This window comes from Macadamia integrifolia, chromosome 7 (assembly GCF_013358625.1).
Source record: "Macadamia integrifolia cultivar HAES 741 chromosome 7, SCU_Mint_v3, whole genome shotgun sequence".
Taxonomy (NCBI): domain Eukaryota; kingdom Viridiplantae; phylum Streptophyta; class Magnoliopsida; order Proteales; family Proteaceae; genus Macadamia; species Macadamia integrifolia.
Window position 1 is genome coordinate 13,253,159 of NC_056563.1, and position 72,089 is coordinate 13,325,247.

Below are 72,089 nucleotides of genomic sequence, written 5' to 3' on the forward strand. Positions count from 1 at the left end.
ACTTTAGTCCCACATCATCTAGGGAGAGATTCTTAGACTAATTAATAACCTCTAGCTTCCTTAACATGGCACAACGCATTTTAAAGCCTTAAGGCCTATGGGCCAAAGAGGATAATATTATGCAAGGTTAATGGGGCTGAGGTGTTACAATCTTGGTGCAAACCAACCTTATCCATTGAGTCATTAATCTCTCCCCCTTAATTGTGGGAGACATTTATGGATCCTAGATCCTTTCTGGGTGACAATTCACTTTTATTCATATTGTGTACCTTTTCTTGGAATTTGAGGACCAAGGATACCTATCTAGCATCTTAGGTTTGAACCTCAGCATATGACCATGGTATATTTTCATGACCCAATACATTTCCTTTTTCATCTCCATATTGGGACAGAAATCAAGAGGAGAGTGAAGGTCCATGGTACTTACATCAGTACAAATACGCCTTGTGATATACCGTCACAATATATTTCATATAAATCTTATACTCTATCTATCATTATCTTACAAGATTGTAAGTAAAGAACATTCAATCTCAAAAGTTTGTTAGTTTCTTCTGATACAATTTTTTTCTATTCTAGTATGCAATATGCAATCCTAATATTTATTTACTTAATTTTTTTTTTTTAAATTTGGATAGTTGAGTGAGCAAAAGATCATCCTAAGCATATATTTTTAGACCTTTATAATAGTAATTGTATACTCTTATGGAGCATGAATACTTAAAATTTCAACTTAGCATATCTGTATTTCTCAATTTTTCTCTTTTTCTGCATTGTGTTTTTGGATTCAAAATATTATATATGTGATTGCATTATCCTATGATATTTGTATAGTTTTATCTGCTATTTGTTGTACTAAGGAAGGATAATCTTCATTTTTTTTAAAACAATCGTTTCATGATTATGACTTTTGATTTATGATATCTATTTTTCTGATTAGATGCATGTTTTCACTTCATCATACAAGTTTTTTTTGCTAAAGGATAGTTTTATTAAAAGAAAGCCAAGAATACATCATCAAATGAAAAAAAAAAAAGGACAAGGCTGACCCCACTGGGGCAACTTACAAACTCCACCATCAGAAGAGAAAGCAAGCAGCGCCCTAGCGGAATCTAAATCTATGCCTATCCATTGTATCATTCTCCAGGTCAATAGTGATGTGACTTGGGAAGGACACCGCAGTCTCAAAGGTACCCGACTTAGAATCCTTCTTAGCAAGATAGTCAGCTATAGTGTTAGCCTCACGGAAGCAGTGAGAAATCTTCCAAGGAATGGTCTCTAGGAATGTGAGGCCGTAAATCCACTTCTGAAGAATAAACCATGGTATCTGGTTGGTTTGAATCGCCAAAACCACCACTGCAGCGTTGGACTCAATTTACAAGCCTCTAGTGTTAGAGTGCATGGCCATCAAAATACCTTCCATGATTGCCTCAAACTCCTCCTCATAGATCTTCTTTACACCCAAGAAGATACTAGACAAGTTACATACCTGGCCTTCACTGTCACGGAGAACACCTCCTGCCCCTGCTCTACCTGGGTTCCCCAAAGTGCTCCCATCAACTTTGACTTTAATCCAGTTCATCGGGGGCTTGCACCAGTGCACTTCAAGAGGGGCTGAGATGCTAGCATTCTCAACCTCTATTCCAAGTTTCCTGCAGCACATAACGTCATTTATTGTTTTCACTGCTCCCTTGGACTTTCCTAAATAGCGACTAAGCTCTTGGCGAATGTATTCATACACATATGCAGCAATTCTAATTTTTTCCTCAAATCGTCGATTGTTCCTTTCCCACCAGATGTTCACTGCAATAATAAGGAAACCCATCAGCTATGGTTTCTCAATATTAATGGATCTCATCTTCCTCTTCCACCATTTAATCATCTCTTCAATCGTCTAAGGCCCTGGCCAAAGCACATCGATGCAATTTAGGAATCTCTCCCAAATTTCCATCGAGTATGAACAACTGAAGAAAATATGGTCGATCGACTCTTCCACTTGACCACAGAGAGTGCATCTTGAAGCCAACTGAATTTTTTTTTTCTAATTTTCTCATCCGTGGGCAGTCTATTATTAACCAGTCGCCATCCTAAGTTAGAGTACCTAGGCGGCACCCCTTTGCACCAAATCACAGATGTCCAATATACCGCTGGGCATTTACTTCTAATGTCCTCCCAAGTAGAAGCAGTTGAGAACGAACCTGAGGGGGTTAATTGCCAAACGCAAGTGTCATCAAGTTGACCATTGGGAAGCTTAATCTCCTTTATCGCCTTAAAGATGGTGCAGAGCCGATCTGAGTTAACTTCTGGGAGAGCCCATGCTCCTTATCTAATAAAGTTGCCAACATTAGAGGAAGTACTAAGGGAAGATAGGTCAATAGACTGAATTTATTCTAGGATTGATTTTGGTCCCCACCAATTATCTTTCCAGAAATTTGCCAAGTTGCCATTTCCAATAATCCATCTCTCATTATCCTTCACAAATTCCCACATTTTTCTGACCCTATAACAATTAAGGAAGGTCGGCATCCCTTAGTGAAGAGGCCGTCCTTCTTGACAAAACGGGCTCTGAGGAAAGAGCAAGCTGTAGACCTTTCGTGCTTCATTCTCCAGACCAGTTTACCAAGTAAAGCCTTGTTTGTCTCTAAGTCTTCTGATCCCCAAACCCCCTTCCTTCTTGGGTTTGCATAAGGTATCCCACTTCATTGTTATCAACTTCGAAGTATCCACCTCCCTTGACCAGATAAAGTTTCTCATCTATTTCACCATGGTGGCAAGGAGAGAGGAAGGCCACCAATACACTGCAAAGCTAAGGTTAGGAATACCTGAGATCACAGAGCTTACCAACTCCACTCTCCCTGCCATTGATAAGAGCTTACCTTTCCATCCTGCAAGCCGACCCTTCACTCTGTCCATAACCAGCAACAAAACTTCTTTTTTCATTGTCCCTTTGAAAATCTCCACTCCCATGTAACGAGTGGGGAAGGTGCAAATTGGGATGCCAAGGGTCTCAGTAGTGGACTGCTTGGGGTTTGAAGCAATTTTTTTGAGGAAAAGTTTGTTTTTCTCAAAATTAATAGACTGTCCAGAGAACTCTTGATACTTGCACAAAAATTCTCTTAAATTACGAACATACCTCAGAGAAGCATTGGAGAAGATAAATATGTCATCGGCAAAGAGGATATGTCCAGGGGTAGGTGCGCCTCTAGGACCTTGAATCGTCTTCACATTATTCTTCTGGATCAGCCTCGTAAGGCCTCTTGTAAGAACTTCTTCTGTTATAATAAATAGCATCGGGGAGATGGGATCCCCTTGCCTCAACCTATGCTCCACGCTAAAGTAGCCCTGCGGACCTCCATTGACAAGGATTGATATCTTAGTTGATATCAGAAGTTGGTGAAGCCATGTAATCCACTTTTTTAAAAAGATAACGCGATGCAACACTTGGAAAAGGAAGGTCCAGGATATAGTGTCATAGGCTTTCCTGATGTCTATTTTCAATCCAAGGCTGCCTCCTCTAGTGGAAGAGAACATCAGATTGGCCAGCTCTGACGCCACACTGATATTGTCATGAATAAGCTTTCCCTTTTGAAAAGCACCCTGTTATTCAGATATAATCCTGGGAAGAAGAGAATTCAGATGCTTTGCCATCACCTTCGAGATTATTTTGTAGAAAAAGTTTCCCATACACAGAGGCTGGAATTTATCCAAGGTATTAGCATTGTCCACTTTGGGAATCAGGACCAGAAAGTTATTATTGACACCACTAGACATATAACTCGAGCTGAAAAAGTATCTCACTGCATTACACACTTCCCTTTCCACGGTTGGCCAACATCTCTTGAAGAATGCACCAGAGAAACCACCAGGTCCTGGAGAGCTGTTTGGATCCAACTCCCAATTAATTTCTGAGTCACCAGGGAGAGAGTCAAGCCGAAATATGTCTGCTTGTTGTAGGACCATTGGAATGTTATCCAATAGATCAGCATATTCAATCAGGGGCACTGCTCTATGAAATCGCTCATAGAAATCAACTATATAATCCCCCATCTGGCTATACCCTTCAATCACCACACCATCCTGATTTTTAAGAGATCTGATAGTATTTTTATTTCTTCTCATTTTTGCAGATAAATGGAAGAATTTAGAATTTCTATCACCAAATTTCATCCATCTGATTCTTGCTTTTTCAGCCCAGAGTTTTCATGATTTTCCAAAGCCTTGATCAGGGCAGTCTTTGCGTCTGCTTCTAGAGCAAAGAGCTGATCATCCATACCATTTTGCTCAATCTGATCCTGCACTTTGGTCAGATGTTGTTTTGCTTCTTCCAGAGCTCTTTCAAAGTGAGGAAAGGATTGTCTCACCCAGCCCTTGAGGGCCTCTTTGCGATGCTTCAATTTATTTACAAGGACGAATATAGGAGACCCTGATACCCATTCAGCCTAGGAAGCAGCAACCACCCTCTCAAAGTCCTCATGTTCCATCCAAAATTGGTGAAAAAGGAAGGGGAAATTGGAAGGGCACTGAGAGATGGCAGAGGCAAGTAGCAAGGGGGTATGGTCAGAAGCAACCTGCGGTAGAACTTGTTGCGAGCAATCCTGAAAGATAGAGATCCACTCCTCATTGTAAAAGCTTCTATCCAAAACCGCACACACATTGCCTCTACGCCGGTTATTAGACCAAGTGAATTTTCTACCAACCGATGGCACCTAAACCATTGAGCAGGCATCAACCATGGCCCCAAACTTTGTCGTAGACCCTAGACTAAAATTACCTAGGCCACGCTTTTCATGAGATTGGAGAGTGGCGTTGAAATCCCCTATAATAGTCCATGGGGTGGGCACTTAGGGAAGGTTCGCCACCAAGTCAAGCCATAGGGTTCTTTTATCTGCTCTGAAACTGCTAGCGTGAACAAAAGAAATCTGGATCCGATGGAGATCCCAAACCAGGGAGATTGTAACATGTTGCTCCGATTCAGAGATAATCGTAGGCATATTCAAGTTCCTTTACCATAGAATCCATAAATTGGGGACCTTACCTGCTCGGCTGTTATGAATAAAATCATAATAAAAACCTAATTTATTAAAATAAAGGGATGGACAGGCACTCACATCTACCATAGGCTCCGCAATACAAAAAAGGTCTCGATCCTTCGTCAAGATTAAATCCCTTAGGGCACGTCTTCCGATCGTATTTTTCATTCCTCTAATGTTCCAAAAGAGGATCTTCATAGAGACACTAATTATGACCAGCATGATGGTCAGACGTTGATGTCTACCCCGCCGCTGTAGTAAATTTCTCTTTTTGTCTAGCATCTCTCTCTGCCCAACTAATAGCTGGATCAATAGCAGCTACCTCTTGGTGCTGAACCACCACCCTCCCTGCTACTATCTGCGATGGGGTTACCCCCAAAATAATGTGCTTATGGTTGCCCCATTCCTGGCCGTGAGCATTTTTTCCACTTCGAGCCTGCCCCCTTCTGCCACGGTTACCAGTAAATACCACTTTGGGTTTGCGAGGGCATAATATACGCTGAATTTGGGTTCTCCCTTCATCTTCTGTCACTCCCAGGGTCTGAGTAGCTGCGCCTCTCTTCCTAAAGATATGTTTCCCTGGATTTGTGAGAATCATGTTCAGACATAAAACTACCTGAGTCATCTGGGTCTAATCCAAACCAGCTTTCACCCAGCAGGTTGTCCACCGTAACTGGATCCTTAACATTCCTATTATGGTCGTCATTGATTGGGAGAAGAATCTCCAAATCCAGCAATGATGTGTCATGATAGGAATTATTTATGACAGGCGAATTCTCCCTTAACTGATTGACTCTCTGAATAGAAGATTCTATAAAAGTGGGAGAGAATCGATCTCCTACCAAATTGGGATTTCGAGCACTGCCATGGCCGATTCATGGTCCGATTTATGGTCCACTACTCCCCTCTTCTCAGTGTCTCTCTTCTCCATCTCCTTTCTGTCTCTGTATTCCGCTGAGGAGTGACCCAGTTTTTTGTAAACACTGCACCTCTCTATATCATCTTCATACATAATGCGTTGCTTAAACCAAAACAGTGTATTTGTACCTGGCTGTTTTCTTTCCACCTGTATTTCCTCCACTTTGGATCCCCCCAATTCCACTTCCACTAGAATGCAGGCATAACTACCCATAGACCCAGCCAGTCCTTTTGTCAATTTCCACAGGACGACCGGATGCTTTCGCCATAGACAGCAAAATGCGCTCATACTAACACTTCATCGGCAACTCAGGGTAGCGGAGCCAGACGAGCTTGGTCTGGGTATAATCTCCATGAATGCTGAATTCAGATCGCCATCTTTGGAACCGTATGATTTTCCCTTTCACTTTGACTGGCCCTTTTTTCCTTATAGAGGCCATGTCACCTTTGAGTTCAAAGTGGAATAGAATATAGCCTTTGCCTAGGGCGGCCAAATTCACTCTATCTTTCAGGTTCGAACCCATTTTTGCATCTCTTCTCACATCATCCATTAAGACAAAATGAAAATTAGTCCTACCAATCAAGGCGTAGTTGAAGCTTTGAAGCTTTTCTTCATATGCCTCCTGTGCGATCACCACCTTTGTGAGTGGTCCTGCATGGATCGGATCAGGCAAGTCCTCAATGTTTGGCAATGTTCTACGGGCGACCGTGGCATAGGATTTTTTTCCCTCCCTCCTTTCTCCCTATTCGCGATTGGTTCCGTGGGTAGGATCTCCTTCGCCATCATCGTGCTGTGCTCTTTCTCAGTCCCTTCTTCCGTACCATTTGGTGGTGGGGACTACAAGTTACTTACAGGTCTCCAGAAGTAAGTTAGCCGTCTCTGTTTACCTCGATCATGAGGGCGGCCCCCATGCGGGTCACAATCACCACTGGTAGTCAAATCCACCTCCACTGTAGAGTCTCTCTCTCCTCTTGACATCAAAATTTTTTTTCCTTGCTCCTCCTTCTGAGACTTTTTTTTTTTTTTTTTTCATCATACAGGTTGATGATGGAAAAACAATTAAAATCTACTATATATATCTTTGGATAACCCCTATTTTGATCATAAGTATTATTGACTACTTAATGAGTATGTAGTGGTTATTTAAATTGAAATAATTCACATTTCAGCTACTTATTATATATTATTTTTTTTTGGTACTAATTAAAATTCTTGTATGCTAGTAAGTGCTTTATTTAGATTTTTTTTTTAAATTTTATTTTAGAATATATTGAGAAACCCCTTCCTCTTTTTTCTATAGGGTTAATGAACACATAGTCCTTGTGGATTATATTGGGATATTAAATGTTAGTTAGTTTGTTTATTATGCTCTGATAACTTAAGGTTTGTAAGACAATCATACAATATCTTATATACTTTGCAATACGATTGTAGGACCTGTCAGTGGAAGATTATCAGGTTGAAGATTTTTTTTCTTAATACTGGTGAGATAAACGATTCATGATTATATAGTTACTTTTTTTATTATAAATAAAAAGAAGTTTATTATTCAATTAAGAAGTTTATTATTCAATTAAGGTAAAATTTACTTAGTTTTGTCATCTATTTAGATGGTTGGTATATGAAATGGTATTACAGAAATTTCATTGTTGTTTCCTTTTTAGTTATTGTAGTTGTTTTGCTGCTTTTCTTACACACATAATGCCACTATAAACTGCGTATGTGAATCTGGTGTCATAAACTGTCTCTGTTTCTATTAGGATGGCAAAAGTTGGAGAAGTGGGGAGGATTCTGTTGTGATATTCCAGATTATTCGTATTTTTCAACAGTTACGAAGCATCACTAACTGACAATCTAACATTGCACATCAAATAACTCCTCTCCTTTTCTGATTTCCACTTTGTAACAATTGTTTCTATCAGTTTTGTATTAATAACAGTATTGATGTCTATTTCTGTTTGCATTTCAAATGCTTTTGGATATAAATACATTTCTTAAAAATTGAAATATTGTTGCTTTGTAGTTACTTGATTGATTGTTTCTATCTTGTAATCTGTAATTGGAGTACTGGTATTAGTGAGTGTCATTAAAGCATGATTAGTAGGTTGTGTATGGAAAGAAATGGATGGAAGGAAAAGTTGAATTCATTTTGAAATTTTTAGGAAACAGATCCAAATCCCTCTTACGAAATAGGCCTCGACGTATCTCCAAGCGGCAATATGGTAGTGCAGGGCCCACAAGTGAAGCACACACGACTTGAACCCCTCCCCCTCCACATAAAGGTGAAGAGAGAGAGAGGATAGGGGACGGGGATGCATAGTCCATCTTCTCCGGCCGCTACCATCATAGAACTATGTATATGAGCCTTATCTAGTGACCATAGGTGGACATGAGTTGAATACTCATTTGATCGAGTTGGATATGACCAACTTCAACGTGATTCTAGAAATGGACTAGTTGTTCGCATACAGAGGTGAGTTTGTCTTTCAAGGGGATAAGCCCAAGGAACCGAAAAAGGTTATTATATCAGCACTCCAGATGAAGAAGATGCTAAATAAAGGGTGTCAAGGCTACTTACCACCTGTGATGGATACTGATATAGAGATTAAGCCATTAACCGAGCTAGATGTGGTGAGAGAATTTCACGATGTATTTTTGAGTGACTTGACAAGTTTTTCCACAGATCGAGAGACAGAGTTTGCTATAGATTTACTCTCCAGCTTGGCACCAGTGTCAAAAGCCCCTTACCGCATGGCCCCTATAGAATTGAAAGAATTGCAGGTGCAACTTCAGGATATTTTGAAGAAGGTATTCATTAAACCTAGTGTGTCTCTATGGGGAGCACCGATTTTGTTCTTCAAGAAGAAGGACGGAAGTATGAGGTTGTGTATTGATTATTGGGAGCTTAACAAGTAACCATCAAGAACCAGTATCCTTTGCCAAGGATAGATGATTTGTTTGATCAGTTGTAGGGTGCCAAGGTATTCTCCAAGATTGACCTTAGATTGGGCTACCACCAACTCAAGATCAAGGATAGTGATGTCAGTAAGACGGTCTTCAGATCAAGGTATGGGAATTATGAGTTATTGGTGATGTCATTCAGGTTGACCAATGCACCAGATGCATTTATGGACTTGATGAACCAGGTATTCCAGGATGTCTTAGATAAGTTTGTGATTGTATTCATTAATGACATCTTAGTTTACTCCAAGAGTGCAAAAGAACATGTTGTTAACCTAAGGTTAGTACTGCAGCGTCTGAGAGAGAAACAACTCTATGCCAAGTTCAACAAGTGCGGATTCTGGTTATCACAGGTGCCATTCTTAGGCCACATTGTTTTAGACAAGGGAAGGCAGTCCTAGAATAGGAGACTCCTAAGAGTGTAGCAGATATATGTCGTTTTATGGGATTAGTCAAATACTATAATAGGTTTATTGAGAACTTCTCCCACATTGCTACCCCAATGACCCGATTCACACGAAAGGGTGTGAAATTTGAGTGGTCTGATGCTTATGAAAATAGCTTCAAGGAAATAAGGCAAAGATTGGCATCAACTCCAATTTTGACTATTCCAACTGGTACAGGTGGTATGGTTGTGTATAGTGATGCCTCCAAACTAGGATTTGGTTGTATATTGATGCAGCACGGGAAAGTCATTGCTTATGCATCCCGTCAATTGAAGGATTCTGAAAAGAACTACCCCACCCATGATTTGAAGTTGACAGCAGTGATATTTGCACTGAAAATCTGAAGACACTACCTATATGGTGAGAAGAGCAAGATCTACAATGACCATAAGAGCCTCAAGTACTTCTTCACCCAGAAAGAGCTCAACATGAGACAGAGATGTTGGTTAGAGTTGATGAAGGACTATGACTGTACTATCCACTATCACCCAGAGAAGGCCAATGTGGTAGCTGATGCACTTAGTCAGAAATCCCAGTCACTGACTCTTGCATCACTGACCACCAATGAGCATCTCATAGAGGAGACCAAGAAATTGGATTTAGAGCTACTAGTGGAAGTCACTATTGGCATTGGTGGTACAACCTAGTATGGTGGATAGGATCATTGCAGCTCAGGGTACTGATGTAGAGTTGCAAAAGCTGATAATAGAATGCAAGGAAGGAACCCAGAAAGACCCGAATTTCGTAGTAAATAAAAGCAGAACTCTCAAGTTCAAAGAGAGGTTATGTATGCCTAGTGATAGTGAATTGAGAGACACAATTTTGAGAGAGGTGCATAGCTCTCTATACTCCATTAACCCTGGCAGGACTAAAATGTATAAGGACCTCAAGGGCTCCTACTAGTGGAAATGAATGAAGAATAATGTGGCCATGAAGCAAGTTAAGGCTGAGAGACAAAGGCCTCATAGGTTATTACAATCACTACCTATTTCAGAGTGAAAATGGGAAAATATTACCATGGACTTCGTCACAGATCTACCCCACACATAGAAGGATATGGATGCTATTTTGGTAGTTGTGGACTGCTTGACTAAGGCAGCTCACTTTATCCCAATCAAGGTCACATTTTCTATGGACAAGTTGGCCAAGTTGTATGTTGATAACATCATCAGATTGCATGGTGTACCAGTTAGCATTATCTCTGATCGGGATCCTAGATTCACTTCCAAGTTCTGGACATGTGTGTAGAAGGCTATGGGCACACAGTTGAACTTTAGCATAGCTTTTCACCCATAGACCGATGGTAAGTCAGAGAGGACTATCCAGACTTTGGAGGACCTACTTCGAGCATGTGCCTTAGATATGAGTTATAGTTGGGATGAGCACATTTCTCTTATTGAGTTCTCCTACAACAACAGTTATTAGGCCACCATCAGAATGTCTCCATTTGAAACACAGTATGGCAGAAACTGTCAGACTCCACTCTATTGGGATGAGATTGGTGAGCGACACATTTTGGGTCTAGACTTGATACAGGCAACCAGTGAGAAGGTCAATGTGATCAAAGAGAGGATAAAAGCAGTTCAGTCAAGACAGAAGAGCTATGCAGATGTCAGAAGGAAACATCTGGAATTTGGAGTTAGAGACAAGGTGTTCTTACGGATCTCCCCAGTTAAAGGGGTAATGCAGTTCGGTAAGAAGGGAAAGCTTAGTCTGAGGTTTATGGGACCGTACGATACATTAAAAAGGATCGGACTGGTAGCTATCGGATAGCTTTACCACCAAAGTTGGAGGGTACACATGATGTCTTTTATGTATCTATGATGAGGAAATATATTCCCGACCCCACTCACGTCTTGAGTTAAATACCCCGTGAGTTGGACAAGGATTTTGCCTATGTGGAGACCCAGAGAAGATTATTGACCGGAAGGACCATGTTCTCTACAACCGCACTGTTTCCTTCGTCAAAGTGAAATGGATTAACCACCTTGAATAGGAAGCATCCTGGGAACAGGAAGATGAGATGTTAAAGCAGTATCCTAGATTTTTTAATTCACCAGGTATGTTTAATTACAAGGACAAAATTTTTGTAAGGTGGGGGTAATGTTACACCAGTGCCTTGACTCGGTCTAATTTGAACTGTTGTGATAGGTCTCAGACCGAAGATCAAAAGAACAGTCGGGTTTTGGCTCACGGCCACCCTTTGCAATAGGGGAAGAGATGACCCTATGTGTTTGTGTATTACGTGCCAGTCCAACTAGCAGGGATTCATACCTTTCGATCCTAAACGGTAAGTGACCCGACACCTCACACTTAAATCCCGACACGTATCAAAATTACTGAAAGACAATGAGCACGGTCGAGGGTAACTACCCATGCGAGACCAATTGGAGGACAGCAAGAAGTCAAGACATTGCTGTCTTGACCACTGAAAATAAGCCACTGAAAACAGCCTGGGCCTGACTCCGGTGACTATTTCCAATGATCAAACAGGCTGCTGTTAAGGTTTCAATGCCTGTGGGTCCCGCCACCTAAATCGTTGATAGCTTTGGATGATCCCAAATCATCCTCAAAACCTTCCTCATGACATGAGCACTTTACAAACCTAAGTAGTCGAGTCCTCGGGCTCCGAAAGTCGGATTAAACCAATCGGACCGAATAAGGTTCAACCAAACAGGCCCTAAGGCCAATTTACCTTATAAGTGGGAAATGAGGAATTCATTTCCTCATTTCACTTGTGCTCAACATAAGAGAGGAGAGGAAGAAAGAGGAAGAAGAGGGTGAAAGGGCTTACCTTGGTGTTAGCTGCCGCCTAGTTTCTGGAATCTCTGCCCGAGGTAAGTACAATCTCTTCTACTACTCTCCCTCTTCATTTTGACCTATTTTAAGCTAGGTTTGGATGGAATCTTGGTGTACAAACCATGTTGAGCTCAGAGAATGCGTATTTTATGTCCTCGGTGCCATTGTTGAGGTCAAACTGAGTCCGATGAGCTCTGGCAACAAGATTGGCCAAATGACCAACTAGGATTTCGATCATTCGATCGATGTATCTCCCAAATGGCTAGGTGGAATCAGGATTTTATTAGCTTAGAATGATGCTAGGAACATCCCCTAAAAACTCTATGGAATAAATCCCAATGATCGGGCCCGAGCCGAAAAGCCCCAAATCACACAGGCAATTCTGTACTGCCACCAGAAGCAAGCCACCAAAAACACTGGGCCTGCTTCCGATGGGCTGTTTTTGGTGAACCCCTAGGAGCTCTCTGCCACCTCCACCAGAAACAACACTAATATTTCCAATGGAAAGTGTCTGTTTCCGGTGGGTGTTTCCAGTGGCATTACTGTCACTAGAGGACTTTATCTATACCCTTTGGGGGTGACCCATGTGGGTTCCTCCCGATGTTCCTGACATGTATTGATGTACGATTGCCTTGTGTCTAGGACAGTGTTGCACACATGCCCCGAAGTCAGAATTGAGTTGATCGGCTGGTGGCCGTACTTAAACCCTAACACACACGAGCATTAACAAGGTGAGGGATGGTTGCTTTATTTTTGGGATTGTTTTATTATTATAGAACTGCTTACATGTGTAGGATTTTATATGATTATTAATTGTTCAAATGATGATTGTATGCTGTCACATGTTACATTTTTATTGAATTAATATGAACTCTTGTGGAGATGTATGGCGGGATCCATTGTGGCCGAGGTGGTACCGGTACCATGATCGCCATGTGTTGTTGTATATATGAGATGGAATCCGAAGTGGCCGAGGTGGTACCAGTTTCGTGATTGCGTATGTATGTTGCATTCATGCATTGATTATAGGCATTAGAGTTAGTTGTGGTCGTGGATTATAATTTGTGGTCAATGTGTTACCGGTATCGTATACTCCGGGACTACATTTGGAAATAGATACATTTTATGGCCGACGATTGATACCGGTGTTACGTAGTCCATTCTCAACTGTTATATGCATGCTAGATTAGGTAAATAGTCAAGGGTTACACTTTGTGGCCGATGTGTTACCAGTATCGATTACCCGAGACTATATTTGGAGATGGATTACACTTGGTGGCCGATGTGTTACCGATATCATGTAATTTGTACTAACTGTATTATTATGAAGGCATCTAGCATATATGTGGTTAGGTATCACTCTCTATGCTATGAACCCTTGCCAACAAGGGTTAAGGTGTTGGATAACCCATTGTGGTATGTTTGATGTGCCTTTCTGGAATGCCACACTCACAGTGCGATGTGATTGTTACCGGAGGTAGGAACTTGTCAGGCTTGGCTAATAATTGGTACCAATGCTGTGACAGCCAGGAGGAGATTATCAGGGGTTTGCTGGGTGACCCATAAACGCTTATGGAGACTGGCAAGCTTCTAGTCACGGCTAAGGTTTGTATCCATGAGTAGTCGATGATGGTTCCGAGATAAGGAATACAGCCTAATGTGTCATAGTAGCATTTACCAAATTTAGTTGTATTGTTCAATGGATAATAAAAGAAATGAATTGCATCACGAGCATCATAGACTATGTGTTTAATTTCTATAATCATGCACCATAAATTACTACTGTAACTGTTATACTTGGATGTGCTTGAACCCCACCCCTCATTGAGCGAGTTGAAAAGCTCACCCCACGTATAAACCCTTTTTATATGATGATGTAGGTACTGTGGTGCCGATGGTGTGTGACCTAATACCTTCTGTGTCAGAGTACGGTGTAAGCGACTGGTGGATGCTAGAACCGAGAGAGCACGATCAGGACTGTGCTTACGACCATTGTGCTTACACCACACCATGAGATTGTACATCATATTTTGATACTTTTTGATATAGACTATGGATTGTACATTTTGTGGTTTATATTTATGAGTCTTGGATAATTGTAATAGAATAACTTGGTTATGTATATTATATTATCATTAAATATTTCTCCATTTTATTGATGATTCTACTATTATACTCTGATTCCGCTGCTTTTGGTTAGTTTGTGATGCGAGATTATGAAATGTTAAGGTATTACGATCAGAGATCTTAGTACGTTTGTAAGACAGGTATGTGTCTTACTCACACCACCGGTATTCCTAATAGTAAGTTTGGTCCATTGGAAGTGGGGTGTGACAACCATAGAAATCTAGAAGCTCGATTATACCCATATGACATGCAATAGGTTTAAGAATGTCAATATGAAGGTTCAGACCAAAATCCTCTTATGATGTTATTAACATCAATAAATAAAGTATCTTCTTCTTGACTGATTTCTTCAGTTGAAGCATGTAGATAGTTCCTGTCAGTAACATTAAGGAAGACATGATATAACAATCACAGTGAGAAACCATGAATTTAAGTAATAAGAGAGTGAACATAGATCAAATTTATATCTTAAATTGAATTTATAAGCACAAAACTGATAAGCCTCAAGATAAATTTGTTGTAATCAAACTACACAAATAGGAACCACAACAAAGAAAAAACAGTCATAATCATTTTGAAATTCATATATTTTTTTAAGAAGTTATCACAATTGTTCATCTATAATCGTTATGTAGGAGCTATTTCATTGGCCTAATAAAAAATAAAAGTAAGACTTCTTGTTGGCATTTATTAATTTTTTGTGGCACCAATAACCTGATAATGTACAACTTCATGTAAATTTGATGGGAATGTGGAGTCATCCTTTATGTATTTTTTAGAAGTGTAAAACAACTCCTTTAGAAAGAATAACACAAAATAAAAAGGAAAATTGCATACTATGTGAGATATTCAATAATAGACAACAACAACAAAGATGCCTTTTAACAGAAGTTGAATTGGCATAATTGGATCTTAACCCCATTTAATTGGGAAAGTCCAAGTAGAGTTAAATATGAGAGAATTTTTCCTCTAATAATAGTAATAATAAAGATATTTATTGAGGTTTAAATCTAATTATTTAAATTAGATTCTATTCGATCATAGTCAGGATTGTTCTCAACTGATTCATATCTACATTGACCAATCTGATTGGTTCGATTCTGATTCTTTGAATTGTATCCACCATAACTTCTAAGATGTATTCATTCTATTAGTCGAGAATGAAATGACCAAGAACTCCTCTGTCTCCACTCCCTTTTAAACACATAAGGGAACACGTACAACATACACACACACACACATTCATTTTCATTTTTCTCAAATTATTGACAAATTTTTTCCACTTTTTATGTAACATCTCGCCCTTAGTAACCTTGCACAATATTGTCTTCTTTGGCCCATGGACCTTAAGGTTTTAAAACAAGTTGTATCATGTTAAGGAGGCTAGAGGTGATTAACTAGCCCAGTAATCTCTCCCTAGACGATATAGGACTAAAGTTTGTACACCCTCACTGATCTCTCAAACCCCTGGTACTTGTTGTATTCTTGGTGGGGATATCTCACCAATTTTCCAGCCAGGTCTAGTACTTACTGTATTCTTGGGTGTCACAATCTATCCCCCTTTGGGCATAGTGTCCCCGTTCTGGCCTCACACACTGTCGAGGTCTGCTCTGATACCATTTGTAATGCCCTAGTCCCATTAACCTTGCACAATATTGTCCTCTTTGACCCATTGGCCTCAAGGCTTTAAAACGTGTTGTGTCATGTTAAGGAGGGTAGAGGTTATTAACTAACCTAGTAATCTCTCCCTAGGCGATGTGGGACTAAAGTTTGTATACCTTCATCGATCTCCCAAACCCCCTGGTATTTGCTGTATTCTTGGTGGAATCACCTCTCACTGATCTCCCAGCCAAGTCTAGTAACTTGTCGTATTCTTGGATGTCACACTTTGTCTTGTCATTATTATTATTATTTTTTTAAATCAAACATTTAAAGATTCTGGATGTCACAATGGCTCCAGTAGACTGACGCTTAATCCCTTAGAAATTTTAGTCATATAAAATACATATTTGAGTTTATGTTGTATAATAAAGTATGCATAGTATTCATTACAGTTTTGACCAATTTCTATTGATCCATAATTGTAAATCCATTTGATCATTGTAATTCCATATAAACGTTACTTGGAATTTGAAGTTTCATCATCTCATAATATTTAGTTGAATATATGATATGGCTTTTAGAGTTCTAGAGAATGATACTATAAAAATGAAAGAGGAAATCTCTAGGTATTTTGGTGAAATCACTGTTAACCTATTTGGTTCTTTAGTACTCTTTCATCTTTTTCCATTTTGGTTGTTAAGTAGGTGGTCTGAATTTTCTCCAATTCATTTCCTCACTTGTTCAATGGTTTCGTAAGGTATGCCCAATTATCTGATGGCATGAGTCCAATTCCGTCCTACCATCAATGTTACCTAAGGTTATGTTTAATTACGAGGAAAATTTAAACGGAAGGGAAGTGAAAATTTCAAACTTAAAAAAGAAACTTTTGTTTTCATTACTCCATGTGATTTTATAAACATTTAAATTTCTTTCTATATTTAGTATTGATACATTTTACATATAATTTTTATTTTACATTTTATAGCAAAGGATTTTTTGAATGTAAAGTAAAGTAAAATTTTAATGACCAAATATGGAATGATTTGAAGTTTAGTGATACATTTACATGGGGATTGTATAAGTTTATTTTTTAGTTTAAAAATTCATCTTCTTCCCTTTAAATCCCCTTGCAACCAAACAGAGCATAAGGGTTATCATTTTAGTTTTCAAAAGGGCACATTTTAATTTCTAAGTAAAATATGTTTCATTTTCAAAACTAATAATCTTGTCAAATTAATACACTGAGATATATTCATCTATCCCCTTGAATACCTCCACACATTTGTTGAAAGTTTAGAGAGTTATTTACTGGGGTATATCATGTTATAACTGAAGTGGTGAATTGAGAAGTTGTATTATTTTTTTGATTGTCATTTATTTTATTGCAAAAGTTCTTTGAGTCGAGGAGGGTAAAAAAGAAATTTCTCAAAAAAAAAAAAAAAAAATAATAATAATAATGAAAATGACTTACCATTATATCATTTCAAGAGATGCTTTTCGAATATACATATGAATGACAAGATTTTACCATCATGGAAAGAAAAAAAAAAATATAATGCTAAAAAAGGAAGAAAGTAAAGTTACTTCTTTTTCACCAACAAGATTTTCCGGGTGTCAAAACCTTGCATGAACCGACAAAACTGATCGAAGCTGAACCGTCGAAACTAATATGAGTTTATTGGATCATGTTTTGGGCTAAGGTTTTGTGAACTAAAACCAAATTGTACCTCATTGAAATTAATAAGACACTGAACCGAACTTAAAAAATCGATATAACCCGATACCAACCCAAAATTCATAAAAAAATGCATTTTTTTCAAACTGTTGAATATAATTCCATGGTAATCCAAAAATCAAACCAAGAAAACGAACCAAAGCAAACCAAAACTGATTCATCATCATTAATTCATGTTTCAGTTTTACTCATTCTCACATCAAAACCGATGCAAGATGCAAATAGACGATGGACAACCCTACTTACATGATTAAGTTTTGTGCACCTCCCTAATTAACCGTGTTTAAGAATCAAACCCAATTACATTAATCCAACCCTTTCTATTCCCCTCCAAATTCTGGCCCAACAAATTGGCTGTCGTTGGATTCAGCCGCTGGCCCACATATTAATACGCTATTACTACGTATTGGTCCATGGCCCCAACTGAAACATGCCTAATTTGCTCATTCCACCAGTTCCACAGGCCTCTTGAAGCACCCCATTGACAAATTGAACTTGATTCTGAGCTTGGGCTAAGAGTTTTCGTTTTGCATAAATTGACCAGATTTAATCTACTATAGGTTTGGCCCATGAATAATTTAATGGACCTGGACTGGGGTTAGGATTGAGGCTAGTCGTGGCCCATGAAAATCCCAACTCAAGATGACTAGTGAGAATCCTTTCTCCTCCCCCCTTGCCTTCCCCTTTCCCAGGTAGTGCGTGGATCTTGTCATTATAGGATTGTTCTACTAAGGTCAAATTCCCCCTAACAAGGGCGAGAGAACCCTGTCAGATTGTGCAGTCAATGAGCCAACGTGCAAGTCAACGGGAGGCTGCACAGAGGCATGGGGGAATGCAGTCTTTTTCTGTCCGCCTGTGTCTTGGCGTAGAGCCACGCAACAAGGTAAGGTTATTTTCTCCATTTTACAATAAAGGAAAAGATATCCAAACTAAGAATATAAGGATTTTTGTTTACACCTTCTTACATCCAGGCCTTGCATCGACACTCTCTGTCCCCTGACTATGGATGTGGGCTCCTCTCACACTGGCAGCGTGGGAAACCCCCTCCCTTGATAACAAACCAAAAATGATGGCTCAAATTCTACCTTTATTTATTTATTTATTTATTTTTATGTAACAAATGGAATAAATCATAAGCTCATAGCGAAAGTATAAAAACTTGGAAGTGATTCATATAATGGCTAGAGCACAATGCTTGGGTATTTCATGATTTTTATATAGAGACCAGAATTTAGTCTTGAAATGAAATCAGGATTTTCTTGCTGTGAGTAACAATGGATTTTATCTTTGTCCTCTCGGAGGGAATCTCTTATCATCTTCCTGAGAGAAGGGAACAAAGAGTCACCATCTAATTAATTAGGTTCTAGAATCCATAAATATAATGTGACTTTAAGTTTGACCTCTAATGAAGACTAGTCAAATCATGACAGTGGTAATTGAGTTAAGTTGAAAACGAAGGAAGGTGTTTGGTAATGCGGACCTCTCAGTTAAATAGATTTCATGTTTACATGGTACAAATATTCTAAAAATAAAACTTAAATTCCATAATATTCATAAAATACAGAGAAGGATAAACCCATTCTTATGCATCTACCTACAAAACAGAAGTTAATATATAAACGAAACTAAATATGCTAACATGAAAATCATATGCAACAAAAAGAAATATTTATAAAAAAGCCATTAGAGATGTTACCATGCAAAATCCTACTAAATGCATGAAATGATAAGAGTATAATATGAACTATTTTTTTTTTTTTGGTAAAAGATTATAATATGACTAATATGAAAACATTGTAAATCATCATAATAATGCTTGAATACTTAAGATGCTAAAAAATGCATAAAACATTTAAAAATACCTTATTAACATTTAAAAAAACAAAAGTCAGAATAAATAATAAAAATATGTGTAACATACTGACATACAAACACCAATACCATCAGAAAAATCAATATAAAATTCAAGGGTAGTAAAATAAACTAACAATATAAAAATGCCCATATTACTAAATAATGCCTAAAATTTTCAACTAAATGTAAAAAAATTCCCGTAAGTTTGTGAAAACCATTATGGATGTAGACTATGATGCCCGAGAATGTGGCAAATGTACTCGCCTGGGAGATTGATAAGGTATCTTTATAAAAAATACGATAAGTATCAGGGGGTTTGGGAGATCGATGAGGATGAGCAACCTTTAGTCCCCACTTAAGGGGAGGTTGTTGGGCTAGTTAATAACCTCTAGCCTCCTCAAAATGGAACAACGCGTTTTAAAGTCTTGAGGCCCATGAGCCAAATGACAAAATTCTGCCAAGGTTAATAAAGCTACGGCATTACAGGTGGTATTAGAGTCAACCCTGAAAATATGTGGGGCCACAGTGGAGACTCTACAGAAAGGGAAAAAAATGTGACACCCAAAAATGACTATAAGCCAAATAGAACAATATTATGCCAAGATTAATGGGGCCGGAACATTACACAGACCTACTATAAAACATTTAATATGAAACAAAACCAGGCAAAAAGGGAAAAAAAAAATAACAGTAAGTAATAAAAATGAAAGAAGCTTATGCTACAATTGTAAAATTTCAAAAATAGACTCATTTTAAAATGACATAAACACAAAGATTTTGAAAAAAAAAATTAAAATAGCATAAAACACAAAGGAAAATAATGCAATTTTACTATAAAAATCTCAACATGAGAGACAAAATAAAACAAAGAATACTAAAGGATTTAAAAAAATATACATTCATTATGCATGGGAAAACCATGAGAAATGAAATATCCAAATACTCAAAGAAAATTAGATGAACACTATAATAAGAAAATTACTTTAAAATGTAGGAAAAATTATTATGAAATATATTTAAAATCGTTACTGAATACTAATACCTAGAGAGGTAGTAGCAAAATAAACCATTTCTGTGAGCAATATGACTAAACTATATAACAAAATGAATTTAAATGAAAAGATGAGTTGAAGAAAATATACTTAGGATGATGAAAAACTGGAGTATTGTGGTGGAGAGTGCTCAAAACTCAAGCGGAGGACCATTCTCTCTTTGAAACCCTAATTATCTCATTTGTTCTTCCTTCCTTTCCTCCTCATGGTGGAAAATTTTCACAATTAGCTGCAACCCTTGCTTTTTTTCGCTAGAAAATCATTTGTATTTAGAAAAAAGAATAAAAAGAATATAAATCAAACTACATAATTTGGGATCAAAGGGAGACTACTCCACCTTCGGCATTGCCATCAGCAGAATAAAAAATCGCACTTTTTTTTTTTGCTAAGAATCATTTGTATTAAAGAAAAAAGGAAAATATTGTACAAAAACAGTGGGAAAATACACCCCCCACACATCAACTGGTTGAATTGGGAGATGCCCCAACTCCACCTTCGGCATTGCCATCAACAGAGAGGGGAATCAAACCCAAAAGCGCCCACATTGGGAAAGAAGAAAAATCCCTAAATCAAATTATTCTATATCTTGGACACCCCGAAGCATCCTTGTCCAAATCCATCTTGACCAAAGCCGACCAAGAAAGCACAGGAGATGAAACTTCAAAGCGAGTTGCAGACTTAGATAAGTAATCAGTAATTGAATTAGCTTCTCGATAGCAATGAGTGATTTTTCACTCGACTTTACTCAAGTATTGCATACAATTTATCCACCTCTACCAAATCATCCAAGGGATCTTATTTTTCTGTAACAAAGTGACAACCGCCACAGAGTCACATTCTATCTAGATTTTTTTAACCCCGAGAGTTTTGGCATGCTCGATACCTGATATCACAGCCAAGAACTCTGCCTCAAAATTTGTGTGGATTCTAAAGAAGTACCTGAAATTTTCCACTACCTTTGCCTTATCATTTCGAAACACACCTCCATCACCTGACTTTCCAGGGTTCCCAAGAGAGCATCCATCTATATTTAATTTCCACCATCCAGTCGGAGGACGACACCAAAAGATTTCATAGATTTTTCTAGGCCTGCATAGAGTCCTTAGAATCCCAATTCTTCTAGCACATAATAGATCAACGATGGAGATAGCCAAACCTGAGTGCACAAAAGATTGAGCACTAACTTCACCTCTCACTATGTCGAAACAAAGATCCATTGACTTTCTAATATTGTCATGTCTTCTGGCATTCCTTTCCATCCATATAAAGTATGGGATTAGGACAAAACCATTTTGCCATATAGTCTTAAAAGAGACCAGATTCGCTTGAGCTTTCCACCAACTCATAGCATCCTCCATCCCATCAAAGTTTGGCCAAAGGATGCCAAAACAAGCACAAAATTTCTGCCACAAGAGACTTGCAGAAGAGCAATAATAGAAAATGTGATCCCTTGACTCCAGCTGATGGCCACATAACTCACACCTAGAGGCAAGGAAACTCCACGTTTCTTCATATTATTGTCACTAGGGAGTTTGTTTTTAATAAACCTCCACCCAAACACAACTTGACGAGGCTGGAGATGGGATTTTCAAAGGATTGAGAACCACCCCACCTTTGGAGATCTCCTTCTAATAGTCTCCTAAGCAGACTCAATAGTGAAAACACTTGAAGAAGATGGTCTCCAATGACAGACGCCCTCCATGTTAGAAAAAAAAATACTTTTGATCATCTCAAAAATTCCAGTGATAAGAATCTGATTCTACACTTGGAAAACTCCACCTATTCAAATGGATGAAATCAACAACCTTTGTTTTTAGCGACTCAAAAGAATTCTTTTCAGCCCCCAACATCTCCTCAATAGACAAATTATCCAACCAGCAATCAGTCCAAAAATTAATTTTTTGTCCATTCTCGACCGTCCAACACTCCTGAGAGGTCACAGAGCTCCAAACCCTCTTAATACCTTGCCAAATTGAAGAGGAAATTTGCCCCCTTTTTAGAGAACCGTCACTTTTAATGAACCGGACATGGAAAAATTTACTCATGGAAGAGTCCTTATGCTTAATCTGCCAAGCTAGCTTACTCAAACATGCATGGTTCACATCCCGCAACCTTCTTACCCCTAAACCACTCTCACACTTGGGCTTACAAACCTAATCCCATTTCACCACAATTTTTTTAATTGTATCCATATCTTCTGACCAGATGAAGTTACGCATCCACCTTTCCACTAATTTGATAGAGTGATCAGGCCACCAATACATAGCAAAATTTATAAAGGGAAAATTACGTGACTACCCATTTTTGGGTTTCCTCCTACAAAATTACCCAACTTATGTTTAAGTTAACAAAAATACATAAAATCAGATTTGGGTTTACAAAACTACCCAAAACAGTACTCCTCCTTCAACTAAAGGCCTTTTTTTTGACAATTTTACCCCCACCAAGACCTCCTCCTCCTCCTTCATGCCACCCGACCTGCAATGTGCGCCTACATGCCCCATCCCCCTGGTTCTTCTTGCCACCCTTTCACTTTTATATAAAGAAATGCAAGACACTTCCGTGAGGCAGCACAAGAAACCTGAAGAGGCCACCGCCACTACGCATGTACCTTCCTAGTTACTGAGTGTGCCCAAATAGAAAAAGGGAATCTTCGAGAAGATGAAGGAAAAATTGTCGGGCTACCATAAGAACGGTGATCAAGAGAAAAAGAGGAGTGTGCAGGAGGCTACTAACTACGAAATGGTTCGCCACTACAATTGCGATCATAGAGACGATGATTGTGTTTATGAATTTTATTGTTCATTTGCTTCCTTTTGTTTCATATCATATCATGATATGTATGTATTCATCATCATCATCGCAGAAAGATTTGGTGTTAATGTCGACGAGCAATGGACCCATCATCTCTAACCCCCCAATAGCTGCTCCATATAACCTCCTTCATTCTTATTACTCCTCCAACTAAGCTTCACCCTTTACTTCGATGCTCGTCTACCTAACGGTCACCACTCCGTGACACAATTGAAGACGGCAAAGCGAAGAAAACTAGAGAGATTTTCTTCTTCTTCTTCTCTCTCCTCTGGTGTGTGGTGGGAACTTGGAAAAAACGCAAGTGTATTTATTGGTATCAACATTGAAAGCGTGAGGTACTCATTACTCAAACTGAATTGAAGTAGGGTAAGGCTACGGTTTATGTGAGGTTAAAAAGGGGGGAAAATCCGAAACCGAAATAAAATCTTTTCTTCTAGCCTACAAACTCGTTCCCAGTTCAGTTGCAGTAGCGGATGGGGGTTTGGAGGAAGGTTGAGCAGGATGGTTGGAGAGAAGGTGATTAAAAAAGGGGGGGGAGGGTGGGGATAGTTGGGGGTAAAAATGGCAAAATAAATTGTAAGTTGAGTGAAGTTACTGTTTTGGGTAATTTTGTAAACCCAAACACAAAATGGATAATTTGGCAATGTAAAACCCAAATGTGGGTAATCAGGTAGTTTTCCCAATTATAAATTGGGATACTAGAGATCACTGATCTTACTAACTCCACCCTTCCTACCAAGGATAATAGTCTCCCCTTCCAACCTGCCAATCTACCCTTTATCTTATCCAATAAAGGCAAAATAGTATTTTTTTACTCTTCCTTTGAAAATCTCGACACCCAAATATTTGGTTGGCATCCTTCCAGAGGGAATTCCCAAGAACTCCATAATGAATTGCTTCTTGTGGGAGGCCACCTTTCCAAAAAATAATCTACTTTTTTCAAGATTAAATATTTGACCAGAGTAGGCTTGATATTTAACTAGGAAAGAATGGAAATTTCTCACATATTTTGTTGATGCATTCATAAAAAGAAAAATATTGTCAGCAGACAGTAAATGGGAGGGAGTTGACACACCTCTAAGACCAGGGAACTGCTTTAACCAACCGTCAAGCACCATAGCCTTCAAGCCTCTGCAAAGGACTTCCTCTGCCAAGATGAAGAGAAAGGGGGAGATTGAATCACCTTGCCGCAATCCTCTACCAACACCAAAAAATCCCACATGTCCTCTATTAACGAAAACAGGCACTCTAGAAGAGATTAATAAATGATGAATCCAGGAAATCCACTTGGATGAAGAACCAAACATTCTCAGGGTAGCAAAGAGAAAGTCCCAAGACAAAGAATCATAGGCCTTCTGAATATCCAGCTTCAGCCCCATTCCACCACCCCTCACAGCCGAGTGCATCAAGTTCGCTAACTCAGAAGCTAGACTAATATTTGTAGAAATAATTTTTCCTTCCTAGATGCACCCTGATCCTCAAAAACCAGCCTTGGCTTCACACCCATGAGCCCGGACGATAGAATCTTCGACAGGACCTTGCAACAAAAATTACCCATGCATATGGGACGAAATTTATCCAAAGACCAAGCTCCCTCAACTTTTGGAATTAAAGTGATGAAACAATTGTTAATTCCATTAGGCAGCCTACCTTCAAGGAAGAAAGAAGTAACTACCTTGTAAAATCCACCTCCACAACCTCCCATCATTTCCTGAAAATTTTTCCTGGAAACCCATCAAGACCAGGGGAACTCTCTGGATCTAAATCCCACACTACCTGTTTAATTTCTTCCCTACTTGGGATTGAATCCAAAGTAGTAATATCAGAATCAGCTAGCATACTGGGGATACAGCCCAATAATTCTTGATGCACAACTACCTCAAAGGCCTCATGAAACTTCTGAAAATAGTTTGAGATGTGATTAGCGATTTCTTGCTGATTCGAGACCCAAGAACCATTCTCCCTTTTAAGGGAAGTAATCTGATTTTTGGCTCTTCTCAGCTTCACAGACAGATGGAAAAACTTCGAATTACAATCATCACTCTTCATCCACCTCTGCTTAGCCTTCTCGGCCCATAACTTCTCATGCATCTTGTTTGCCAAGAGTAAGGTGGTTTTTGTATCCTCCTCTTTAACAAAAAGCTCATCTGACATACCTAACTCTTCGATCATGTCTTGAATCTTCTTTAGTTCTAACACAGCTTTATCCACTTCATCATTCAGATTAGAAAAAGAGTCCCTAGCCTATATCTTCAATTTCTCCTTAACACACCTCAATTTTTTAGCAAAAGCAAGAATTGGATTGCTCCCAACATGCACCTTCCATACCTCCTCCACCACTTTTTTAAAATTATTGTGCTCCATCCAAAAACCAAGAAAACGAAAGAGAGCATTTTTTGGTTTTGGAATTGAATTAGAGACAATAAACAAAGGCGCATGGTCAGAGACCGAGCTCACCAGAACACGTTGCACGATATTCTTGAAGGCATCTAGCCATTTCTCATTACAGAAACTCCGGTCTAGAACTGCCGCCACATGGCCCCCCCTAAATAGAAATCGCACCTGAAACCAAATCCCAACAAAAAATACTTCATTATTTGAAACGGTTTCTAAGGCGACCTTGACTATCTAATTCCAAACCCGTTTCAACCAACAAAGGCCGAGAAGAGATTGGAGATGATAATTCAAATTTTGTAGCTGACTTAGCTAGGAAGTCTACAACTTGGATTTGCTTCACGAAGATAGTGGGTTATTTTTCAGATCAACGACTGCAAATACGGGATCAAACTCATCCGTCTCTGTAGCCTAATCTAAGGGATTTTCCAATTATATATGAGTAAGACCATAACTACTGAATCGCTTTCAATCAATAAGTGCATGATTCCCATCTCTCTTGCAATTTTCAAACCAGATATTGTTGCAACCCTTGCTTGTAGCCAAATAAATGAAATAATTAACTTCCCCTTTGAATTTACAAATATCCTTCTAGACTTTAACATTTTCCAAAAATATCCTTTGAGATTCTATATGTTTTGCTGCGAGCACGGGTTGCAGCTAAATAGCTGCAACATGGGTAACAACCAAGTAACTACAACCCGGGTAGCAACCAAATTTTGTTCCCTCATGATAAGTAGCTAGATGCGGTCACCCCATGCATGTACCAACCAACTTCCTAAGAATTCATGCAATGTGATGAAAAAACTTTTCCCATGTCCATTTTCTAAAACCAACTAGTATACTCCCACCACCACTTCATATTTTGAATAAACATTTCCAAACAAATAGAAAGATTTTTTTGGTCTTGAATTAATCACCTTGATAAGCACTTACTGCCTTTTCTTAGTTTTCTTGGCGATATTTGCTACCCTATAAAGACTATACAGTAAACAAATGTAAACTAATGGGTCTATAGTCATATCCGACTATTCTGTTTCCTTCTTCTTCACAATCAATTTGATATAAGAAGAATTGACCACCATATTCCGCTTTCCTTTCTTAAGAAACTCATTTGTAATTACAATCACATCCTCCTTAAGCAGGCTATGGCAATTTATCACCCTTCATCTTCATCGCAGCTTTCTGTATGTCCTTCCTTCTCCTCAAAATTCCTCTCTAAAATCTCCCTATTGTCCTTCCCAAACAAAAAAAAATCCCACAATCTACCTAAAGATGCCCTTGGGCGGTCTCTAGATTTATACAAATTCTCATCATACTCCAGAACCATATTCTCTCAATTTCCCTTTCCTCAAATCACTACATGCACCTCCTCAGCCACCTAGAGACTAGAGCCCATTAATAAAGTTCAGCTTCTTCTTACATTTCAAAAGCGTAAAATAAAATGGTACTTCTATAATCTAACATGATCCAAGGGGTATATTTTAATTGGTTTACCTTTAATTTAAAAATATTTAATCAAAGTTCTAAAGAGTTTGTAATGGAACACAATAGATTCCATTTGTGATGATTGGGACAATACGCATTAAGTACTCTTTCAAATGTACCTGCGTTCTCAAACACCCCCCCCCCCACACACACACAAAAGATAAGAAAAGAAAAAAAGAGGCCATCTTAGATAAGTATCTGATCTTTCAACTCATCATGAAATATGTCTTTATGCGGATCCAGATATCTTGTCTACTGGATTCTATAATTTTTAGGCTTACATAAAAAGTCAGAACCCCTATGGTTGATACTCAAATTATATAGTCCATTCATTCCATTCAATATACTATTCTTCTAGCTTGTGGTACTTTTTTTTTTTTGCTGAAAAGTGATACAAAGGTTTGTAAGAAGTTCGAAGTTCAAAAATTTTAAGGTTGAATATATTTACATTGTTTTTGTGGAGGTGTTTCCATGTTATGGGTGTATGACAATTCTCCTATGTGATATCAATGGCAGCACATAGGATGGTATTGTAACGCCTCAGTTCTATTAACTTTAGACAATATTGTCTTTTTTGGCCATAGGCCTCAAGGCTTTAAAACACGTTATGCCATGTTAAGGAGGTTAGAGGTTATCAACTAACCCAAAAATCTCCCTCTAGGCGATGTGGGATTAAAGCTTGTACACCCCCATCGATTTTTCAAACCCCCTGGTACTTGCCGTATTCTTAGTGGGAAAATCTCACCGATCTCCCAGGCGGGTCTGGTACTTGCCGTATTCTTGGGCATCACATGTATTATCACTATGGCCCCAGTATAATCATGGAGAAGAGAGAAAATAAATATTGAACAAAGGAACTCTACCCGACCCTGTAGCTCCTACGCTGGTGCATGGGCCAATGAGTTGGTCCGTGGTAGCGTCTTCAATACATGTTGAAGGAGTCAGTGTGGTCTTCTGTGCCGACCTGTGTGGACATGGGAACGCCAGACTGGTAGGTTTGTTTTCTCAAAAATAATAGTAAGAAAATCTGATGAGAATGTCTACAAAAGAGTAAATCCTATAAAAAGTCGTTAGTTGAGCAACAGGAGGATTTTTACCAATATTGAAAACAGATCATAAGACAATTATTTACAACCCTTATAATTTATAGACTTATTTGCAATGTAGTGGGAATGTGACTTGGTCCGGCAGGGTTGGGCATAGGGGTGTCAAAACCTAGCCCAAACCAATAAAACCGACCCGATTAGAATCAAACCGATCCTTATTGGATGGTTTTAGACTGAGGTATGTTGGGACCGGATTTCAACCGAACCAATCAATAACCAAACTGAAACCAAACCGAATGAAACCGATAAAAAAGTAAATGATTATGAGATTACAAATAGGTGAATTGACTATCCATTTTTTACAATATTAGTGAGATTTTTTTTTTTTTTTGTAAGAGGAATTGTTACAAATCATTGAATATTAGGTTATAAATAGAAATTTTGATTTGTAAATTGTAATAATTCTTCCATTAATTTCCTTGTTCACTATACAAAACTAGTGGGATAATTAAATGAATGATTGGATGATAGGCTTCATTTTATGATTTCAATATTTTTTTTTTTTTTTGCTAAATTTATTTCATTGAATCCAAATAGAAGGAAAAAGAAACATCCAAACAGCATCAAGGAAACACAAAACCAAACCCCTTCCCTAACTTCCCACCTTCGGCATCGCCATCGCCATCAGCAGGAAGGAAGGGAAGGCATTAAAAAAATCTAAAGCTCAGTCAGCATCTCTAGAGAGAATATCCCCAATGTTGGTCGGGAACATTACATCATTAGCCAAGACTCCACTGTTTGCCGCATCTCTAGCCAAGAAATCAGCCACCGCATTTCCTTCTCTATGTATATGAGTGATTTTCCAAGTTGCACTTCTAAGGTACGGTTGAAGATACATCCATCTTTGCAGAGCAAACCATGGGACCTTCCATTGCTGAATTAGAATAACCACCGCACTCGAATCTGATTCCACCCATAAGAACTGGATGTCCATAGCCAATGTTCTGCTTCAAATACACCTATCACACCCATGAAATTTTTATATGACCCCATGATAGTACCAAGATGGTTCCGAAAAATTCCTCCCTCTCCAGCCCGATTGGGATTTCCCAGAGAACTCCCATCAAAGTTCAATTTTACCCAATTAACAGGGGGCTTGCACCAACAAACCTCTAGGTTACCTCTGCGACTAGCAAGTTGAATAGATAGACCTAGATGTCTACAACACATCAAATCTGCCCAAGTGTTTACCTCTCCCTTCATCCTAGGTTCATTCCTTCTAATATCTTCCATCACCATAAGAGAAGTATTTGGCCATCCGCTCGACACCCTCATAAATTCTGGAATTTCTTTCTCTCCAGAGATGATCCAGAATGATACCAAAACTTATGCACCAAGCCTCCTTATAGCTTGCAATTTTAATATTCTTTTCCACCACTAAGCGAGCTCCAACAACGAGCCTTGAGGGCACCAAGTGACATTAAAGCAAGCACATAGAGAACTCCATATGTCCCTGGAAAATGAGCATGTCAAAAATACATGATGGATTGTTTCTTCTTCCGCCACACATAGGGCACATCTTGAAGCAAGGGGCATTGCCTTCTTCTTCACCAAGTCATCTATAGGAATCTTTCTATGGATTACCCTCCACGCTAGAGACGAGACCCTAGGTTGCTGCTTTTTACACCAAATTAACAATGCCTAGGGGCTATTGGCTTCTTTTCTCTAATTTCCTCTCATGCCAATCTCAGATTAAAGTTTCCATCATAAGAAAGGCTCCAGACACACCAATCCTCGCAGATATTGTCACACCCCACTCCTGGCAGACCCAACTTACCATCAGAAATACCGACGATGTGAGTAAGACATATACATATCTTACCAATATACCAGGATCTCTGATAGCAGTACCTTAACATTTTCACAACCTCACAACACAAACCAACATAAGCGGCGGAATCAGAGTATAGTAGCGAAATTATAAATAAAATGGAAAAACATCTAATGGTAATATAATGGCAATTATCAAGTTATTCTGTTACATTCATCCATGACATATAATATAATCTCAAGAAAATATACAATCCACAGCTATATCCAAAAGTATCGAAAGATGATGTACAATCACACGGTGCGACATAAGTACAGTCCCGATTATGCTCCTCTACTTCTGGCATCTACCAGTCGCTCACACCATACTCCGACCCAAAAGATACCGGGTCACCCACCATTGGCACCACAGTACTTGTATCATCATCTAAAAAGGGGTGTATATGTGGCGTGAGCTTTCCAACTCACTCAGTGAGGGGTGGGGCAAGAACATCCAAGCAAGATCATAGCAGTAATAATTTATGATGCATGATTTAGAAAATTAAACACATAGTCCATGATGCTCGTGATGCAGTTCATTTGTTTATTATCCACCTAACAATACAAATTAAGTCTAGTAATGCTACTACGGTGCATTAAGCTGTATCCCTCATCTCAGAAACGACATTGACTACGCAACGATACAAACCCTAGCCGTGATTAGAAGCCTGTTGGTCCCCGTATGCATCCATGGGTCACCCAGCAAACCCCTGATAACCCCCTCCTGGCAATCACGACACTAGTAACACATCAGCCACACTAGACAGGTTCCCGCTTCCAGCAACAATCACATCATACCGTGGAAGTGGCACTTCGAAAAGGCTCATAAAACATACCATAATAGGTTATCCAACACCTCAACCCCTGTTGGTAAGGGTACATAGCATAGGGAGTGATACCTAACCACATGTACACTGCATGCCTTCATAATGATACAGTTAGTATGGATTACACGATACCAGAGAGACCTCGACCATAAAGTGTAATCCATCTCCAAATACAGTCCCGGGTACACGATATCAGAGAGACCTTGGCCACAAAGTGTAACCTGAGACCGTTTACCTAATCTAGCATACAAATAACAGTCGAGTATAGACTACGCAACACTGGCAAGACCTCAACCATGAAGCATATCCATTTCTAATTGTAGTCCTGGGGTACATGATACCAGTGAGACCTTGGCCACAAAGTATAACCTGCGACTACAACTAACTCTAATGCATATAATCAATGCATGAATGCAACATGCATACGGCAATCACGACACCGATACCACCTCAGCCACGCTAGATTCCATCTCACACACACACACACCCATCGAAACACAAGGAGATCATGGTACCGATACCACCTCAGCCACACTGAATCCCATCATTCATTTCCATACAATTCATATCATGATCGTAAAATGACAATTTCAATTAAACATATAATTCAAAGCATGTGAGCAATTAAATAATTAATAAACATTTAAAAAAAATTAAACATAGTCCATCCCTCACCTTGTTGATCTTTGTTTGGTTTAGGGTTCAAGTAAGGCCACCGATCAATCAAATCAATTCTGACTTCGGGGCACGTGTGCGTCACTGTCCTAGACACAAATGGAATCATACATCAATACGTATCAGAAACGTCGGGAGGGACCCACACAGGTCACCTCCAAAGTGTACAGACACTGTCTCCCAATGACAGTAATATCATTGGAAAAAACCACAAAAAACAAGGCATTTCCACGAAAATATCAGACCTGTTTTTGGTGGAGGTGACAGAGAGCACATAAGGCTCCATGTCCACAGGAAATATGCCACCGGAAGCAGACCCAGTGGATCCAGTGGGCTGTTTTCGGTGGAGGTACAGGGCAGTCCAATAATATGGGGCTTTTCGACTCGGGCCTCATTGCCAGGATTTGTTTCATGGAGTTTGTAGGAGATATTCCTAGCATCATTTTAACTCAAGAAAATCCCAATTCCACTGATCCGTTTGGGAGATACGTCAATCAAATGATCGAAACACTAGTTGGTCTTTTGGCATTACATGTTGCTGGAGCTCACCTGGCTTGGTTCGAGCTCGCAACAACACCAGGAGGGTAAAACATCAATCCTACAACTTAACATGGTGTGTACACAAAGATTCTATCTATACCTAGCTTTGTCTAGGTCAAAATGAAGAGAGAGAGTGGCATAGGAGGTTGTACTTGCCTCTGGCAACGATTCTGGCAACAAGGTGGCAGCCGGCACCAAGGTAGGCCTCCAACCCTCTTCTTCTTCCTTCCTCTCCTCTTTTCTCCTCTCCTACATTGGGAACAAGGGAAATAAGGAAATGAATCCTCATTTCCTAACTTATAACTTAAGTTGGGCCTTAGGGTCTGTTTGGTTTGGACCTCTTTTGAACCAATCGGGTTAAAATGAGTTTCAGGGCACGAGAACCCTCACATTTAGGTCCATAAGATGTTCACATTAAGAGGAAGGTGTGGAGGATGATTTAGGATCATCTGGAACCATTTACGATGCGAGTGGGGGGACCCACGAGCATCGGAACCTTGACAGCAGCCTGTGGACCCACCAGAAATAGGCACCTGATTCATGCCTAGGCTGCTTTCGGTGTCTTGTTTTCGGTGGTCAAGACAGCTTACTGTCCCATGGTTGGTCTCGCACGGGTGGTTACCCTCGAACATGCCCAAGGCTTTTTGGCAGTTATGATGCGTGCCAGAAATCAAGTGTGGGGAGTTGGGTCACTTACCATCTGGGATCGGAAGGTATGAATCCCCTCTAGTTAGATAGGCATGCAATGCACGAACATGTGGGGTCATCTCTACCCCTTCGGTAATGTGTAGCCACAAGTCAAAATCCGATCATACTTCCGATCTTCGATCCAAGGCCTATCACAACGGTTCAAATTAGACCGGATTAGGGTACAGTTGTAATAGATATAAGTTGGGATTTTAATCTGCAAGACAACATAAAAAATATTTTTCATAAAAATAGAATTCACCACTGGGATTCCATTTATGATTTGCAATGAACCTGTCCACTTTCCTATCAAATAACGAACAATCTACGCCATCCACACCCTCTTCCAGCGCAGCAGAGCCCACCCAAATATCCTTCCAAAAATTTATGTAATGGCCATCACCTACCACCCATCTTTCTTTTGAGGAAATAAAATTCCACATCTTCCTTATGCCAGGCCATATGGAAGACTTTCTGTATCCTTTCTTAGGCTGCACCTACTTATTAAGAAATCTAGCTCTTAAGAATCTACTAACTAGAGAATTCTCATGCTTAATTCTCCATACAGTCTTATAGAGCATAGCTTTATTAATGTCCCTCAATCTTCTCAGACCTAAACCCCCTTCCTCCTTGGGTTTACAGCATTGGTCCCAATTAATGACAATTTTTTTACCAGTGTCAATCTCTCCCAACCAAACAAAATTTTGCATCCACCTTTCCAGAGTTGAAATTAATGACGATGGCCACCAATACACCGCGAAACTATGAGTAGGCATATTCATAATTATCGATCTCACCAATTCCACTCTAACAGTCAAGGAAAGCATTTACCCTTCCACCCTGCCAGCCGATCTTTCACTCGATCCATAATAGGCATTACGGTATCTCTTTTCACTCTAGCTCTAAAAATTTTCACCCCTAAATACCTTATAGGAAAAGTACAGAGAGGAATCCCCAACTCATCAGCAATAGCCCTTTTTCTTTGGGGAGAGACCAAACCCATAAACAGTTTACTCTTCTCCAAGTTGATGCACTGCCCAGAGAATTCCTAGTACCTGAAAAGGAAATTTTTTAGATTCCTCACAGATTTGATTGACACATTGGCAAAAATGAAGATGTCATCCGCAAATAGGCTATGAGCTGGAGTGATCACTCCTCGAGGACCCTAGATTGGCTTCAATTTCTTCTCTTCCACTAACTTGTTTAAACCCCTACATAGGACCTCTTCAGCCAATATAAATAACATTGGGGAGATAGGATCCCCTTGTCTCAGACCCCTCTCCATGCCGAAGTACCCTATTGGGCCCCCATTGAGAAGAATGGAAATCTTCACAGAGACCAGCAACTAAAACACCCAAGAAATCCATTTCTCTGAGAACCCAAACTTTCTCAACACCTGGAAGATGAAGTCCTAAGCAACAGTATCATAGGCCTTCTGAATGTCTATCTTCACCCCCATAGCACCCCCTTTGGTCGCCGAGAACATCATATTAGCTAACTTTGAAGCCAGAGTTATATTGGAGTGAATAATTTTACCCTTCTGGAATGCCCCTTGCTCCTCAAAAATTAGTCTAAACATCACAACTTAGAGTCTCATGGCCATGATTTTAGAAACAATTTTACAGAAAAAAGTTTCCCATACATAATGGTCTGAATTTTTCTAAGGAGTTCGCCCGCTCAACCTTAGGAATAAGCACTAGAAAGTTGCTTTTTAACCCATAGAGTATACTACCTCTACCGAAAAATCCCTTCATAGAATTACAAATGTCAACAGAGATAATCTCCCAACAAGCTCTGTAAAATGTATCTAGAAATCCATCCGAGCCCGGAGAGCTCTCAAGATCGAGATCCCAAATCGCCCTTTTGTTCTCCTCATTGGATGGCAGTGAGTCCATTCTTCATCTATCTATGTCTAACAACACATACGGAATACATTTCAGCATATCCATGTGCTCAACAGTAGGGGATCTTTTGAGAAAATTCTCATAATAACTCTTCACGAACTCCTCCAGTTGCATCTTCTTAGTAATGAGCTTCCCATCTCCAGTTTTCAAGCTCCTTATAGTATTTTTCAGTCTTCTAACCTTCACCGCCACATGAAAAAATTTTGAACTTCTATCGCCCTGTAATCTCCATTTAATCCGAGCTTTTTCAGCCCAAAATTTTTCGTATCCCTCCAACGCCTTAAGGTATCTAGTTTTCGCATCAGCCTCACGAACGAAGACCTGATCATTCATCCCATTCTCCTCTATTTCCTGTTGGATCTCCTCAAGCCCCTTTAGCACCTCCTCCTTTTCAAGATTCACATTGGGAAAAGTTTCTCTAGCCCACTCCTTCATCGTAATTTTTAGTCTTTTAATTTTCTGACTAAACACATAAAGGGTTGATCCACTAATCCAATCATCCCATGAATCTTTCACAATTTTTTAAAAATTTTCATGATCATCCCAAGATCATTGGAACTGAAATGGGCAGTTTAAAGGCTTTATCGAAGCCTCAGACACTACCTTTAGCGTCGAGTGATCGGACACTCCCATGGAGAGCCCTTTTCCTGACAATCTTGAAACTGAGAGAACCAATCATCTATGCATAAACTTCTATCCAGCTTCGCCATAATGTTACCTTTTTCTTCTATTATTTGTCTAGGTAAACTTACGACTCTATGAAGGGATTTGAATAAGAGAACACCCATCGATCATCGCTCCAAACTTAGCGGCAAAGCCCATATTGAAGGTGCCAGGACCTCTTTTTTCGTGCGCCAACATAGTGGCGTTAAAGTCACCAGCCACCAACCAGGGCACAACCTGACCAGGATTCAAAGCAACTAAATTAGTCCACAGCTCTCTTCTAGCAGCCCTGAAGTAGTTGGCATGAACAAAAGACAAAGCAAAGTGAGTGTTCTGCCACCAAACACTCATTGAAATGTGCTGGTCTGAGAATGTTATTCCATGTGGCTTAGTCATGCACCTTCTCCAAACAATCCAAAGGTTTGGCACCTTGTCCGATCTCTCATTATGAATAAGGTCTGCATCAAAGCCTAGCTTATTAAAAAATCTCTTTGGGAAGTTTTGAACCTCTAGCATCGGTTCAGCTAAACAAACTATCTCCAGCGAATGCATCCTCACCAAATTTCCTAAGGCCAATCTAGCAGCCTTCTTTTTCATGCCTCTAATATTCCAAAACATGATCTTCATAATCACTTTTTTAAAAGCGCAAATCTGTTAGACTTTCTGGAAGCCTGCTCATGAGGAATGGTATTCTTCCACTTCTGTTGTCTTTTTTTCCATCTCACGACATACTCTATCCACCTCTGCCACATCTTCATGATACACAATCATCGCCCCATTTAAGTATTACTGATGGGTATGAACATTATCAACCAGAGGTTCGCTTTGCTACGACCCTATTCTAGTGCCCCAGATACTATGCATCCCGTCCTCCTTTTCATTGTAAAAATTCTGTCTTCGTTGCTGCATTTCAGATTCATCTCTTGGAACGGAATAGGGATCCATGTCCACCCCATTTTCTTGCCCATAGACTGACTCGTTTGAAGACTCCACCTTAGCCTCATCGAAATCGTTGGGGTTTCCAATCTTTTGAGAATATATTTCCATACTAGGCGCCTTCTCAAGACGAAGGAGAATTGTGATATCTCCCTGCCCCTGCATACCTTCCTTAGGTGAGATATTATTTTACATAGAGGGAATTCTTGATTGAGAATGATTTCTTTCCAAGTTGGAAAGAAATCCTTCATCCAATCCACCACCATCTGCGTTTGATCTCTGCCCAGCACCACCATCGTTCTCCATGGCTGCCACCCCTTTGTCTCGGTCCATGTTCTCCATGCCACGAGTGTCAGCCTCCTTCTTCTCCCTACATTGGAATAACATATGACCAAATTTTTTGCAAATTCACATTTGGCCAAACAATGTCCATAAAAATCATTTGTTTAAACCAAAAAACCTCTCTCGATCCTAGTTGCTTCCTTTCTACTTGAATCTCCTCCACCCTTTTGGCCCTAATCACAGTCTCTACCTGAACATGCACAAAATTACCCATCTTCGCTAATCTGGTGCGTCTATCCAGTGCCACTGGTCTTCCCGCCCCCTTGGACATTGTCAATAATATCTTCTCATGCCAGTACTCCAAAGGGAGATCTGGAAATCGGATCCACAATAGTTTGGTTGGATTGTTCACCATATAGACGTCAAAGTCTGGTTTCCATCGTTGAAAGCGGATGAACTAACCTATAACTTTTATCATGTTTCTTCTCCAAACAGTAGCCATATCCACTTCTAATTCAAACTGAAAAAGAATGAATCCCTTTCCCATCGGCGATAAGGTAATCCTTCCCTTCAAATTCCATCCCTCCTTTGCCTCTTTCCGAACATCATTCAAAGATAGAAACCTGAAATTGGCTCAACCTATCAGGGAAAATTTGAACTTTTCTAATCTCTCCTCATATGCATCTTGCAGGATTACTATCTTAGTGTGTGATCCAGCGTATATTGGCTCTTCAAGTTCTCCGCATCGACAGAGACCGACCCACCACCGTAAAGTAGGTCTTCGTCACTACCTCTGGTCTTCCCTTCTCTCTTCTATTATCGTCCTTATTACCTCCTGGGACAAAATCAAAGGCCAGCTCTGATGCAGCCTTCGGTTGCGGCTTCCAGAAATCAATTATGCGAAGTTGCCTCCCTCTATCTGGCGGTCTTCCTCCCCCTGGATCATGTCCAATCTCTTGAGCACCGATCACCAAAATATTCTCAGCCATTATTATTTGAGTCTCCCAAGAAAAACCTGCTCTAAGATCTTTGTTCTCTGAAGAAGGGGCAGTCGATTCTTCAAGAAATAAAAACCCTTCTAGGTTTTACCTTTGCTGAGAGAGAAGAAACTGAGTTGAGGAAGGAGACATTAGAGAGATCGTCTTCCACCAAGATCGCCTTTCACTTGTCTTTCCCACAAAAGTCCCACCAAATCGGTGGGACTTTGAAATGGAAGGGGCGGAAGAAACAAGCCTCCGACAGGATTCTCTGTATCTCTGACAACTATTCCATAGTTATCCCACCCTTTTCATCCAAACAATCGTGTTTTACACTATTTTTTGGGAAAGTTAGTGATTTCAATATTAGTTATCTTCTTAGTAATTGAAAACTTACCATTGGATCTAAAGGGATATAGGTTAGAGATGATGAACGAGACAGGAGAGAGTGCTCGGATATTTGAGCCTGGTCATGACCCTAGTGGAGACTAGCCACTGGAGAAGGGAAAGCAGCTTCAGCTTACTGACTTCTGGTTGGCTCCCTGCAGCTCTTCTCAAATGTTGAATGCAGCCAAGGTGGCTGCTCCTTCTGCCAACAATATGGAAGCAGCCGTTCAAGGGATTACTGTTGACTCTAACGAAGTAGAAGAAGACGATAAAGGGAAGGAGCATGTCGCTGCTAGTCCTTCCCTAGCGGAGGTTGTTGGTGAAGATCTTCTTGATGCCCAGATCCCTAAGAAAACATAAACAAAGGTTGTATGGGGGTCCTACCCAAAGTTGATGATCTTCCTGATCCTGTCTGCGTAGGAACCGCAACAAAGGTAATTATCCCATAGGACGCATATAAGGATCGTCTAGAAATGTATCGATATGCCCTGATTGATAGAATCAATTTTTTATTCCTCTCTTTGGACGATGTTCACAAAGAAGCTCACGAATCTTGGAATCTCAGGGGCAATATCAAGATAGTGCCCATGGCTAAAGGTTTTACTATATTCCAGTTTGAGAAAGAAGCGGACATGGCATCTATTTGGAAGAGAAGCCCTGTGAAAGTGGGAGGGCAGCTTGTGCGCTTTCAACGCTGGTGCCGGATTTCAATATACATGAGAAGCCTGTTAAAAAAAATCTTGTTTGAGTAAGGTTTTTAGATTTGCCTCTAGAATACTGGCATGAGAAGGTGTTATTGACAATGGCTAAGGCTAACGGTCACCCAATGGCTCTTGTTCATCGAACGAAGACTGTAATGTATGGAATTACGCTCGTGTTCTGGTGGAGATGGATGTGGGAACTTCGAGACCTGAGGAAATTCAAGTAGAATGAAGGCAACCAAGAACTGCGAACCTGCTCTACTTCGAAGACTCAATGGGGCAGTGTGGATTTTGTAAAAAAGTGGGCCAAGTCCTTACTGATTGCAGAGAGAAGAAGATAGTAGAGTACTCGAGGGCTCGTCGGATGGAGTCTGATCGAGGAGTCTCAGGAGTAGTATATGTTGATGACTCTCCTAAGGGAACGGTGGTGCCTACCACTTGTTCTTCTTCTCGTCAATCTCAGTAAGGGGATGATCATATTGCCCATGAAGACAAAGCCACCATACACGGTGGTAGTGAGGAGGCATTGGGGGCTACTGATCCTGCCATGGAGGAGAGAGAGAACGTTAGGGAGAACTCTCCTATTTTGGAAACTTTTTCAAACATGGCAAGTGGGGGCATGGAGACTCTTAGGGAGGATATGACGCCTCCATCAAGGAGACCTTCTCCTTTGGGTTCTAATGTGGATTCCCTTTCCACAAATAATGGGATTACCACACAAAATGGGATTTCAGTTTTTGAAACTACCACTAATGCGCAAGGAGATCCTTAGTTGGAGGTTGTGCTCGGTTTGAGCCCATAAGCGGGTCTGATAGCATCGAGTATGGATCCCGGGCATACCCAATGTCCTCTTAATCATCAGAGCGCTGGATCCTAGAATGGCAGCAGTCCAGATGCTAGTGATCAACACCTTGAAGGAGTGTGCAGGAGCACACGTGTTGCCAACTGTGATGGTGCCAATGGCGATGGTGCTCAAGAGGCGGTTGTAGTAACATTCAATAGCTATGACAAAGGAAGAAGGGCAACAAGGTTGGGTTAGAATGCAAAGAAAGAAAGGAAAACAGGTGCAGAAAGTGGGTCGACCTTCTAGAGTCGACCAAATCTCATCTTCTAGGCGTCCATGAAGGTCCTCTTATGGAACATCCGTGGAATTAAGAAGGTAGTAGCTAGGATTTCCTTGTCAAAGATTGCCCGTGAGAATTCTCCCGATATCATTTTTCTGGTCGAACCAATGGTGGCTGTGAATAAATTTCCTAAAAGCCTTTTCAATAAAATTGGTTTTGTGACTGATTATATTCATAATAAAAGGGCTAATGCACATATCCTAACCTTTAGGTCATGTGGAAGCAAGGCCTTAAGAACCCTTTAATTTCCTCCTTGTCAGAGTAACAGTTATCATTTCAGGTGGAGTGGAATGGTAGAATGCTTGATGTTTCAGTGGTGCACGTAAAATTCCTCAAAGCAGAGCGGAGGTCTCTGTGGATGGACCTAGTTTTAGGCGGTTCAGAAGTGCCATGACTGATTATTGGGGATTTCAATGCAACCCTGTATGATCACGAGAGAAGAGGGCCAGGAAGATTCTGTGTTGGAGCAACCTCTGAGTTCGCTGCCATGGTTGATGCTTTAGCTTTGATCCAAATTCCTTCATTGAGAAGAAATTTTACTTGGACTAATAACCGAAGAAGGGGTAATGTTGCTGTGGTTCTTGATAAGACTTTTGTGAAAGAAGGTCTTCGATGATTGCATGCAAAAGGTGCTGACTTGTGTTGCATCAGACCATGCTCCTCTACTGCCCTGCTCAGGTTCTTTCATTAAGCCCAAAAACTGCCCTTTCAGACTCAATGATTTTTAGATAGATCACCCTCAATTTTTAGACATGATAAATGATGCTTGGCGTAATAATTTCTCAGGCTCCCCCACTTTCATTCTTGCACAGAAGCTGAAGGCTCTGAAGCTTGTTATTAGGTCCTGGTCTAGGGAAGCCTTCCCTAATCTAGATCAGGGGGTGGTTACTTCCATGGCTAATCTAGAGAATATTCAAAGAAGCATTGAAGAAGAGGGTCTCTCTGAGCAGCTTTTTCATCAGGAAGTTGTTGCCAAGACCAAATACTGGAAAGCAATGGAAAATCAGGAGAAATTATGGATTCAAAAATCCAGGGTCAGATGGCTTAAGGAAGGGGACAGGTTTTCTAGATTTTTTCATGTCATGGCCAGGATCAAGAGATCCAGAAACACTATCAAATGCATCACTAATGAGAATGGGGTTGAAATCAGTGATCGGGATCAACTGGGATCCTATTTGGCTGAATTTTATGAGAATTTTCACAAGAAAGTAGACCTAGAAGATCACCCCCATATTTTTAATTGCATTCCCAGAATTCTTCAGGATTTAGATTAGGAGATGCTGGATGCCATTCCCTCTGAAGAGGAGATCATAAGAGCGGTGTGGGACCTTGACCCAGGCAGTTCTCCAGACCCTGATGGCCTCATGGGTGCATTCTTCAGAAAATGCTGGGAAATAATTCATGCTAATGTATACATAGCAGTCAAGGGATTTTTTTTCCTCAGGTATTCTTCCTCAAGGTATTAATAATAATTTATTGTTATTAATTCATAAGGTGGAGGGGGCCAAATCTTTAGATAAATTCCATCCATTATGTATTGGGAATTTTTTTTGCAAAATCCTATCTAAAATCATAGCCTCTCGTATCTCTAGTGTTTTACCAAAAATTATTTCCCAGGAGTAGGAAGCCTTTCAGAAAGGGAAGTTTATTTGGACAAATATTTGTCTAGCTTCGGAATTGGCAAACTTAATGGGGTAAACCTTGAGAGGGGGCGGTCTTGGCCTAAAGGTAGACATCAAAAAGGCATTTGACACTTTTTCTTGGGATTTTCTGTTCCACGTGCTTAGACGGTTTGGCTTCTCTGAAAAAACGATTGGTTAGATTCACACTATACTTCGGTCGGCTAGGATTTCGTGCTTCTAAATGGTGGAGCTGTGGGCTTTTTTGAAGCTAGCAGAGGGCTTCATCAAGGAGATCCCATCTCCCCCATCTTATTCATTATTGCCGAAGAGGTGTTTTGCCGTGGCATGAGTGACTTAGCTGCTAAATCTCAGATAAAGCCTTTATCGAGTCCTCGTGGTGCTGATGTCCCTACTCATCTCTTATTTTCCTATGACGTCTTCATTTTCATGAATGTTTCTAAGTGTTACATTAGAAACTTGAACTCTTTCCTTGCTATCTATCAAAAATGCTCTGGGTAGTTTTTTAATTTAGAGAAAAGCAAGTTGTTCTTGGGGAAAATTCCTTCAGTAAGGAAGCAGTGGATTGCAGAAGAGTTGGATATTCCTTGTTGCAACTTTCCAACCAAGTACCTGGGCGTTGAGATCTTCCAAGGCCAAGTGAAAAGAGATCCCCTTCTCCCTGTTATGGACAAAATTAAAGCCAAGCTGGTTGGCTAGAAGGGCAAACTCTTGTCCATGGCAGGGAGGGTTGAACTTGTAAAGTCTGTCATCTCTGGAATGCCATTGCACAGCTTTTCAGTTTACTAGTGGCCTACTTCTTTAATCAAGAATCTTGAAAAGTGGATGAAGATCTTTATATGGACTGGTGAGCGAAACTCTTCCAAGGCTACCATTGTCAAATGGGATATGATTTGTAAACCTAAGGATGAGGGGGGGTCTTGGCATCAGAATGCTGCGTGAGGTTAATATGGCTATGATAGCCAAACTACTGTGGTCGATCAAGGCAGAAGATTCCCAGCTAAGAAGATTGTTCAGAGCAAGATTTTTATCTCGCTCAGGCAGATTTAGACGCTCTTATAGGCACTCTTCCATTTGGCCGGGTATAAGAAGAATGTGGAGATTTATTTCGAACAATGAGAGATGGATAATTGATAGCGGAAGGAAAATAAATTTCTAGAATGATAACTAGTTAGGCCCTAAACCCATAGGGGTTCTCTCTGAGTTGAACGAAGGGCTTTTTTCAAATCTTGATCAAACCATGGCTGACTTTATCGTTGATGGTTCTTGGGCACTGCCTCCAGTGCACTCTGATTTTCTTATAGAGATTTTTAAAAGGATAGAGGCCATCAATTTTCTTTCTCTCCCTATGGAGGACAGATGCGTGTGGAGCATAGACCTTATGGGGACTTTCTCAATCAACTCAACCTGGAACGGCTTGAGATCCACTAAACCGAAGGTTCCTTGGTCTTCTTTTGTTTGGAGTAAGCAAATTCCCCCAAGACTATCCATTCTGGGATGGCACCTGATCCATGGGAAAATCCCGACCGATGACCAAATTCAAGCAAAGGGTATCCAATTCCCATCTCGCTATGACATATGTAGCTCCTGCTCTGAATCCATATGTCACTTGTTTCTTCATTGTAGATTTACCCCCAACTGTTGGAGAATGATTATTGGTCTTTTTAATTTGACTTGGTCTTCTAAAGCTTCAATAATTGATTTGGTGTTTTAGTGGAAAAACAAGGCTAAAAATTGGTCCCTCAAAGAGGCTTGGGTGACGGCCTTGTCCTCTTCCCTTGCTGTAATCTGGCACGAAAGAACTCAAAGGTGCTTTGAAGGGAAGAAAAGAAGCTTAGACATGATTTTTAGCAATATAAAAGGGCACATCCTCTTCATATGTAGCAGTAGGAAATTTTATCCCAAGTCTGTTGAAGACCTTACCTTGTGCAGAAGATTGCATCTTTCTACAGCATCTCACTGCTTAAGCCCCATCTTGGAAGTTCACTGGTGTAAGCCCATGCGTGGTTGGGTGAAACTAAACATAGATGGCTGCTCTCTTGGTAATCCAAGGCTTGCAAGAGAGGGAGGAGTGTTCAGAGATCATGATGGAAGAATGCTTTTCAGCTATCACACCTTCCTAGGTGTCACTAACAACTTCATGGCCAAGATTTGGAGTATAATTAAGGGGATTTCTCTTGCTCACGATAGGAATATTCATCACCTTTGGATTGAGTCTGATTCCTCTGCGACAGTTGGGTCTTTCACCATAGGCTTATTCCTTAGTTTGTCTCTCAGGAATGGAGCAACCTTCTCAGTTATCTAAATAGCATTATTTTGGAAGATCTCGCATTGTTTCAGGGAAGCTAATCCGATTGTGGATTATTTGGCCAAAGAAGCAGCCAAGACTGGGATCTCTTCTGACGAAGTTATTCTCCCTCATTGTATTATGAGCGAGCTATTTTTAGATGAGGCAGGAAGAATGAGATTTAGATTTATGAGATAGCGGTAGTGAGTCTCTGCTGATGGCAATGCCGAAGGTGGAGGCTCACTTCTGGCTTTTAGCTTGTATCATATTTTTCTTTTTTTCTCTATTTTAATATAATTATGATCTTCTAGCAAAAAAAAATCTTCTTAGTAATTTGTTCTCCATTGGTTTCAATATTAGTTATCTTTCCCTTACAATGATAAACCGTGATTTAATCATAAATTAAATTTTTTTTTTTTGTCAAATCTTGTCACTGTTATAAATGTAAGATTTCATTATGGTTCAAGCCCAATAATAAACCAATCTAAACCAAAATTAACCCGATATTGAAAAACCGAAATAAACCGACACCAAACCTGACCAAAATCAAAACCGATCGAAAACTGAAGTTCCTTAACGGATTGGTTTTGGTCTCCCTCATTCCTAGACCGAAATCGATTCAATCCGATCGAAACCAAACCGAACCGACCAATTGACACCCCTAGTTGGGCAACTTGGCCAATTTTGAGTAGGGTTGATGAGCCTGAAGCCTGACCGTATTTTGATCAGTTTAGGCCCAAAGTTCTCATGGCCTGATCTAGGCAAGCTGATCTAATTACTTAAATCAGAATGAAAAAGGTGGTTTTCCTATTTTGTGGACATTTAAAATAGGATCGAGTTTTCATGTGCCCAAGAGAATGGGTGGGAATCCATTCACCATGGGGCTTGAGATGTATTTTGATAATGGAGGGTGTCTCCACATCCTTTGGAGTGGGAATATTCTCTTCAGGCCCCCACAAGCCATTTCCACTCCGAAGAGGGTGGGATCCCCAAGGAAGGACAAGGTTGGTGCCAAAGGGATTCGAACCTAGGGAAGATACTTCTTGAGGCGCTTTACCCACTATAGGCCAATGGACTAACCCCCTTGGGGTATCAAAAAGGTATTTTGAGGAACATACTAAAGCATTATAGGGGTGAACGAAAGACCCTTGAATATATGGTCATTATTACCATCTCTATTTGTTGGAGATCTGAAATGACTTTCATTATCCTTATCACCATCCAAATGCAATAATGACCTAGTTTTTCTCACCATACCTGTTAGAAGTTGCCTTGGTGGTCCAATTTCCTATCAAGTTAGCATACGAACAAACATACACAATTTTATTTTTAGGTTCATTAAGGAAATTTGTATGTTGGGTTATTAAATGCTAATCATGCTCACGCTACATTAGTTAATTAATTAAATCTAAACATGTTTATCTATGTTATGCTATGTTACATTACACTGTCTCATATTGCACTATACCATGGTATTTTATACTACACTACATTGTATTAAACTACACTACAGTACTACGTTACACCACACTACACTATTTTAGAATTTAAACTATGCTACACTATACTACACTACACTATATAAAACTAAAACAAAGAAAGAAGAACTTATACCTGATCTCAACCCTTGAATAGGGTTGAAGGGAAGGCCCACTTTGCTCGAAACATGAACCCTATAGACTATTTGGTCTCTCGACTGAAGGGGGGCCAACTCTCTCTCTCAAATTTGAACTTAGAGGGATCTCTCCATTGTGGAGATTTCAACCTCAACTTGTAGCTTCTCCAAGCTGTTCAAGTAGGGTGCCTTAGACTAGGTTTCTAGGACATGGTGCATGTGAGTGTGTTAAATGGAGGGGGTGAGGGCTATTTATAACACTGTTCCTGAAAATACGGTGTGGGCCCACATGTTATTTTGGTACGAGCCCACACATGGCTCCTAGCTCGCATTTTTGGGGCTCCAATCCATGGCTAAGCTGGAAATAGAACCTTTATTCTGAGGTGTGTTTAACTTTTAATCCGATTGACTTGGGCTTAAGGGCACCACAAGCCGGAGGGATATGGTTGTGCCGACTTTTTCCATTCTCGCACCAATGGGTACTGGCCGGATTAACTTGAGATAAATTATGTTTTTACCATGTCAAAACTGATTTTTTAAAGATTATTTTTCTAATAAAAGCGTGTGGGGAGTATGGTCGCATTTGTGGGGCCTTCTTTTGAAAGAGAGGTATCGAGTTAATGGCCTTAAGGTTGTCATCACCATCTGAGGACGACAAGATGCAACGTCGACAACTGGGTGGGGTTGGTTCAAGAGGGTTGGGTGTGTCAGCTGCGTTGGGTCAAGGGGGTTGGGTATGTCAAGGTGGTTGGGTATGTCAAGTGGTATGGTCTAGGGTAAGTAGGAGGCTGGACTGGTTTAAGTGGATTAGTCTAAGGGATTACAGATTTACAGGGTTCGTGGGTAAGGCAAAGTGTCTGGGGATGTATTCTCCAAAAACTATAGTCTTCTCCCATCTATTCTTCTATTTGAAATAGAATTGAAATGGATTTAAAAAAAAAATTAATGAAAAAATCTCATGTGACTCTCTTGGTAAGTTGGTTTTTAATGTAACAATTTATCATACTTGGTGGGAAAGAAACAGAAAAAGATGGACTTCTGCATCTCGTAATCTAAAGCAAATTTGAGAGGGTATCACTTTTGATATGAGGAACAAGTCTTTCACAACTGTGTTAGTTGTTCAAATACAAACAAGAATAGACATCTAGCTTCCACATAGGACCTCCTGCATTTCTCTCCCCCTCCTTACTGTTATTTTATTTTGTTTTTCCCTCCCCCACACCCCCCTTTTTTTTTTCTTTTTTTTTGCTAAAGGGTCATTTGTATTAAAAAGAAAGAAAAATAAGTACAAGAATGTCAAAAAACCAGAAATCTGACTCCACTTAAGGCATTACCATCAGCAGAGAAAGCTCACTAGCAACAGGACACGGACACAACATCTAGAAAAAAGAAATCTAGGCCTTCGAAAAAGTTGCACTTTCGAAGAAAAGCAAGCTTTAAAAACAACAAACATTGATCACTTCTCTAAAAATACAGTCCTACTAGACTTTCAAGTTTGACCGTTGGCATGAACATACTTAGAGAAATTATGTGTATCTCTCACTTTATTTTCCGCAACAACTGCCAAAACATCTATCATTGTGATGTTCCCAGGTTGACACTAAGAGGGGGGTGAATCAGTGGTTCCAAAAATTTCCTTATTTGCAACCCAACAAAAGCTTTCATTGCACAATTCTAGATTGGCCAGGGCAATCCCATAATTACCAATCACGCAAACAACGACACGTCCACCTCACACCACAATGTGGCTGGGCCTACCAGACAATGTCCCACCACTTTGCACAACACGCACTTTAAATATATGTAGAAAAATAAATGCGAGACAATAACACCAGATATACGTGGTTCAGCTAGAGTGCCTACTCCACAGAGGAATACCCATATAGGGTTTCGTATTTCCCCAATACTCAACTTTTTCAATCGCTACAACGGTCTAGGAACCTATCCCTGCTTCAATCTGAGATACAACTCAGACAAGGGCAACAACCCCACACCTTAGACAAGCCCCAACTTGCTAGGTTCACAATTTTAAATCAATAAAATCCCAACCCAATACATCATTGATCAAGAGTTTCTCAACAATCAACAGACTCTAGAATCTAAAATAGGGATATCAGATATGGATTACCTCAGTCTGTGTAATCCAGTTGATGATTTCTTACTTGATGTGTAGAAGAAGAACACGCTTAATTCATCAACATAGCAGCGACAATACTCCCCTTTTTTTTTTAAGTGTGCTATATCTCACACGCTCAATCCGCCATGCTTCTCTTCATCTATAGATAGCTCTCACTATTTCTCACTTCTCTTTTCCTTTTTTTTTTTCTTTGCTACCTTCAATAGTTGATTAACAAATCTGCAGCATAGAACTTTAAAGAAAAGCTACAAAACTCACTCTCATTCTCGGTCTCTTCTTATCGGGCTCTTCTCTTGATTCCATAAATTCACACGCAAAAGGAAACATGTCATATCATAATTCAATTTCAAAAGCAGTTGCACTTCTCTTCAATCTCGGACTCAAGCTTGGAAAACACTTGAATACAATGCCCTGTTGTCCATCTACTTCATGTGCAGAAATCTCCGAACTTCCCAACTAAGCTGTCCATCTGTCTTTGAGAAAAATAGTTATTATGTTGTATAGGAGGGTCCCACCTTTTTTTTTATTTTTTCTTTCTTTTGGACGGTAGTTGCTGTCCATATCTTAAAGGAGTCATAGTGACCCTTTAATTCTTCTTGAGCAGTAATTGTTCACTCACAAGAGAAACCCATGTCAGAGTAGGATTTCTATTTTAACTTAAAAACATGTTGAGCTGGTCCCACCATTAGATGCATTAGACTCCTTAATAGAGTAAACTTTAGTTGATGCACACGTATGAATGAAGAGTCCTTGTTGATCTCATCGTCATCTTCAACTAGGTTGTTGTCCATCTCATATTTGATTTCACTTTGAAATTGAACCAATCCAATGGGTTCCATTTTGAAATTGAACCAATCTAATTCAATTGAATTAGACCAATAAACTTGAACCAATCTAATTAAATTAAATTAGACCAAGGAATTGATTGCGGTCCCTTCAATATGACTCCATCACCATACGATTGCCAACAATGACAACAATTGATCCGATTTCCCAACACATTGCTACCTCTTGGAGAATCCGAGTAGAAGTAGAAGCCTCCCCCCTTTTTTGTTGTATCCTCTGTTTATTCTTTGGTTCGTTTTTTATCCCCCTTTTTTCTTGTATCCCCCACTTCCTTGCTCTTGTTTCTTCCCCCTCTCTTTTTCCTTATATCCCATGTTTCTTTGTTGTTGTTTCTTCCTCCACTTGGGTCTTGGGATTGTCTGGCTTGCTCTTAGGGATTGGTCTTGTCCCTCTGCTAGTGGGCTAGGTTTTTTTTTTGTTAGGGTGCTATCCCTTGTTTAACTATTAGGTTTTGTCTATTGTATGTGTATTCCCTTTTCTTTTTTATGTTTAATATATTTTCTTTCATTGACCAAAAAAAAAGTGAGTTTGTGGGTGGAATATTATGTGAGAAGGAAGAGAGAGAGAGGTGGATTGGGGGTATCTGAAAAGAGAGGGAGCAATGCAGAAAAAGGGGTTGTGTGTTGCAACAGTAGGGGTTGGGGGTGAAACGTAGCTATGAAGAGACATGAGTTCCAACAGGGGATTAATTGGAGAGAAAGGTTCAACAAGGTTGAAGGTGGTAGCATGAGTGTGGGTTACAAGTCCAACAAAGAGTAAAAGATTTCAGGTGAGAGCAGGGGATTGCAGCGGGAGTGGGGAGGGCTGGATTTTGTAGCGGAAGTAGGGGATTGGAGGTTGTAGTAGGAGTGGGTGGTGATGGATGTAAGATTTCCTATTAGGTGGGCTAGCATAGTCAAAGATTTGTTTTCAAAATCGGTTTAGTGGTGTTGACTACAGATGGAGTAAGCAGAAAGAATCCAATATTATTGGTAAGTGATCTCTATGAAAATATTGAATTCTATTAGCACACCTTAATGGTATAAAATATTTATTACTATTTGTGGACCTAAGGTATTATTTTCTTAATGGGGAGGAAACCTTAGTTTTATTACAGGGTTGGTCCCTACCCTCACCCCTATGTATAGTTATCACTGACCCATTAAGTGATGCTAACGACCAAAAGCAAAAGGAAAAGAGGGTAGACCAAACCAACATCGATCGTGTTGTACGAGGAGCATACAAGAAGACATTGAGGAGTTCTTATTCTTCAGCCATGGATTCAGGTATGCCTAAAACGTGTTTTTTTGTAGTGTTGTCGTGAATCGTTCCGTATTTATTTTCTATCAATGGTATCAGAGCCTCGTTCATGAAAAATCGATCGGCTGTACCACCAGTAATAAAAATCAATTTCTTCTCCTCGAGTCGTTTTGTTTTGAAGAAATGAGAAAAATAATATATTATATATTATTACTAAAGGACAAAACTTGCAAAGTTAAATTAAAAAAAAAATTCCCTTGATTTGTCTTTTGGAGAACCGTACAAACTTAAAAAAAAAAAAAGTAAAAGAAAGCTTTTCACGTCTTTCCATTGAAAAATGATTATTTATATGTTTCTATCTTAAATATGTGTCCATGTTTTTTGTAAGAAAATAAGAGTCAGTTTATTTTTTGTCATAAATCAGAATCCTAATTGATCACCTGATTTGTGACGCACATCTAGAACAGTCTATACACCTAGACCCAACTGTGAACATTCAAGGCCCACCTTGAGATGAATTGGGAAGAGATTTTTATGGTTTGATCATATTTGGAAACTTACGAGAACTAAAGATGGATGTATTATAGATTTTCAATGGTTTATACTACATAGTATAATGACCGGTGTGACTTAAACAATATGCTGAAATATAAATATTCATAAAAGGAATTGTTCCCTTTTTTTTTTTAGTATGAGATGACACATAGACATGGTTATGATGGGGCAAGCATTGTCTTGTTTGTAAAATTGATGTGAGTTTTTTGGACTTTTTATCCGATGGGATGCATAAGAAGGGTTAACATTTAAGGCAATGGAGGAGAATGTTTATTTATTATTATTTTTTTAAGGTTAAATGGGCTGAGCCTATGGGTGTTTAAAAGTTTGTTTTGGGTTGCCCTTGTTTATTTAAGTGTAATGGGTTGAAGCTTATGGGCCTAATTTGAAATAGGCTGAATTGAGCCAAATTAAATCCGGTTTGGTAAACCAAATTAGATTGTAGACCACTATAATGTTGAACAGGTATGTTTCAAGCATTGTTTGATTAGATCCAATGATCCGAATCAATATCAGTTGAGACCGATCCTACACTTGATCGTTTGAGACTTGGCATTGGTATTGTGTCATAGGTAAAATAATAATAGTAATAAAATCCAATGTCTTGATCAAGTCCCCTTAAAGTGATTAAATCCTAAACCAACCCAAAATCAAGATGAATCGATTCTACCAAAATTATGCCATGATTGAACCGATTAGGTTGGTCAATTCAGATATCTGACACATTGACCTCAAAAATTGAACTATTTGGATTTTCCAATGGGTCGTCGAAAAATCCACTAAGAAAAGTCATCAACATTGACCGATGTTAATCGGGAAAGTATTTATTAAAAAAAAACTATTATTTTTGTATTTAGTCATATAACCAATTGGTCATTGATTAATGTGTTGAAAATTGACTATGTTATTGATATTGTGAAGAATTTTTTCGTTTGAAATGGTCTTATATGGTAATGATCAATTTTCACATAATGTCTAATGAGGTTTTTTAGATTTAAAACAATTATTTTGAGAGTCCCAAGGCCTTGTGAATAATAAAATACCATTGGTTTTCATGATGTCACTTTATCATATACTTGGGATGTTGTGGATAATTACTTAACTGGTCAAACCAGTGGGAGGATGTAATTATATGTTCTAAAATGTTGTTTATGGTTCGACCAATGGATGTATGTTCAATATACTAGGTTGAATTTAAAACAAGAAAAATGAGACCTATATTTTGTGTTCCATAACTGTTTTGGAACAACTATAGTATTTTTTCTTTATTCTATAGTGGCTTCAGAATTGTATTTCTGTTTATGCGTGTTTTTTTTGCATTAGTTTATCATTACTATGATATTAAAAAATCATTTATGATGACATAGGCAGAAAATTGATGGCATTTTATGTTTGCATGTCATATTTGGAACACTCTATGATGAATAAATATATTGGAGTTAAATCGGGTGTAAGCTTTCGCACATGTTTAGCTGCAAAACACATTTCTATGGAACCATGAAAGGGTAATGTGGATTCCACTAAAGTGACGTATCTTGTTCTTTCATGATTTTCCCTAGGGCAACATATTATATGACATTTGCCTAAAGATGATGTCACCAAAGTTAAAGAAAATGACAGTAACCTAAGGTTTCTGATCCCAAAGGTGAAGGGATCTCAAAAGTTATTGTTCTTTTCACAATTAATACAAGAAAATGAGAGGACCAGTGTATTCCTGTATTAAAGGATAAGAATACAGTTTCAGCTAGAACTCTTGAGTGATATAGTCATTACAGTGAATGCACATGAATCTTACAAAGTTAAACTTTGTCATTGGTATGGTCTATTTAAATTGATTTTTGTGAAGATTCTTTATGGGTAGAGTTGGCATCTTAAAAATTAATATTAATGATGATGCCTATACTCATATTTGAGATGTTATGACACAAGATCATCCTACGTTGCTTCTACATGTTGATGATTTATTAACTATTTTTAGCATAGTTTCAATGAAATCCAGTTTTTGAGTCTAATAATTGTATAGACCATAAACAGTTTATGCAAATGGAATCAGAAATTGTTTAATTTTGATTTATTGAAATGACTTCTGAAATCTGTTTATACTGTTGACTATTTTGGCCTTGTTTATTCAAGCCAACAATTAGATCTAGTTCTAATATGAACTGATATTGACTCTTATAAATGGTACTTTTATTAGGTCATCTAGTCCTACTCTCTTATATTAGTGGGAGAATAAATTATTATCCTATTGAAGGTGATAGATGTATCATACATGTTTTATTATGTATACTACACTTGTCGTTTCATGAATTTTAAGTCAATCTGGGGTATTTTGATATTTCTTCGATGTTATATTTATCATCCATGACATCAGGTTTTGTCACGAGACACATAATTAAGAGTTTTGACACCTATTTATGATTCAAAATATCACAAGTGCATTGTTTAAGTAATATTTCTTTGAATTTATATGTCATATTTGTACTTGTGCTAAAGTTCAATTTTATTGAAATTCATCAAGATAAAATAAATATATTATATTTGAATGATTTAAATGAACTCATTGAAGTTTTAGTGACTTATTGGTATAAAGCCTATGAAGTTGTTTATATTTACTATGGATCTAAGCCAACATTACCTTTATTTGTTAAAGGTTTAATTGTTGTTTTAGCCTATAAGTTATTCGGTTCATGTGCCCTATTAGCTAAATAATTTTTTTTATTTAAAGAAATTATGGGGCTTTATTATGATTGACTTTAAATTTTATAGACAAATATTTGTATTAGATATTAAAGTCATTTGAGCCTAAAGATTATACTTGTATACAATTTCTTATATCTAATGCATTATGGATAAGGGAACATATTTCATATGTTTTTTGCTATCATGAATAAATGATATGAACCTTCATATTTAACATGTTATTATTATAAGAAATCGTCATATTTAGATTTTTTATTTATTTATGGTAATGGCTAGAAGTACAAAACTATCATACTAAGAATGTACTCACTTTGATAACTGCTAAATTATGGTGTTACGATATTGACTATAAGGGTTTATAATGGGTTGCTTTTGTGGACTTATGTTGAATATTTTATTAATTAAATACTGAAATAGTTCATCTTATTGTTTGCACTCAAAATCTAAACCCACGGGCATTTGGTAGCAATCCAAGTCTATAGGTTTTCATAATTTCAGTGATTATGCTTTCACTTAGTGGGCTAGTTACTGAGATTGTAAAATTACTATTGATTATTCAGGATGGGTTGCAATCAAGGAGACCATATGGCAAATGATGTGCTTTTTCCACCACAGGTGAGTCTTCATTTGGTCAGTTTCACTTGATAGTGTGAGGGTGACGTTTTGGGCTTCATAGCTTTGAAGGTTCTTATCTTGCCACCACAAGTGACTGAATTTTCAAAGGGGTGTTGTTTTGAGAATCTCGCCTTGCATGTGAAAGATTCCACTACGTATTGGGCGATCTTGCCACCACAGGTGTGACCCCGATGACGTCGGATCTTTCCCTAATTTATGTTTTCCTGCAGTTATTGAAAATAATACTGGGATAAATCTGATTAATAGCACAATTAGTCAGATTTAATTATATTGTTGGGAAGTTTAATATGCCTTCTGTTCTTGCATATTGTATATTTTGGTAAATATGTATGATTATATTTGTCAGATTTGACTTCTCAGCTATTTTCTGTTAAAAAATTTTTGAATGGAACTAATCCTTTAATATTTCTCTGGCTATTATGATAATGGATTTTAATCTTGAATTGATGAGCCTCCTAAGCCAGTGGTTGTTAATTATGTTCAAGCTAAGGTTCTTTATGAAAATGGGAGGAATCGAATAGGTCTATCTAAAGATCAGTGGGAGTAAGCTCATGAATCATAAATTTCTGCAGAACTACATTATTACAAATTGTTGACTCTATATCTAAACCATTGAGGATGTTCTATGACAACTCCGTTGCGGTTCGTTTATCTCATAACCGTAAAAGTGCTTCAGACTCTAAACACATTGATATTAAGTAATTTTTTTGTTAAAGAGAAAGTTCAAGAGTCACAGATTACAATGGAATAGATTACTACAAAAAACATGATTGTAGATCCTCTTACTAAGGGCTTGACTCCAAAAGTCTTACAAGAGCATGTCACTAATATGGGACTTGTTAATTCTTTTGATGTATTTTATTAGTGAGAGTTTTGCTTAATATATTCAGTTCCATTTGACTTTTAATTTTATTTTATATATATGATGCATTATTATTGTTCTCAATAATATATATATATATATATATGCATTTTATGGCCATTTGTTTATGTGTATACACTTATTTATTTACCTCCTACAGAAAACTGAGGTTATATGTGATGTATTTACCTCATTCGGTATCTAAGGTTCTAGTCAATACATACACATCCAATCGCTAGCAAAGCCTCGTTTGATTGAGGTCTAGTGCTAGTTTTGTGGGACATCCGGACCCAATCCCAATGAGCTTCTTTGATTGAAGCTTGAGCGTTTGGGAGACGTTTGTAGTTAATGAGGCCTTCGGTATCTGTCTCATAGGGCTCATTTGATTTTCGAGCCAGGACCAATTTGGAAATAGATATGATGATCACTATTGCATGTTATTTTCATACCACACTTTCATACTGTTCAGCCCAAGTCGGTGATGTTATGAGCACTTTGACGTATGTGGTCTCATATCTCTTTAGATGTGATGATTAATACGGTTGGGTGTTTGTAATTCTCATTCGGACTAAGGCATTTGGTTTAAGGTACACTCTATTAGACACTGTTTTGTTTGTGGCTACATTCAGTTTATCTAAATCGGAGAGTCATTTTAAATAAATTTTAAAATCTAAAACTTGTGACATATGCTGCCCAAGTGGGAGATTGTAAGATTTCCTATTAGGTGGGCTAGCATAGTCAAAGATTTGTTTCCAAAATCGGTTTAGTGGTGTTGACTACAGATGGAGTAAGCAGAAATAATCAAATATTATTGGTAAGTGATCTCTATGGAGATATTGGATTCTATTAGCACGCCTTAATGGTATGAAATATTTATTACTATGTGTGGACCTAAGGTATTGTTTCCTTAATAGAGAGGAAACTCTGATTTTATTGCAAGGTTGGTCCCTACCCTCACCCCTATATATAGTTATCACTGACCCATTAAGTGATGCTAATGACCAAAAGTAAAAGGAAAAGAGAGTAAACCAGACCAACATTGATCGTGTTGTACGAGGAGCATACAAGAAGACATTGAGGAGTTCTTATTCTTCAGCCATGGATTTAGGTATGCCTAAAACGTGTTTTTTTTGTAGTGTTTGTCGTGCATGCTTATCGATCTTGATGAATCGTTCCGTATTTATTTTCTATCAATGGATTCTAACAGAGGGTTGAAGATTGTTGGTCAGGGGAAAAAAAGATGTGAGATTGCAAAATGAGTTAATTGTACACAGTCGGGGATTTCAAAAGGGTTATGTAGAGTGGCTGAGCTTGTGGAGGACAGCAAGGGTGGTCGAGCTCATGAGTGTTACTACGTGGTGGTTGGGCTCCTGATTTTGGTAAAAAGGGTTGCAAGTGGCGGGTAGCAAGGGTCGCAAAGGCTGGAGTTTGTATGTGGGGGTGTGGAGGCCCCATTGATATTTGCGGCAAAGGGGTTTGCAAATTAAAGTTAGGGAGAAAAGTCTATAGACCTTCTTATGATTTGATTACTTTGTGATGCCTTCAGACTACCGTAGAAATAGAAGGGCATCTATAATGCCTTTATATTGCCACAAAAATAGAGAAGGGAAAAAATAATCCTAGTAGGACAACGGTGACCATAAGGGTGCTATTCAAATAAGTCACAATAAAATCTTCTAAGAAAAGACAAAGCATATTGAAATTGATTGCCACTTTGTTCGTCATCATTTTTCGTTAAGGAATGATCCTTATACCACGTCTCCGTCGAATGTCAACTACCGGATCTTTTTACTAAAGCTCATTCTTCTATGCGTCTTCAGTTTTCCTCTCCAAACTTCAAATGGTTTCTTATTCACCATCTTGAGTTTGAAGGGGGACTGTTAGCTATAATATCTGGTTAGTAGTTGTAATAACATGCTCGTAGTTGTAATATAGTCTCAATATATTCTCTGTAATATTTCTCCTACCCTTTTCTTGTTTTGTCCTACTTTCTTTGTATATATTACTAGGGGTGTCAATCGGTCGGGCCGGGCCGGTCTTGGTCGGGCTTAATTGGGCTTGACCAATTTATAAGGCTACACCGTGAACCCCGTTTAGCTGAACGGGCTTAGCTAGCGCGAGCATGGTATGGTTAATAATCGGGTCAATTGGTCTTGAGCTTTAATCGGGTTACCATAAACGGGCCTTAATCGGGCTTTAACCGGGCTATAGACCTATTTAACTTTAAACGGGCTATAAATGGCTCCTCTTTAAATTTGGCCTTTTAAATGTGCTTGAAAGGAATACCAATAAAGTGAGGCAAAGATGGGCATAACAAAGAAAAATCCTATAGTTAAAATGGATTAAGCCAAAGATGGAAGTAGCTAAGTTACTAAGGTACTTGGTCTTTAACCCAGTGGAACTCAAATCAATTAAACTATACCTACACAACCCAAGTTGAACAAGTTTAAATCAATTAAACTATGCTTGAAAAAGATGAATGTTCAAATAACAATTACCACCATCTCAATTGTACATATCACATAGCCTTAGCACTAAATACAAATAGTATTAAAAAAAAAAAATATACAATTAGTATTAAAGGAGTCGGGCTAGGTTGGGCTTAAATGAGTTAGTTCAAGTCGGGCTTGTAAATGTGTCAGGCCAGTCGGGGGCTAGTCAGGCTAGGCGGCTACACTGTGTACTACCTATGAGCTTGACACGTTTATTAATCAGGCTAGTCTAGATCAGGCCAAAAACATGTCGAGCTCAGTCGGGCCTACTGGTGCGGGCCTGGAATTGACACCCCTATATATTACCGACTGTATAATGAATCAACTTAATGTGATTTACCAATTAACATATCCAACGAATTATTCTCCTCTATTCTTTTAAGTTTTTTACAGTTTATTGTGCTTCTATTGACTCAGCTAACTTGGTCGAATGGCAGCTCAATTGTTTCTATTCCCATATGTGTTTTGGGTAATTAGTTTTAAGGATAGGATTCCTCACCACGTCAATGTAGGAGGAATCTACATACCACATCATTGCTGATATAGAGAACAATATCATCCATTTGAGATTCATATGATCAGAATATGAGAGAAAATTAATAAAGAAAATAACATGTAAGAGAAATAGTACGTGGTACCGTGGGAAACTTTTTTCCCTTAGTTTTGAATCCTTAAATCTATCCAAATCCTTGTTTTTTATATTCAAATACAAGAATTTAGTTTTATATTCTGTAATGTAAACTTTTCCTTGTTTTTCTATATTCAAATGCAAGAAATTGGTCCATCTGCTGGTGAATGGATCTGAAAACCCACAAAGTGAGCTCGGAAACAATCAACTAAGTTCCAAGTAGAGCCTATCTAAAGTTTGGGTTTGATTTTTAATATAATCCAATTTTCTTATCTCTAAAATAATGGAAAAGAATTCTTTAGGCAAGCAACATAGAGAGTGCAAGGTAACATTGATCAATTTATAAATAGGAAAGTAGAGAGGTCATTTCAAGAGGGAGAAAGAGTGAGCTCCATTGCTTGCTGGAAAAACCTTTTCCGTAAAGCTGTGTTTGGAAGTCATCCAAAGAAAAGAAAACCGTATATATTCTTTATAGATTTGCTTGGATGCAAATTTAGTCTTGGCGTTTGGAATGCACAGAACGGATAGAAAATTTGGTTTTTTAAATTTGAATTTTACCTTGACGGTAACACTATTTTATATTACTATGAAGAAAACAGTATTTTAACTACAGCCAATTTGAAATTCTGGTCTCGAAGGCGAGACAACTCCAATTTTGGAGAGAAAATTTTGCGTTGATACATCCTTCTTCCCGTGGAAACTATCGCAGCCCCCAGTGAAGAAGACACTTCACGAAGAAGTTACTTTTCATTCTTTAGAATTTTTTTTTTTTTTTCTCACCATTCAAACACAGCCTTAAAAATTAATAAAGAGGTGCTAGGCAGCTGGAGCGCGTAATGTACGTAGTTACTTAAAAAAAAAAAAAAAAAAAAAAAGGCTTAACGTACGTGGGCTTTTTTAAGTGGTTAACTGTTGAGAAAGAAGCTAATGCGTGGACTTCAGTGTCCTTAGTCCTTACTTTTCTTTAAAACACAAAAGGTAGAGTTCAAAGTATTAACGGTCACTTCTCCATAGTCAAAAGGATCCCACTCAGGTCACCCACCACCACCACCACCAGCAGATGAAGAATAAAGAGTGGTTTTCTCACTGCAAGCGCCTCGGCTGGAGAAGAATAATTCACGGGGGAGAGAGAGAGAGAGAGTATACAGTTTTACAACAGAACTCAACTTCACTTTCTTCTTTCCCGAAGTAAAGAAAGAGAGAAGAGAGAGAGAGAGAGAGAGAGAGAGAGAGAGAGCAAAGCAAAGCAAATTGACATTTCACATGAAAGAAAACCAAAGTTTTGGGAACTTGGAGAACTCTTTCATCTGCCTTCCGGGTGTAAAGGGAAGAGCTCCAGAGTCTTATCGTCTCCTTCCTCACTTCCACTACTCCATCTACTTTCCTCCTCTTCCCCGCTCCATTCTACTCCCCAGCTTCTCTGCTTCCTCTTGTACTGGCTCTCTTCCTCCCTTTCTATCTCCCTCTGCAACATATCCACCATTTAATTTCTTACATCTTAGTTAACAAATGAAGGAGAAGAAGGACCAAAAAAAAAAAAAGTCACGACCAGAAGCTAGAGAGAGTACTCTTCACTTACATTGGCATCCAAGGTGATAGTGGTGGTCACAGGAGGGGTCCTTGGAGAATGAGTGGAACTAAGGCTGTTGCGCTTCTGCCTCTGCCTCTCTCTTGCTTTGTGGTTTTGGAACCAATAGAACACATTCTTCCCTTCTATTTTCCCAAACTTCCCCAGTTGAGCTGTGATTTGCTCTATCTGTTGCGCATTCGGCGTCCTCATTCCACCTCTATACAGCATCTCTAGGATCCCAATCTGTTCCTGTGTTGGGTTCCACCTCGTCCCACCCGATTGTGCCTCCACCTTCATGATCATCAGTTCATTTTATATTAATTGTAGAGAAATTTCTTTATCCAAGACAAGAAGTAAATAGTGGATGGTTTCCATTAATACCTGAGTAGTGTCTCGCTTCTCTTCATTGGATCCAGCCTTCCGAGGTCCACTATCAGGCTTGATGAAGCTCTTGATATCAAGGGAAGGGATGATGGTGTCAGCACTAGTACTAGTAGTAGTAGTAGTAGTGGTAGTATTAGTAGTAGTACCAGTGAGCTTGGGAGCAAGAGGTCGGAGGCGCTTGCAGCCAAGTGTGAGTGAGGGTTCATGATCCCAGAACCCACGTGTGAGCTGGTGCACCTTCATGTTCATGCTTCCTATGAGTGGGGAGAGGATATTACAGAGTAAGTGATTATATAGAACAAGAGAGAGGGAGAGAGAGGGAGAGAGAGGACTGAAAGAGGAGTGTTTCAGAGAGTTGTGTTGGTGGGAAATGAGTTGGTGTTTATAAGAACAAAGACCAAATGATGAGGTGAGGTTGACTTAGGGAGAGGTGATCAAAAGAAAAAGATAGATTGGATTGGTGGGGTAGTGAGAGTAGAGATCACAAATGAGAGATGAGGGGAATGGATGATGGTGTGTTGGCCCGTCAAATCGGGTTGTATTTTTTCTTGCTTTCATGATAAGGTCTCCTTGCTTTTCGGTGGCCTCTTTGGTTTTCTCTTCTTCACTTTTCTTTCTGATTTCTGTAGCAAAGTGATAGAGAGAGAAAGAATAAAAGATTCCTCCAATCCCCAAAATTGAAAAGATTTGCGGTTTGTGATTTGGGAATGCTGTCTTTCTCCTATCTGGTAGAGAATGTCGGACACTCGGAATCACTCTTCTGCTCTTAGTCCTCCCCCTTTCTCAGACACAGACTGTAATTAATAGCATTTAAATTACCCACAATCCCGTGGACCCCACCTTTAAAATGATGATGATTTATGATGCCAAAGTAGTTCAACCGTCTGATCAGTATCAACATGGGTGCTTCGTGTGGGTTTTCATTCAAGTCACGTGTGGTAATCAATTCTGTTTTTGAACTTCTGTAAGGAATAAGGACTGATTGTGGGATTTCTTAGACTGAATGTTGACTATTATTTCTGAATCTTGAGCACCGTCGGTTCTGGCTGTAAGCATATCTTGGAATCTCCCCATCAATTACGATTCACAAGTGGGTAAATATTACCTTTTCCATACCCATAGTTTTTTTTAGGGTAGAATTTTCATACCCATAGTTACAAGCCTGTGAAAATCGCAGTCACTGTAACGGTGTAACGAGCATTGACTGAATAAAAGTTTATTGGGATACGTGTTTAGATGTTTTCAGTTGTATTACCACACCTTATCATTTACTATAGAGAATTTGGACTCATTATAAACTTCTTTATCTGCAAAGTCATATATAAGGAGAGAATATTACTAAAAAAGTATTTAGTTGAAAAATCAAATTTTTTGGACTGAATTTGTCATTTTCAAAATCTGATTAATCAGATGAGTCAAATCCGATTAGTGCAAGTCATATATTTTTTTTTTTAATTTGTTTGAGGAAGAAGGGGCACTACCCATTTGTGTTCCCCCACGTGTAGACACATCCCTTGAAATTAAGGGCACGGGGGTTTTTGTGAAATCATAGGTTGGCTTTCTGTGAAAGATAAAATCCCATCTCTGTTTGGTGCTTAATTTCATATGCCCTCATTTACCCCCATGCTGCTGTAGGAACCTCGCTCTCTTTTTTCTTTTTTTTTTTTTTTTTGCTAAAAATCCAAATTTTATTAAAAAAAAGATCTCAATCAATAAAAAAGAACTGAAGAGCTAAAAAACCCGCCACCTTTGACATTGCATCATCATGGGCACTCAACAACCACTAATATAAACAATAACGAGGCCTAGCTACAGCATCCGTCACCACCTCTTCCTTAATATGAGTTGAAAGATTTGGAGAAGTTTCAGAAAGACCTGATTTAGTTGCTACTTTAGCAAGATAATCAGCAATGACATTTGCTTCTCTGAAGCAATGAGTTAACTTCCTAACAAAACAGTCTCCTCGTAAATTATGAAAAAAAAAAACCTAAAAGATATTATGACCCTTTAGTGCAAAAGCTATGCTCCTCTAAAGTCTCCTTTTTGAAATATGGAAAAAAAAAAAAAAAAAAAAAAAAAAAAAAAAAAAAAAAAAAATAACTTGAACTATTGTGATTAATTTTGCATCCAAATACAATGGGATGAAATGATCATTCCACCCCTAATGAAAAATAGAAATCCCACCAGTCTCGATGTTCTACTAAATCCTCTCCCATGAATTAATTATATACCATATTGCTATCCCAATAATTAGTAGGGTTAAGTGATTCCTGGTGAGTTGGGTGTGAGAGTGAACAGACCACCCATCGAGTTTATATTGGGTTAATGAGTATCTCATATTTGTGCTGGGAATATGACATCATTAGTCACTTTATGATTAGGAGCAGGCTTCCAGTAAAATTAGCTAAATGACATCATTAGTTACTTGGTAATTAGGAGGCTTCTAGTTAAAAGTAGCCTAGTAATTAGAATAGTTTAAAGCTCAGAACTCATTTATTGCTGTTGTCGGTCAAGGATAGAAGGTGGATTTGTGAGTTTGGAGAGAATAGAGGGGAGGTGGGGCCCACACAGTGGAAGAAGCGGTGCAAATCCATCATTAAGGAAGACAATGCCATCATTTGCACGTGTTCATGGGCCACCTGTAAATGAAAAAACTGTTAGCAACGAAGAAACAAACTGTAGCTTTTAAACCTCTTTAATTTTACTACTTATTAATTCTGTTTATCTTTCCACTTTTAATTTATTTATTATTTATTTTTTGCTGAAATCCACATTTAATCTTTCATCTAAAGATTTTCTAGGCATATAGGGGGTAATATTCCTACGTATCATAGTCAATACAAAGGAACAAGAATCAAAATGAAAACTTTCGTAAAAATATATTATATATATATATATATATTTGATATACACCTCAATTGGATTAAAATAAAGGAAAAAATATATTAAAATAGCTATATTTATGGGCATGGGATTTACACACTAATGATATTGGATAGAATCTCTTATGCTAGTTCAATGGAAGTGTAGGACGAGGTGCCACAGGGTTTCGAATACAAAAGTCCATGCAAGGAGGAGAGAGAATGTAAGAGGTTATACATGTACAAAATTTTCCCTAAATTTATTTAAACGGTAAGACAATTAAAAACCAAACATTACAAGAAATTTCACCTTATGTGATATTTTTTTTTTTCACAGTCGTGCAACAAAAACCGCGATCGTAGACATATGACCATGGTTTTTAAACTTTGGCAATAGACATACGATTGTGGTCTGTAAACCGCATCCCATTTGCTACTAAATCGACCATCCTATTTGGAAATTAGTCATTGATCATAGTTTTTAAGTCCACATGTGCATATTCTTTTTGCACGGCAGTTTTATAAAACCACAACAAAAAAACATATGTTTACATTAGGAATTTTCTCTCTATGTATATATTTTTTATTTTTCATGGTGTTATATATATATATATATATATATATATATTTTGCCAAAGAATCAGAGAATTTATTAAAAATAGGAAAAATAAAATACAAAGACTAGGAAATTTAATCCCCCACCTTCAGCATGGCCATAAGCAGGGGAAGAAAAATCCCAAAACTACATAAAGTGAAATCTCAGACGAAAGATTGCATTAAAAGCAATTTCAGAGCTAATGTGAGCCAGGAAAGAAGCAAGACAACTAAAGTTTTCAAACTTTGCCGCATCTCTGGCAAGATCAAGGATTAAAGTGTCGGTATCGGTCATCGTATCGGTCGGCCAAAATTAAGATACGTATCGAAGGGTATCGTATCGTATCGGAGATACACTAAGATACGCTAAAGATACACACATAAATGGATAGGAAACATTTTTTTAAACACTTTTGCATAAATAATTTGTTAAAAAAAAGCTATTGATAATATGTATTATGCATAAACACTAAATTGAGAGTATCGTACTAAGAATTCAAGGTCTGTAGTTGTCCCATAAATGTAAAATCCTTGTTCCCAACCTTGATTTCCACTTTAGTTAGAGGGAAATATGGCTGACAACAACTTTAGAACAAAAACCCTTCAAAAAATCATTTTTTTCTGAAAAATTACCCATATTGGCCATTATATGACCGTAGCACCGATACGTATCGATACTCACCGATACGTACCGATATATATATATCGATACTCACCGATACGTGCTGATATATACCGATACGTACCGATCGATACATACCGATACTCACCGATACGTACCAATACATACCGAAACGTACATTTTACCTCAATTTTATATTTTTCATAGTCGTATCGAGGCATGCAGTATCGTATCGATGTGTATTAGTGGTGTATTGATGCATATCGGTATGTATTGTATGATATATATCGATACGAAATGATTTAAAAATTTCAATGTATCGTATCGGTGTGTATCGTATCGGCCGACTAAATTTAAGATACGTATGGGAGGGTATCGTATCTGTATCGAAGATACTTAAAACCATGGGCAAGATAGTCAGCAACAACATTTGCTTCTCGAAAACAGTGGGATATTTTCTAGCTGATGGATTCCAGGAAGATAAGGCATGTGATCCAATCCTGACGGATATGCCAAGGGATAGAGTACCGCTGAACTGCCAAAACAGCCGCAGCAGAATCTGATTCAATCCACAATCCAGTCGCGTTTAATTGCTTTGCAAGGAGGATGCCTTTTGATAAAGCTTTGAGTTCAGCAAAGTAATTTGTCTGGACGCCTAAGAAGCACTTGTATATAACTGTGACTTATATATTTTCTATCATTGTGAAATATCTTTGCACAACAGAAACTATCTGCCTCCTTAGAAGACTTGTGGAAGTATTTAGAGCTCACAAAAAAGACCTCCGTATGGTTTTTATTGACCTTGAGAAAGCGTATGACAAAGTACCTAGAGATCTTATTTGGCATGTCTTAGGGAAGGTGATGGGTTCTTTAAATTATGTGGCTATAGTTAAGGATATGTATGAGGGAGTGGTGACAAGTGTCAAAACTACAGAAGGTCAAAGTAACAAGTTTCCAATTACAATTGGGTTACACCAAGGATCAGTTTTGAGTCCGTATCTGTTTGCTCTCATCATAGATGATCTAACCAAGCACATCCAAGACCAGGTCCTGTGGGTATGCTATTCGCTGATGATATTGTTTTGATAGATGAGACTGTGGAAGGGATTAATATTAAAATAGAGTTATGGAGATCAATATTAGAATCAAGAGGTTTTAGGATAAGCAGAACAGAGACAGAATATATGATGTGCCCATTTAGCCAGACTATGAGAAGTGAGGAAGTGGCAAAACTTGAGGGGCGAGAACTACCACAAAATGACTATTTTAAATATATGGAGTCAATCATTAGCAAAGAGGATGATATAGAAAATGATGTCTCCCACAGAATTAAAGTTAGATGGATGAAGTGGAGAAGTGCCTCGGGAGTGCTATATGACAAATGCATGCCTATTAAATTTAAGGGAAAATCCTACAATACAATAATACGACCAACAATGATGTATGAGGTGGAGTGTTGGGTAATCAAGAAGAGTAATTTGAATAAATTGGGTGTAACAGAGATGAGGATATTGAGAGGGATGTGCGGAAAGACCCGAAGAGACAGAGTAAGGAATGATTATATTAGAAAAGAGTTAGGGGTGGATCTAATCTAGGACAAGCTCTGCGAGAGCCGATTGAGATGGTATGGCCATGTTCAACAGAAACCCATGGATAAGCCAGTAAGGAAGTATGACCAGTTTCAATTACATGGAGCTGAAAGGAGAGGCAGACCTAAATTGACCATTAACGAAGTGGTAAGAAAAGATATGCAACTGGTAGGGATCGACGATCCTAGTATGACCGCAGATAGAGGTAAGTGGAGAACAAAGACCCGTGTAGCCGACCCCATATAGGGGGTGTTCCAAGGAAGCTGCTTTGACTACTGCTTAAAATTTTTATTTTTACCTCTTTTTTTTTTTTTTTCTTTTCCTTTTAAGAACGTCTATTCTTATGCTTACATGCATCTTGGACCTTATCGGATCCTTGTAGTCGAGCCCATCAAGTTGGGATAAGGTTATGGTTGTTGTTGTTGTTGTTGTGAAATATCTTTGCATCTGGGATTTACTAACCATTTTTAAATATTACTTTACATATACAGATAGGAAGAAAGAATCCTACCCAGTAGCGTGTACCTATACTAAGACACAATGGGTGCAAAAAGACCGTACTGACCCCGCTAAAGATGCTTGTGTGCATCCTCCCATTGACCACGGGCACTAGTGTGTACATGTGTTATCGCATAGCATCCTCTCACCCTATATATCCACTCATACATTTAGCACCAGTTTATTAAATGTGAACATTTTAATTAAAAAAAACCTACCTCGCAACCTACCACTATTAGCTATTCCCAACACACCTATGCGTGCCTGCACCCCCACCCCCACCTCTCGCACCCACACCCAAACCCACAGTCCTACCCTTTGCAAGCCCACACCTCCCATCCCTTGCACCCATGCCCCTTGCCCCTTGCCCCTGCAAGCCCTTCATTGCCTTCACACTTGCACATCCCCGCTTCTAGCCCCTGGGCACACCCACCCTTCACACCCATGCCCCTTGTCCTTGTGCACCCCATACCCTTGCTCTTGCAAAAACCCGACCAACCACCCTTGCATTTGTGTGCCCTGTAGCAATTCACCCCCAGCTCTAGCACACAACTCTGCACTCCCACACCCCTCCCCTCCCCTCCCCTCACCTATGCAGACCTTGTGTGGAGTCCTTGCCTAGCCCCTACTATAACACAACTAACCTCTATCCTACAGTCGACCCCACTCCTCAGTACCATAACATGTAAAGCAAAACAAGAGAGAGAGAGAGAGAGAGAGAGAGAGAGAGAGAGAGAGAGAGAGAGAGAGAGAGAGAGAGAGAGAGAGAGAGAAGGTTTCATGCATGGCTATGCATGATGCGTGCCCATGCCCACAACTATTGGATGGGGGATCCCCTCACCCATACTAGCATGCTTCATGCAAAAATATAAAGACATGCATTTTGTAGACACAAAATTTTGTCCCCCCATTGACAATGATGACCTATGGAAGATGATGAAACACGTACTCTCTATTTCACAAAGAAATCGAGTTTTCGGCACAAGTCCTGACTTCCTCGACTAATCCTAGTTATCCCAACCTAAACCTGTCATGCAAGAACTTGCAGAGTATAATGGAGTGTAAGACCGGCCAGAAATTCAACTCGATATTTTTATGATGTGGGGAGGGTGACCAAAAGTGGTCATTAATACCTTTTTCCAGAATACGACAATCGAGCCTAGCATGTGCTCGATTCTTGTATCATTGGAGATTATTCAAAAGTACGATCCCGTTGATATCTTGCATGGAAAAAATAGATATTCAGATGTGCTGTATTGTCTACCAAAACTTTGAACCCGTTAAACTAGAACAAACCCGAACCAGACCAAACTCGAACTAAATCAGACCAACCCGAATCAAACCAAACTTACCTGCCTTCCCCTTAGCTGATAAGAATCAACCGCAACTACCCAAGTCTATAGCCGCCCACCTTATTACCTTTCACGGATGCTTATCTTTATAAAAGATAGCTTCCACAAGATGGTAAGCTTATCATCTCCCTTTAAGAATTCCACGGATGCTATCCACTTAAGAATGGGCTTCCATGTCTTACAATCTCCGTGTAAGCTCTTACACAGAGATGGTAAGCCTTACCATCTTTCTGTAAGGATTTTCACACATATCCTCACTTTTACTATAAATAAGTAACCTGGGGTCACCGTAGAAAGAGAGAGAGAGAGAGAGAGAGAGAGAGTTTGGAAAATTTCGAATCCAATCATCCAAAGCTCTCTGAAGTCGACGCCCTATTATGGAAGCCATGCCCTAGTTTCTGAAGCCTTTTTCATCCATTTCAAGTTAGTACAGAAGCATTGCTGAAATTTTTGTAGTTAATTTTGATATTTTTTTTAAATAATGCAGAAGCCCTGCCCATATTCCTATAGCTAATTTCTATTCTAGGAATATAGTGTGGAAGCATTGCCCTTATTCCCACAACTAATTCCTATTCTAGGAATATAGCGTGGAAGCCTTGCCCGTATTTCCACAGTTCATTGAAGCCTTATTAATATTCCCATAGCTGATTCTTGTTCTAGGAATATAGTATGGAAGCTCTGCTCATATTTCCACTGCTGATTCCTATTCTGGGGATGTAGTGCGGAAGCGCTGCCTAAATTCCCAAAGGAATACATTTCTAAACCATAGCATGGAAGTCCTATTAGATTTCTTGCCCAAGTGCTGTAAGTTTTAATTCTCCAAGAAAGTGAGAAGTAAGTCGAATCTTTGCTCCTGAGTCGGGGAGAATTACCAAAAATTTCATTATTGCTATCAGTTGTTTCATGTAAATATTAGATTATAATTCTATTTGTGCGCATGATACATACCCCATCTCCGCATGCATTATCTTATATGTTCACCGCATAAAATAACTTCTTTTTATCATTCAATGCATTAATTTATACGTTTGTACATTAAATGATAGTCTATTTCATCATTCTATGTGTTATCATATGTGTTCCTCACATAAAATAACAATCATAATCATCATTCATGAGTCATCGTACATATATGTAAATAAGTTAGTTGCATTTCTATCATTTTACGTGATTTTAATATAGATTATGTATTATTCCATGTGATGTTTTAATATTTTTGCAATTATTTCATGTAATTCTATATATGTGTTACATTATTTCATGTGATAAAGCTTCTATGTTGACTTAGGCTATTAAAATTCTCGGGGGGAGAATATTCGAAATCCAAGCATCTGGTAGAAAGATCGGAAATTCTGGATGAGGTCGATGCCTAACACCTTCCCACACTCATAACCTGACATGGACCCTTATCTCTGGAACATACTAAAATAAGAAGTCAAATTTGAGGGTTCCATCATTTCATAGGAATCCAACCCCCTACTTGAGCTCAATCACTCGATCGGAATTGGGCTCCACAATAGGGTTCTAGGCCCTGAATCCTAAATGGCGACTCCAAAAAATCATGTTTTTCCATCCCCCATAGTCGCCAGACATGTTTGGAGACATCACCCTATAAGGCAGATAGGTGAGAGGAAATAAGTGAGAAAAAAGATAATAGGAAATATTCTACAGAATACCCTAGTAGGGAATGAAGGAGAAAAGGGGGGAGGGTAACCCCCTTCTCTCTCTCTCCATCTGATCCAAATCCGTCCCCCTTACACATATTATCATAGCCTAGCATATGGCATAAATGAGTTCTACATTACGCCTACTGAGATTGGAGGGCTTAGTTCTGTCTCTAATGACTATTGGAAAGGAGGAGCCTCCTCTCCTCCGAATGCATACTTTCAACAAGTTCCCTGAGTCAGGGGCATGGGCATGGGCATGGCCTTCTCTCTTCCTTGGAGGAATCAACTTTCTAGGATTTCAGTGGAACTTTTGGGATTTTGATGATTTCCAGGATTTCTATAGAGGTTTGACACTTTTTGGGATTCTTTGGGAATTTCTGCGGAAAATTTTGGTGTTTCTATGGTTTTTGAATTTTTTTTCTTGTTGCAGAATTTCTGCTGAAGTTTGAGATTTTGATACAATTTCCAGATTTTTGCAAATCTTCTTTTTTTTCTAGAAAAAAATAATTTTCCTTGGAATTTTTGGGATTATTTTAATTTTTCTAAATTTTTCTTAGTGAATTTACAAGATAACAATTTCCTATTAAAAGGGGGCCAAGGTCAAGACATTTAAGGGATTATTTATTTATTTTGGGCAGACCCACACAAGGCCCTAGGCTGATTCGCCTGGAGATCTAGGCGGATCCTCCAAAAATGGGGTAAGTCAGCTCAATTCTGGGGGTGGGGGATTTGATAAGTTGGTCACGTTTTTTAGGACTTCCGGGAGGCAACACAGGCTATTGAACGTCCGATTTCAATATGTATTATATTGATGGAATCATCTCGATGAGTACTATCCAATTGTGTTGGAATCGAGCTCATTATTGACTTAATGAAAAATGTGAAACACGTGATTTTGTTGTACTCTGACAGAGGGAGGGATTGACTACCACCTTCCAGATCATTCTTGTGTCATTGGCTAATACTCGGCTAGAAATATCAATCAATGACATGCCAACATGCTTCATAGATTCAAAGGTTTGGGTATGCTAAGGGGTATTGGGTTATTCCTGAGAACTGCCGGATCCTCCTTAGAGAGAGAGAGAGAGAGAGAGAGAGAGAGAGAGAGAGAGAGAGAGTACAAGCTTCGTCCTCATTTGTACTTCATCATTGTCGAGGGGGGGAGAACAAAACTAAGTATCTACACAATGACAATTTTTTATAATAACAGAATGACAAGTCACTTTTAAATTATTTTTGAAAACCGTCCTGTACCCCTAACTTAAAACTTTTAGGAATACAAGAAATGACAGTTAAAAGATGTCAAGATCTAAATACATCGATGGGGTCATTAGATAGTCCCTTTTTGTTTTAAATTTTTACAAGTTTTTATGTCCAAGCCCTACCAATTTGTCTTTGATATGTTTTTGTTTCCTTAAATTCACTTTTACGTAGTATTTATTTGGATGGAAAAACTAAAACTAAGGTCCCATTTGGTTTTGTTTCTCCTATTTCTATGTCTAGAAATAGCAAAAACGATTTTTGCCGTTTCTGTACTAAGAGACGATTTTTAGAATTGCAAAAAGGTATTCGATTTTTTCTATTTCTCAAAACGTTTTCAACAGTGTAGTCGAGTTCAAGACATGAGTGAAGGCACGATGTTGTAAGAAAGCAACTCACGAGTGAAAGCTTGATGTTGGAATTGTAAGTATACTTCATGGTAATGAGCTTAAAAAGGATGAAGGCAATCCGAAACTGTGAGCTTCGCACAATCAGGTTGGAATCACCACATCTGGATAGTGAAATGTTTCAACAATGGATTGGGGTTTGGGTAGGTAAAGTGAAGTATTGGGCTTTTCATAATTTTTTTTGCTTCCACTTATTTTTGGAAAAAGAAAAATAAATCTAACTTGTTTCTCCATTCCTACTTCAAGACACAGAAATAGACATAAATTTTTATTTCTGTTTCTAAAATCAAGTGAAATGAAACAGAAAAATCAAACATTTTTTGAGGAGTTTTTCCATTTTTGAGCACAGAAAATGAAAAAACCGTTTTTAAAAACAAAATCAAACAGGCCCCAAATAAAAAGTGAGGAGCCCTTTGGTGCATATAAGTTATAGGTGAATGTCAGGTCGGTTCAACCTTGACTTGAGACACTTACCCATGCACAAGGTTGGCCTAGGACTTTTTCTCCCCCACAATATAGAAAGATTCGTTAACTACAAAGCAAAGATATATTAATCCTTTCTTCTAGGTACTTAAATTGTATGGCCAATCTTGTATAAAGCTTTTCTTATCTTTAATATATTTGATTTTTAAAATTTTTTGAAAAGAAAATTTGACTATCAAATAAAATTTAAAAAAATTATTCTGTCAGATGGCAAAAACTTTGACTTATGCACAGAGAAACTAAAGTGATTATGCAGATTGTCCACAAACAATATGTCCTCAAAATTAGAACATTAATCAAATACCATGTGGAAAAAGTAGCTAATATTGACAAAAATGAAAAATCGTCAATGTAATAAGCTTGATAATGTTTTCAAAGCTAACTTCCATATTTAATAAGTGATTGTCTAGATTCTCCGCATCAGCTTTATGTCCTAAAGTGTGGTGGACCAATCAGTTTAAGTAAAAAAATTTCCACAAAATCTGTAGATTTCGCATTTAGTTGCATAACAATGGTTTTCCTCCAACCACGGTCAAGGGAGACCGAGAAGTTTCGATAATGTTGAAAGTATCAGGAATAGTATGGGAGAGTATTGTAGGCTTCATACTATGAGAGAGAAAGAGGGGGGGGGGGTTGTAGCATATGCTGGTGGTTGTGTCTTGTCTCTATCCTTTTCCCTATGAAATAAATTCCCTGCTTCCCTTAGATTGAGTCAAAAAAGAAAACACTGTGGGTATCATCTAGGCATGAAAGCTACGCTCTTTTTTTCCTATTTGCTAAAGATCAAAATTATATTACATTAAAAAAATTGAAATGTACAAAATGAAAGTTGAGTATAAGCCTAGTCATAAATAACATATGATGGAAAAAGGGAACCCACCTTCGGCATTCTTTGCTAGAGTTTCTGAAATTTTATTAAAAATATTGACAAAAAAATAAACAAACACCAAGTACAGGAAAATGTGATTCAGAGCTCCCCACCTTGGCATTGTCGTCAGCAGGGAAACTCAGAAACACCTACTATGATTTATGTGAACCGATATCTTGGCCTTCCTGCAGCCTCAAATGCAATCTCTTCATTAATGAATGAAGGGAAAGATATATCCGATTCTGAAATTCTTGATTTACCTGCTTCTTTTGCAAGATAGTCCGATATTGAGTTTGCCTCCCTGAAGCAATGTGTAATTTTCCAATTTATTGCATTCAAGAAAGGCTGAAGCGCCAGTCAACCCTGCATCACGTACCATGGAACAACCTTTGCTTGAACTGAGATTACTACAGCCATTGAGTTAGACTCTATCCATAAAGATTCCACTCTTCTTC

General features: G+C 38.7%; 2 protein-coding genes across 2 annotated transcripts; both read right to left on the minus strand.

Annotated features, from left to right (window-relative positions):
• Positions 1-25,043: 25,043 nt before the first annotated feature.
• Positions 25,044-35,204, minus strand: LOC122084756. Its single transcript, XM_042653193.1, has 2 exons — positions 34,799-35,204; positions 25,044-25,549 (listed from the first exon to the last, which is right to left on the minus strand). Exons 1-2 carry the CDS (start codon positions 35,202-35,204, stop codon positions 25,044-25,046), a joined length of 912 nt encoding a protein of 303 aa, XP_042509127.1.
• A 23,336-nt stretch (positions 35,205-58,540) lies between these two features.
• On the minus strand, positions 58,541-59,785 carry LOC122085120 (WUSCHEL-related homeobox 4-like). The gene is made up of 3 exons (XM_042653560.1): positions 59,431-59,785; positions 59,059-59,340; positions 58,541-58,944 (listed from the first exon to the last, which is right to left on the minus strand). Exons 1-3 carry the CDS (start codon positions 59,680-59,682, stop codon positions 58,783-58,785), a joined length of 696 nt encoding a protein of 231 aa, XP_042509494.1. The 5' UTR covers positions 59,683-59,785; the 3' UTR covers positions 58,541-58,782.
• Positions 59,786-72,089: the final 12,304 nt, after the last annotated feature.

What these genes read in the sequence shown, in the direction of transcription:
- LOC122084756 (XM_042653193.1), bottom strand. Translation starts at nt 35,204, where the DNA reads ATGAAGGAGTGGGCTAGAGAAACTTTTCCCAATGTGAATCTTGAAAAG. An exon ending in GCACATGGATATGCTGAAAT is followed by an intron (nt 25,550 to 34,798) that starts GTATTCCGTATG and finishes TGAATGATGAAG; the next exon opens with TGGATAAAGCTGTGTTAGAA.
- LOC122085120 (XM_042653560.1), bottom strand. Translation starts at nt 59,682, where the DNA reads ATGAACATGAAGGTGCACCAGCTCACACGTGGGTTCTGGGATCATGAA. An exon ending in AGAAGCGAGACACTACTCAG is followed by an intron (nt 59,341 to 59,430) that starts GTATTAATGGAA and finishes ATGATCATGAAG; the next exon opens with GTGGAGGCACAATCGGGTGG. An exon ending in CTATCACCTTGGATGCCAAT is followed by an intron (nt 58,945 to 59,058) that starts GTAAGTGAAGAG and finishes GATATGTTGCAG; the next exon opens with AGGGAGATAGAAAGGGAGGA.